At 37.2% G+C, this 60948-nt stretch overlaps 2 protein-coding genes across 3 annotated transcripts; one reads left to right on the forward strand and one right to left on the reverse strand.

Annotated features, from left to right (window-relative positions):
• Positions 1 to 7252: 7252 nt before the first annotated feature.
• On the reverse strand, positions 7253 to 12799 carry LOC129277963 (OCIA domain-containing protein 1-like). 2 transcript variants are annotated; one of them, XR_010295814.1, is made up of 3 exons: positions 12622 to 12799; positions 7530 to 10332; positions 7253 to 7431 (listed from the first exon to the last, which is right to left on the reverse strand). XR_010295814.1 is itself a non-coding variant. In XM_054914154.2 (2 exons), the coding sequence occupies exon 2, from the start codon at positions 10322 to 10324 to the stop codon at positions 9494 to 9496; it is 831 nt and encodes a 276-aa protein (XP_054770129.1). In that variant the 5' UTR covers positions 10325 to 10332; positions 12622 to 12799; the 3' UTR covers positions 7253 to 9493. The 2 variants fall into 2 exon arrangements, 1 of the variants encoding a protein (XP_054770129.1); XM_054914154.2 differs by having other exon boundaries at positions 7253 to 10332.
• Positions 12800 to 17809: 5010 nt separating this feature from the next.
• Positions 17810 to 51905, forward strand: LOC129277964 (EVI5-like protein). Its single transcript, XM_054914156.2, has 12 exons — positions 17810 to 17969; positions 28107 to 28681; positions 35002 to 35287; positions 37017 to 37241; positions 37563 to 37637; positions 40354 to 40479; positions 40842 to 40985; positions 42585 to 42674; positions 44109 to 44206; positions 45772 to 45832; positions 46751 to 46975; positions 51861 to 51905. Exons 2-12 carry the CDS (start codon positions 28200 to 28202, stop codon positions 51888 to 51890), a joined length of 1842 nt encoding a protein of 613 aa, XP_054770131.2. The 5' UTR covers positions 17810 to 17969; positions 28107 to 28199; the 3' UTR covers positions 51891 to 51905.
• Positions 51906 to 60948: the final 9043 nt, after the last annotated feature.

Consider the following 60948-nt stretch of genomic DNA (forward strand, 5'->3'; position numbering starts at 1 on the left):
TTATAGGTCTAACATTCAATAAATTGAATTGAATTGAATTGAATTGAACATTAATTCGTCGCCCCCTTTAATCGAATATCGATTCGGCGCCCCCCTCGGTTGAACATCAATTCGGCGCCCATCTATGTCGAACACCAATTTGACGCCCCTAGGTTGAACAACAATTCGGCGCCCCTTATAGGTCGAATATAAATTCGGCGCCCCCTATATCAAACTTCCATTCGGCGCCCTTAGGTCGAAAATCAATTCGGCGCCCCTATGTCGAAAGTCAATTTGACGAATCTAGGTTGAACAACAATTCGGCGCCCCCTTTACGTCGAATATAAATTTGGCTTTCCGTATATCGAACTTCGATTCGGCGCCCCTAGGTTGAACATCAATTCGGCGCCCGTAGGTCGAACAACAAGTTTGAGGCCCCCCTCGGTTGAACATTAATTTAAAATTTGGACATCCGAGTAAGCATTTTTGATAATCATGAACAGAATGAGTATCTAACAAAACATTTTATACGAGCTGAAATTTTTTGATATTCTGACTTAAAATTTAAACTTTCTAAGCACTTTGGTAATTATGAACAGGATGGGCATCTAACTAAAAGCATTTGATGCAAGCAAAATGGAGTTTGACCCCCCCCCCCCTCATGTGAATCATGAATTTGGCAACCCCCGGTTAAACATCAAATTGGAGCCCCAAAGGTCGAATATAAATTTTGTGCACCCTCCCTAGGTCGAACATGAATTTGGCGCCCCCTCGGTTGAACATCAACTCGGCGCCCCAATGTCGAACATCAATTCGACGCCCCTTGGTTGAACAACAATTCGGTGGCCCTTATAGGTCGATATCGAACTTCAATTCGGCGCCCCTAGGTCTACATGAATTTGGAACCCCCCTAGGTTGAACAACAATTTGGCGCCCCCTATAAGTCGAATGTAAATTTGGCGCCCTGTATATCGAAGTTCGATTCGGGGCCTCTATGTCGAACATCAATTCGTCACCCTATCTATGTCGAAAATCAATTCAGAGCCCCTAGGTCGAACATCGATTCGACGCCCCCTCCTCCCTCAGTTGTACATCAACTCGGCGCCCTTTATGTCGAACATCAATTCGGTGCCCCTCGGTTGAACATTAATTCTGCGGGGCCCCCTAGGTCGAACATCGATTCGGCGCCTCTGGTTCGAACAACAATTCGGCGCCCCCTAGGTCGAACATAGATTCAGCGCCCCCTATATTGAACTTCAATTAGGCGCTCCTAGGTCGAACATTAATTGGGCGTCCTAACTAAGTCGAACATCAATTTGACGCCCCTAGGTTAAACAACAATTCGGCGCCCCTTATAGGTCGAATATAAATTCGAAGCCCCCTATATCGAACTTCAATTCAGCGCCCCTCGGTCGAACATCAATTCGGCACCCCTCTCTGTTGAACAACAAATCGGCGCCCCTATGTCGAAAATCAATTTGACGCCCCTAGAATGAACAATTCGGCGCACCCTATACGTCGAATATAAATTTGGCGTCCCGTATATCGAACTTCGATTCGGCGCCCCTAGGTCAAACATCCATTCGACGCCCCCCTTGGTTTAACATCAACTCGGCACCCCCAATGTCGAACATCAATTTGACGCCCCTAGGTTGAACAACAATTCGGCACCCCTTATAGTTCGAATATAAATTCGGCGCCCACGATATCGAACATCGCTTCGGCGCCCTAGCTATGTCGAGCATCAATTTAGCGCCCCTAGGTCGAACATCAATTCCACGCCCCCCCCCCTCAGTTGAACACCAACTCGGCGCCCTTTATGTCGAATATCGATTCGGCGCCCACCTCGGTTGAACATCAATTCGGTGCCCATCTATGTCAAACACCAATTTGACGCCCCTAGGTTGAACAAAAATTCGGCGCCCCTTATAGGTCGAATATGAATCCGGTGCCCCTATATCGAACTTCAATTCGGCGCCCCTAGGTCGAACATCAATTTGGCGCCCCTAGGTCGAACACCAAATCGGTGCCCCTAGGCTGAACTACTATTCGGCGCCCCTTATAGGTCGAATATAAATTCGGCACCCCCTATATCGAACTTCAATTCGGCGCCCATAGGTCGAACATCAATTCGGTGCCCCTCGGTTGAACATTAATTCTGCGGGGCCCCCTAGGTCGAACATCGATTCGGCGCCCCTGGTTCGAACAACAATTCGGCGCCCCCTAGGTCGAACTTAATTCGGCGCCCACTATATTGAACTTCAATTAGGCGCTCCTAGGTCGAACATTAATTGGGCGTCCTAACTAAGTCGAACATCAATTTGACGCCCCTAGGTTGAACAACAATTCGGCGCCCCTTATAGGTCGAATATAAATTCGAAGCCCCCTATATCGAACTTCAATTCAGCGCCCCTCGGTCGAACATCAATTCGGCACCCCCCTCTGTTGAACAACAAATCGGCGCCCCTATGTCGAAAATCAATCTGACGCCCCTAGAATGAACAATTCGGCGCCCCCTATACGTCGAATATAAATTTGGCGCCGCGTATATCGAACTTTGATTCGGCGCCCCTAGGTCAAACATCCATTCGACGCCCCCTTGGTTTAACATCAACTCGGCACCCCCAATGTCGAACAGCAATTTGACGCCCCTAGGTCGAATAACAATTCGGCACCCCTTATAGTTCGAATATAAATTCGGTGCCCACGATATCGAACATCGCTTCGGCGCCCTAGCTATGTCGAGCATCAATTTAGCGCCCCTAGGTCGAACATTGATTCCACGTCGCCCCCCCCCCCTCGGTTGAACATCAATTCGGCGCCCATCTATGTCGAACACCAATTTGACGCCCCTAGGTTGAACAACAATTCGGCGCCCCATATTGGTTGAATATAAATTCGGCGCCCCTATATCGAACTTCAATTCGGCGCTCCTAGGTCGAACATCAATTTGGCGCCCCTAGGTCGAACACCAATTCGGTGCCCCTAGGCTGAACTACTATTCGGCACCCCTTATAGGTCGAATATAAATTCGGCGCTCCCTATATCAAACTTCAATTCGGAGCCCCTAGGTCGAACATAATTCGGCGCCCCCTATATTGAACTTCAATTAGGCGCTCCTAGGTCGAACATTAATTGGGCGTCCTAATTAAGTCGAACATCAATTTGACACCCCTAGGTTGAACAACAATTCGGCACCCCTTATAGGTCGAATATAAGTTCGAAGCCCCCTATATCGAACTTCAATTCAGCGCCCCTCGGTCGAACATCAATTCGGCACCCCCTCGGTTTAACAACAAATCGGCGCCCCTATGTCGAAAATCAATTTGACGCCCCTAGAATGAACAATTCGGCGCCCCCTATACGTCGAATATACATTTGGCACCCCGTATATCGAACTTCGATTCGGCGCCCCTAGGTCAAACATCAATTCGGTGCCCCCCTTAGTTTAACATCAACTCGGCACCCCCAATGTCGAACATCATTTTGACGCCCCTAGGTTGAACAACAATTCGGCACCCTTATAGTTAGAATACAAATTCGGCGCCCACGATATCGAACATCGCTTCGGCGCCCTAGCTATGTCCCCCCACCCCCTCAGTTGAACACCAACTCGGCGCCCTTTATGTCGAATATCGATTCGGCGCCAGCCTCGGTTGAACATCAATTCGGCGCCCATCTATGTCGAACACCAATTTGACGCCCCTAGGTTGAACAACAATTCGGCGCCCCTTATAGGTCGAATATAAATTCGGCGCCCCCTATATCGAACTTCAATTCGGCACCCCTAGGTCGAACATCAATTTGGCGCCCCTAGGTCGAACACCAATTCGGTGCCCCTAGGCTGAACTACTATTCGGCGCCCCTTATAGGTCGAATATAAATTCGGCGCCCCCTATATCGAACTTCAATTCGGCGCCCCTAGGTCGAACATCAACTTGGCGCCCTAGCTATGTCGAACACCAATTCGGCACCCCTGGGTCTAACATAAATCGGCGCCCTCTATGTCGAACATCAATTCGGCGCCCCTTGGTCGAACAACGATTCGGTGCCCCCTAGGTCGAACATAATTTCGGCGCCCCCTATATTGAAGTTCAATTAGGCGCTCCTAGGTCGAATATTAATTCGCTGCCTTGTAGGTCGAACATAAATTCGTCGCCCCCTATATCATGTATATTGAACTTAATTCAACGCCTCTAGGTCAAACATCAATTCGGCACGCCCCTCGCTAAAACAACAATTTGGCGCCCCCATGTCGAAAATCAATTTGACGCGCTAGGTTGAACAACAATTCGACGCCCTCTATACGTCGAATATAAATTTGGCGCCCCCTATATCGAACTTTGATTCGGCGCCCGTAGGTCGAACATCAATCCGGCGCCCCTAGGTCGAACATCAATTCGACACCCCCTCGGTTGAACATTTGGACATCCGAGAAAGCATTTTTGGTAATCATGAACAGAATGAGTATCTTACAAAACATTTTATGCGAGCGCGAAGTGCGAGCTGAAAATTTTAGATCTTTCGACCTAAAGATGGAGATTCTAAGCACTTTATCTAACCATAAACAGGATCGTCACCTTACTAAAAAAATTGATGCGAGCGCGAAGAGCGAGATGAAATTTTTTGATATTCTGACCTAAAATTTTAGAATTTCTAAGCATTTTGGTAATTATGAACAGGATGGGCATCTAACTATAAGCATTTGATGCGAGCAAAATGGAGTTTGACCCCCTCCCCCCATGTGAAACATGAATTTGGCAACCCCCGGTTAAACATCAAATTGGAGCACTAAAGGTCGAATATAAATGTTGCGCCCCCTCCCTAGGTCGAACATGAATTTGGTGCCCCCCTCGGTTGAACACCAATTCGACCCCCCTCAGTTGAACATCAACTCGGCGCAATTTATGTCGAACATCAATTTGGTGCCCCTAGGTCGACCAACGATTCGGTGCCGCTATAGGTTGTACATAAATTCGGGGCCCCCTATATCGAACTTTAATTAGGCGCCCCTTTGTCGAACATCAACTTGTCGCCCCCTATATAATTATGTCGAATATCAACTCAGCGCCCCCCCCCCCTTGGTTGAACATCAATTTGGCGCCCCTAGGTTGAACAACAATATGACGCCCCTAGGTTGAACATCTTTTCGGCATTTCGGCATCCTAGCTAAGTCATGTATGTCGAATATCAATTTGGCGCCCATAGGTCAAACATCAATTCGGCGCCCCTTATGTCGAACATCAATTCGGTGCCCCTAGGTCGAACATCAATTCGGCGCCTTTGTTTCTTTTTATTTTCTTCTTTCTCTCTTTTCTTCCTCTTTTTGGCACCCCCTGTTTCGCCTACCCGGGGGCCCGGGCCCCGACTACCCCTCCCCCCCCCCCCGAATACGTGCATGTTATAATTTTCATTACTATTATTACAATTATTATCATTATTGTTATGAAACTTTCTGGGATAACATTTCAAAGCTATCATAGATACGCTGGATACAGAAATTTTATTAGCATTGAACCTGTGAATTGAATTTGTGGATAGAGTCGGGTACAAATGAATTTCTAAAACGAGAAGAGAAAGTAAAACCTCTTGCTAGCCTTCTCATATACCAATTGCGCGTTGTTCCCGCCATGACAATTTGTCATTTACATATTACTGTCCCAAGTTACTTGTAGCTGCTGGTTTGTTCGATCACCTGAATATGGATGGTCACATTCTGGTGTTCTGAACCATTTCGACGGAAGTCGATGACCATTTCCTTGGTTTTGGTTGTATTAAGTGTTAGATATTGGTCGTCGCACCAACGAATTTACTTGTCTACTTGTGAAAAGTAGTCATTAACCTGATTCGACAATAGCGCAATAATGACTGTGCCATCAGCGTTCTTAAGAATGCTGCAGCAAGAGGTTGAACTCATACAATCGCTTGTGGAAACGGGGAAGGACACATCCCTGGGGGCACCTACGGAAGTACAGTACTTGATTAATGACAATTGGCCTTTACATACTGTGTTCGACAAATCAAGAAATTAAGTGCGCATCTAATCAGTTTAAGGTATATACATTCATTCCAATCAACTTGTGAGCCAGAAGATGGGGTGCGATTGCAATTAAAATCATTACTAAAGTCTACAAATAGTGGAAGAGCGTATGTCATTGGTCTATCTAAATGCTGATGCAAATATACAAGTACAGCATCTTCCACGTTCCTATTCTGCTGATATGCAATTTGAAATGGGTCTGTGAATTCTTGAGTTTGTTTCAACAAATATGGATATAGTACCCTCTCAAAACACTTCATAATATTCAAAGTTAAAGCCACAGGGCGATATTCATTTGGTACGTTTGCATGTTTAAATTTGGGAACTGGAAAGATTGACGATTCTTTCCAGATACTAGTCTAGGATCCAGACCAGAATTCAAAAATAAATCATCAAAAACACTTGCAGCAAAACTGGAGCCAGTTGTTGGCTACATATTTTCAGAATCGTATTTGACACACCATCATGCCCCGTAGCTTTGTTAATTTTCACACCATTAAGTAATCTCCTGAACTTTGACTCCGATAAATACTTAGAGAAACCATCTACATCTGAGGATGGGACTCTCGATAATTCCTGCTAAATAAATTGACTAAACGACCCTGTCCCCCAGGTATAAGAACTCCTTCACTGATTCTACCTCATCACACAACTTTTCCTCCTATTCTACCATCCCTTCAACTTGTTTCTAGCACCTTCCATACACAAAATCTCTTGCCAGGCATGGTGTCACTCTCTTCATCTTTGTGCATCTCCCATGGGTCCATTTTACACGCCACACTGAATTTGCTTTCACCCTCTTTCCACAAATGCCACCTGGGTCTTACTACATACCCCCTCCATCCCAATCATGAATTACTTTTGTCTTTCCTAGATTTACCTTTGGACCCTTACTCTCAAAACCTCTACCATTTCTAAAACTTATTCCCCCATAGTCCATCCAATGTCTCACTCATCAAAACCAAAGTCATCAGCATACAATATTTCTCCCATCAAACCTTCTCTTGCACTCCTAAGACCCACATCAATCACAATTGCAAATATCATTGCTCTCATTTATGATAATGCAAACTACAAGCCCAAATGCTAAGCAAGCTACACCTAGGCCAACATGGTGGCCAGTTATGGGGTCTTTTGCTCATGAACTCTAACAAAAAGGACCATCTGGGTTGAAAGTTTATATCTAAATAGAGTAAAATTCACAGAGCAAAACAATGAAAACTCATCAAAATCTGACTTTTTTGCAATCACAATTGGAAATATCATTGCTCTCATTTATGATAATGCAATCTACAAGCCAGACTGCTAAGCAAGCTACACCTAGGCTAACAAGGCAGCCAGTTATGTGGTCTTTTGCTCATGAACTCTATGAAAAAAAGGATTAAAGGGGCTTACCATCCGGGTTGAATTTTCTAAATCTAAATAGAGTAAAATTCACAGAGCAAAACACTGAAAACTCATCAAAATCTGACTTATTTGCAATCACAATTGGAAATATCATTGCTCTCACTTATGATAATGAAAGTACAAGCCCGACTGCTAAGCAAGCTACACCTAGGCTAACATGGTGGCCAGTTATGGGGTATTTTGTTCATGAACTCTAACAAACAGGATTAAAGGGGCACACCATCCGGGTTGGAAATTTATATCTTAATAGAGTAAAATTCACAGATCTAAATGCTAAAAATTCAAAATCTGATTTATACTGAAGAACTGAAGTTATTGAATATTACATTTTAGCAATATTGTGTGAAAAAAAGTTATAAGAACACCCTCATGAATATGCAATAGGTTGGATGCCATGTCCTGACTATCAATTTTCTTATGTTACTACATGAAATCATATTTCATATTTTCATACATGTGTGTATATGTCTCCCTTGTATCAAAATGAGTTCGAGCAATGATTATCTTACACATTATAAACCAGTAGTCAATTTATTATCTTTTTCATCTTTGGAGGACAAAATTTGAATGAAAATTATTTCATTTGATAAAATACAAATAAACTAGATTTAATTGTTCACAAGGACAAATTGGGTGGTCTGTTATAATTTTCTAGGCACTATAGAGTGACGTAATATTGTAATGTGAAACAAATATCATCCTCATCGTTGTCAAGAAATCGAACTACGGTATCTCAAAATACTATACACTTTTGAAATGTCTGCCAAATAAAATATATCACTATGGAGAAAGGCTTACATTGGAAAGCCAATACACTCAATTTTCAAATGACACCAAACAGTTGGAAAACTATTCATGCTTGAGTGAGCACTGCCAACTAAAGGGAATAAAAATTAAATTTGGTAGGAATTAGCCTTCTGGACTTTCTAGTTTCTGAGTGGCGAGACCTTTGGAACCTGCAAAAGTTGAGGGTCTTGTGATGAATTAATGATCAATTCTGATCAGTTTGTTGTTGGAGCGAATTTCCTGAATTATCAAATCAAATTTAATGCATCCGGGAACATGACTTGCAACTTTCTGTGTAACACTTGAACTGTATCTTGTGGATCTCAGCAGTGTGTTCATGGAAGTCAGGATGTGATGGTATCTGTTGCATGCAAGCAGGCGAGATAGGGTAAGACGTAGGGACCCAATGAAAGCGCCCTTTTTATATATACATGTACATTAACTAGTTTTTAAGGAAGGGGGAGGGGAGGATGTGGCCCCTCTCTACTGCATACTACACTTGTGTATGGTACCTGATTAGCCACAAACCATCATTTACTCCTTTCAAATACACACTGCAGTCACAAGTCAATGAAGTCATGATCAAATTTTTTTTTACTCACTTACTTTAACTTTCCTTTTTTTCAATGTGATTCTTATTCAATTAATCATAAAATCTGAACTCAGTTTTGTCACTTCAAAGTACTATTATGCATCACATATTTATTTTATAAATCATACAAAATGAAGCCCAAGTAATGAATACAAATAGGCGAAAAGGCCAATATGGCTCTCATATGGGAAACAAATGCAATATTTCATTGAAAAAACAAAATATTATCTAAGCTCTTGATATGTATGCAAAAGGAGTTAAAAACCGGGAAACAAAGTGATTTTGCTAACAATTGCATACGAAACCAGTGGTTGCAATTTTCATAAATCAACAGCAATACATCCAAGATAATGATACACTAATAGATAAAATGGAAGGAGTTTACCGTTACTAGTTTAATAAAACATACAAATTTGAAAATTTATGTCATATTTGTTGAAGAGATTTTAACTGGATCAAAGAAGTTATATATCACATGGTCACAAGAGAGACAAGACCTCATATTTTAATCACAAGATAATTTTTTTAAATGATATCCTTTCCAAACCACCCCCCCCCCCAAATTAATCATTATGGCAAGGCAAAGGAAAGACAATCAAACTGAATGCTAGTTTGTTTTCATTCTCATTTCTATATGATTTTTTCTTTAGATATATCTAAGCTTCTACTCCACCAGCAGGGATAAATTTTCATTCTTTCTCCCATGAATCTCCATATTTATTTAGCATTTTATTCCTGTTTCGAGCACCAAGACTGAATTCATCCTGTGCAGGCAACTTTGGCCTTGGTTGATCTTGATGGGGAGTAACATCAGGTGGGGACCTAGGCTGGTAATGACCTGGAAGAACTTGGGTGTACTGCTGTGCATTCTTCGCTCGGTGGTGCTTCCGGAGCTCGTCGTAGGTTCCTGTGAATTCCCGCTTTGAAGCTGCCCTCTCATCCTCGTGATGCTTAGCGAGGTCAGAATCGAAGCTGTTTATTCCCTTGACTTGACTGGTATCTATATCCATGTTCAATCTCTGGTCGTGTCCTCCACTCCAAGGTGTGTCTGGTCGGAAGTTATCATCGACAGAAAGTTCTTCCTCTACAGGTGGGTTGCTTCCAGTTCCATACCCAGGTATACTCATCCCGCCAAACTCAGCAGGTGGCATGCCCCCTCTACCCCTCCTCATCATCTCTGCAAAGGGGGAGTTTTCAAGCTTCAGGAACTTCTCACGGCACTTCTGAACATAGAGCATCTTGCCAAAGATGTAGCCACACATAGTGGCAAACACCGCCTTTGGGATGGAACCAAAGCGTTTGCTAGGGTTCAGGACTCCTCTCTGCACAAGCATGTGTGTTGACAGTCCAGACACAGCAGCAATAGGAAAGGAACTGTACCAAAAACTCTCAAATCGACATTCTCGCAAAGCCCGCTTTTCCTCGTCTGTGAACTGGTAGCGACCTTCCTTCATCTGTTGTTGAATGGTTGCATCGACAGGAGATGGATTCTCAGGTGTGTTGTCTGAATATTTTGCCATGGTTTAATCTGAAAGGCAGAATAAAAAGAAACTTTCACCAATTATTAAGATAATAACTCTGAAGTTGAGATCTACATGTACACACTCAGTCAGACTCACGTCACACTAAGTCTACGGTGTGAGGTTGCATCATAGATCGTACCCCTTAAGTAATGATAATTTTCTTTCAATGAAAATTAAAAAGTGTGAAATTCAAAAGATATTTTGTAGGACAGGAAGAGGTTAAAGGAGAATGAAACACTTGAAACCAGCTGAATCCATATCAAAGAGAAAAATCAAAGAAACATATTGTTGAAAGTTGGAGGAAGATTGAATGAATAATAAGAAAGTTACGAGCATTTGAATATTGAGATCACTAATGCCATGTAGATCCTCCCATTGGCAATGCGACCGAGATCTGTGATGTCACACACATACAACTCCCTCATTACTTTAGTACTTATTTCACTTATATTTTCACTTTTATAGAGTCTATCACAAGGTGAGATGTTCTCTTTATGAGAGGACAAGTACAGAGGTTTCACAACATTATATCATTGATGAATCGTTTGTCATATGATTAGAATGAACAAAAAGAGATGTTTTGGGGTATATTTTCAGTGTCCAAAAGGGGAGAGTTGTTCATCTGTGACATCATAGATCTTGGTCGCATTGCCAATAGGAGGATCTCCATTTAGTCCATAGCATTAGTGATCTCGACATTCAAATGCTCATAACTCTCAGTCTTCTATTGCTAGTCCTATTTTACTCAAAATTTTGTTGATCTTATTCTTTGATTTTTCTGCTTTCACAAAAGCTAACTTGCTCCAAGAGTTTCATTCTCCTTTAAGCAAAGAGTTGACATTGCCAAGATTTTCTGCAATATTTTTTTGTTCTGAACTTTCTTTTAAAAAAATGATAAACTGGGGCCCGTTTCTCAACACCGTCATAAGTCTAACTTCTTGACTAAATCGGAGATAGTGAGCTACTTGTCCGCTAACCGTTTCACGAAGCCCTCTTTACCAAGATCGGGTACAACAACCTCACTAAATATTTATGACAGCTCCGAACCTGTCATAACTTCTTTCTTAATGACGTAGTGGCATCACGTGGGTAGACTATGACATGCAAAAGCGCATAGAAATTTTAAAATTATAATCTTACGTAATAAATCATAGAGGTTGAAATTACATCATAAAACAAGTGGGTTAATGCATTCAATGATAATTGTAATACAAAGAAACTATAAAAACTATTGGTAAAACGCCACAAAACCATTCATTTTGAAATAGTAAAATGATTTAATCGATAAATATTCTACCACGTCAGGCCATCCATAACTGAACTCGTATTTGTTGTTTTCAGACCCCTATTAACAGTTGGATAAATTATATCTCTAATTTATGCATATAATTTGTCAAATATCGTATGTTTCGGTATCAATGGTTAAAAATGTTTCGTTGAACTATATTTTGATGACGTTCGGAATCGTAAAAGACCGCATAATTATCATCATTTTACAAAGAAAACCGTTATGGTTTACTTTCGTAAACTATTAAAATTGGATATCCCGGGGGTACCCAATCTCAACGTCCACCAGTGATTTTTTAGTCATGAAATGAATTATTCATAATTTAATTTTCTCTGCAATTGAATGCTCAAGTCTTCATGGTCTAAGTATGTATGATGCATAATTCACCTGTGCTATTATTTTGAAAAGATTTATTTCCCAATTTATCACAACATTTGCAATTTTGTCATAATTTTTCTTTTTGACTATTATGCTATTTTGTGACTAAGGCTACGTCTCGTCTGCACTTTCTACCGATAGTATCGATATCAAGGTATTCTAATTAGGAAACCTTTCGAGAAACAGGTTTAGTAAGATTGGAACTAACTCCGTGGTTGGTGGATAAAGATATGACTAACTTGTCCATGTGTTGAGAAACGGGCCCCTGGGTTCCACTTCCAAAATCTAACTGATCAAACCTTACATACAAGGGTACTGCACAAATTCCAGCTCTGTTTGAACAATATTTTTAGTCCTGTCATCAAACTAAAAAAGACTTTCTTTGAAGTTCAAATCAAACTTTAAAGTAGGTCACGGAAAGTCACGGAAACGTGATAAATCCCCTTTAGCTTTAGAGCTTCAGTCTCGCGCGCGCTGGTAATGCAATGGTCCATGGATCCGGTATGGTACCGCACCGCCTACGCTACGGTAACTCGCGCCGGGATCATCCCTCACATTCTTGAATTTACGATAGTTTTTCCCCATTCTAATGCCAAGATATTTCTTTCTCTGCCCATTGGATAATTACCTATTTATCGTCCTTAGATCATCTGAAAAACACCTAACTAATCCATATCGAAATCGACTTTTCAAGACACAGTCGAGTTTCGATACGGTATCTGTGAAATCCAAAGTACGGTATGTTGTATAATTTTTCTAGAAATTATTCTAGATCTAGATCACTGGCGATAAATACACGTTAGGCCTGTACTATTAGCGGGACTATTAGGGCACTGTACCCTATAGGCCCCTGGTCCTCCAAAAGTTCCACCACTGAGAATAAAAGGGAGAAGGAGCAGAAAAGGAAAACAAATGTGTGAAGTATTATATTGTACCATAATATATTCTGAATATAATGTCAGACTAACTAATGCGGGGTCAAAAATTTTTGCTTGCTTATTGCTTCGCACCGGTTCGCACCATATATGGCGACTTTTCGTAAATTTCCCCGTATGCAATGTTTTCTTTGGCCACTTATTTTTTTCACCTCATAAGTCGACTGATGGCAAACATTCACATGTTTTTAAAATCTCTTTTCTGTTCGTGAAAATAGATACAATATGGAGTAACAGGCGGGGGAGGGCAGGGGGCAGGCTCCCCCCCCCCCCCCCCCCACCCGCGGATCACCGGGAAAACCGAAAAGGGAGAACAAAATAAAGAAAGAAAGAAAAAATAATGGGAAAAAGGAAGAAAAAGAGGGAAGAAAGTTTCAACGGAATGAAAGAAGAATACAGAGAAAGAAAAAAATCATCCCAAAATACTAATAAATGAATGAGAAAAGGGAAATAAATAGCTAAAGATAACAAAATGAAACGGAAATTCATGACGGGAAAGGGAAATTAACGAGGAAAACGGAAATGAAGGTAGAATGTAATGAACTAATAGAGGGAAAACCTGAATTAGAAAAAAAAAGAAACATTAGAGAAGAATATAAGACTAACATACGAGCTGCCGAGGATTAGCGGCAATAAAGAATGGAATAACGTATTTCGGTATAGATAGTTTCTGTTATAGTGTTGCTATTACCTTTGATACAGGTTGGCTTCTGTGAAAACAAAAAATCAAAGAAAGCAAGTTTGAGAAAAATCGGACAAATATTGAGAAAGTTATGAGCATTTAAATATTGTAATCACTAATGCTATTGAGATCCTCCAATTGGCAAAACGACAAATATTTGTGACGTCACATGTGAACAACTTTCCCTTTGATGGACTATAAAATACCCAGAAACTCTATTTTTGCTTTTTCTTAGGGTGATTCAAACTTTTTATCCATAATCTATTATTTGAGAATCTACACATGCCTCCCTCTAGAAAAATGTGTGATCTACTGATAGATGTGATAAAAGAGTTAAAGTGAAATCATAGAGGTATATAAACTAATAGTAATGGGAAAGTTGTTCACATTGCATCACACATCTTTGTCGCATTACCAATGGGAGGATCTATACATTACAATAATGATCTTATTTTCAAATGCTCATAACTTTCTTATTTTTCATTCAATTTTCTCAAACTTTTGTTTATCTGAGTTTGATTTTTCTGTAAAAAGTTTGCACAAGCTATCTTGGGTTTCATTTCCTATATATATATATATAAATGTGAGACATTATACATGTACAACTGCTTTGGCAACTATTTGTATTCAAATATGTTGTGAAAGAAATGAATGAAGAGAACAATGGTAGGCGTAGCTTCATATCAAGGTTCCCCAGAGCTGCCCTTTGGAAAAATTGGTGATGCCGAAAAATGTCTCTGCCGGGAATCGAACCCGGGCCTCCAGCTTTGATAAAAAAAATATATCACTTTTGGGAAAAGCACTTACACATTATGGAAGCAAATAAAGTCAACTTTCAAATGACACCCAAAAATTGGAAAAACTATTCATGCTTGAGCGAGCACTGCCAACTGAAACAAAGGGTATGAAAATTAGTAGGCTGGGCTGGAATTAGCCTTCCAATTTCTGTCAGTTTTTGAGAGGCAAATCCCTTGGAACTTGTAAAGTTTAAGGGTGTTGTGATAAATTAATGACCAACCGTGACCAGTTTTGGTTGTTTAAGCAAATTTCATAAATTATCAAATTTAATTTTAATGCATGAGTGAACACAATTACACTTTTTGGGGCAGCATTTCAACTTTATCATGTGGATCTCAGCAATGTAGTCGGGAGAATAGGGGGTGAGATAGGAGTTAAGTGGGAGAAGTAGGTTGACGGAATAAGGGTCAACAGAACATGTAGCCCCCTCCCCCTCTCTCCCGCCCTCCCCTCCTGTTGAGAGACTGATTGCTATTGTCATGTACACGTGAAGTCCAGATTCTGAATTGGGGCATCAACTTATTCCTATCAATCATTTAATCAACAATTTATCAATAAATAAACTCATTCAATGTGCAGTGTGATCAATCAAACATTCATTTTTTTTTAATAGGCTACAATCCAGGAAGTGAGAGAGAGAGAGAGAGAGAGAGAGAGAGAGAGAAGGAGCCAGGAAAATGGAGGCGGAGGGGGATACATAATTATGACTTTTAATTTGTAAAAGGACACAAAGAAGAGAAATTACCATTTAACGAAGTCTACCATACCTCTTGCTTGTATAACGGGTATACCATCACATTACCCTGACTCTCACGAACACACTGGTGAGGTCAACAAGATGAATATGCTACACTAAAATACAATTCCTGTTCACTCATGCACTAAATTTCAATTTAGTCACTCGTGAAATTTTCCTAAGAAACCATAACTTATCTCACTCATTAATTTAGCATAACGCCCTTAGCTTTGTTCCAAAGAACTAACCTCTCAAAAAACTGTAAGGCTAATTCCTGCCCAGCTAAGCTTATATAGTCTCTCAGGGGGGGGGGGGGGGGAGAAGCGGGGGAGGGGGTAGAGATGGAGGGAGGGGTTGCTAAATGTTCTGTTGACCTTTATCCCATCAACGTACTTTACCTACTTAAGTCCTATCTTATCCCCTATTCTCCCGACTCTCATGAACACATTGCTGCGATCCATGCACATGATAAATAAAAATGCTGCACTAAAAATTGCAATTCATGATCACTCATGCATTAAATTTCAATTTAATAAATCATGAAATTCTCTCAAACAACAAACTGATCACAATTGATCATTAATTCATCACAAAACCCTCAACTTTGCAAGTTCCAAAAAAAAAACCTGAAAGAAATTGGAAGGCTAATTCCGACCCAGCTTAATTTTCATACTCTTTGTTTCAATGGGCAGCGCTCGCTCAAGTATGAATAGTTTTCCTACTTTTTGGTGTCATTTGAAAGTTTACTTTATTGCCTTTCTATATAATTATATAAGTCTTTCCCCCCAAAGTGATATTTTTTTTTTTAATTTGGCAGCCATTTCAAAAGTGTATAGTTTTTTTTGGGACGCACTGTATATGTATGCATAATATGCATATGTATTCATTTTTCATATACCCTTAGCCAATGGCTAGATATGCTCCTTTAAGTAACATAATAAGAATTTCAAAGGCCAAAAATTTTCTCGTTCGCGACGTTTTTGAAATTTCCAACATTTGTCATGTGGTGCCCCTCAAAATGTTTACTGCGTGTAGTGTTGGATAAAACATATGCAAGCGATTTTATCAAAAATAGCGACCATCTTTAAGGTTTAAAATGGCTGAACGTCGAAAGGTGACGGGGGCTCCGCCCCTCAAACCCTTGTTAATAATAAACCCCGGGGGAGGGGGGGGGTACTTGCGTGTATATCGCATACGGAGATGTGCCGCTCCAGTGGGTCGTTTTATGCAAAAAAAATAATCTTAGACATGGGTCTTGCTATTGCAGGAACTCCTTAGCCATGGGTTCTATTTTTCAACTGAATAATTCTTTTCTGATAAAAAATATTTATGAGAATCCCCGGGAAAAGTCCCCGGAAATACGTCACATCAGACTTCATAATGTGTTTTTATTTTTAATGCGATGGTCTCACGGTTAAAAAAAGGCAGAATTAATTTGGAAATTTTGTCTATATTAAAAAAAAATGCTTAGGCATGGGTCTGTATTCTGAGAAAAAGTCCTTAGACATGCAACCTGTTTACGGTCAAATGACCCTTACGGGTAGGGGTTTCAAGCCCCGAGCCTCACACTCCCGTCCAATCATAATCCAAGTACCACCCACTGAACTGGAAATACGAAATATTTCCAGTTCAGTGGTATCCCCCCCCCCCCCGGCCTCAAACCCCATCCACATAGCACTGGTGTAAGTTCTACGGTCCAATAAGAACCCAAAAAAAAGAAAGGAGAAAAAGAATATGAAAGGAAAAGTAAGGTTCTAATGAAAAGGTGATTTTTTTCTCTCGCTCGCTTGGGAATTTTATAGGGTGAAGAAAGAAACTTTCAAACGCGCATTCTTGATTATGAAACAGGTACATGAAAAGAAAAGAATTGAAATCGTAGCAAGTTCTGTTCTTAGACGTGATCAAAAGTATTGATCACTGGCGTATAGATGCATGGGGACTTGGGGCCATGCCTTCTCAGAAAAAAGTTCCACAACCAAGATAGAAGAGAAAGAAAATTATACTCTATAAAAATAATATATTGTAAAAATTTATCACAAAATTAGCTTTTCGAATTGAAAATAGGTAGGCCTATAGGGGCATATTTTTTCTCACTCGCTTTGCTTTCTCGAGACTAGTTTTGAAATTTTGCATACATCACATTGCCCCCTCCCCAATAATTTAGGGGACTCATTACGTTGTAATGCTTAGTTGTAATGTAACGGTCACTAAACAGCATTAAAAACATAACTAGAGAAGGGGGTAGCAATATTATGAAAGTACCTGCAAAGGTGATTGTACCCCCATCCCCACAAAGATGAAAAATACATTTTTTCTCTATGACAGGGCCTATAATTATAGGCCCTACCCCCTTTTTGCACCGCCAATTAAGGGGAGGGGCTTTGGGGAGGGGGTTCGCTCCGGCCGCGCCCGCCTCCGTCTGGGGGACCGCATAAAAACGGTACGATAAAACGTCATCATACGTATGGTAAAGTAGTCTAGAAAGCAGTCTTTGACACGATCACAATTTTCATATTTTGAATTATTATTCTTAATATTTTACGGAAAATATATTTTTGACATATATTATTATTTGAGGTATGAAAATTGATGCTACGATTATCTGACTGTCAATACCTCGATAATCTTAAGAAGTTTTCTCAATGTAATTTCAAGGTCAGTTTAGTTTTGAGACTATCAAATGCAATACGTCCACCATCCATACCATTTTCTCCGACGGAACACTTTAATTTACAGAGGAATGGTTCATTTTTAAGAGATAACTTGAATAAACATTTGATATTGTCTTGATGTTAGAGATCTTCAGTATATTTTCTACAAAAATAGTAAGCTCATTATTTGTATCATCTTTGTTAAGTCGAATTATTGTGATTGTGATTTCTTGTTTTCGTCTTCCTATCGGCATCGTATCATTCATTTCCTGTGTCTGTGTGTGTACCGGTACTTTCAGGACAACTGCAGCCAGACAGTCGGGGCACCCAACCCACCAGGCCAGGCGCAGTCATCACCTCCAGCATCGCGAGCTTGCCTTGCCTAGACAGCTGGCAGCCGTCTGTTTTGAGGAGTTTTTTAACATTTTTTTTTTTAAGTTCTCCTCATACACAGACGGCTCGCTAGCGTGCAGCCACCATTAGGGGACTTGCAATGCAAAATCCCCCCGTCGGGGCTCTTCAATTTTTGTCTTTAATCAATAAAAATTTTGAAAATTAATGCGACCAAAATGCAAATTGATATTCCCTCTTGGCATTAATTGCCAAGAAACGGAGAAAAATCGAGTTAAAAGGAACAAAAACAGTGACTTACCTCGGCTGTCGCGCAAATTCACTTCCCCGTTTTATCCGATCTTAAGTACATAAACATATGGCCATTGAGTCCCCTGTACAGATCGCGCTAGAACTTCGGTCTCTGTATTTGGTGAGTGAAGCCAACGGAGTTCAGCTGAACAACCAACATAACAGAGACCGAAGCTTTTGGTCTAGCCTTGCCTGGCTTGGCCTGGTGTGGACCATCGCCTTCTTCGCCTCGCTTCGGCCTTCCAAAAAAAAGGGCAATGCCGTGCCAGCCATGGCACTTCAGTTCTCAGAGTACAGACCAGGCACAGCTCTCAAATTTGATCCTATCTACAGTAGAGGCGCACGGCCAACATTGGAGACTGTCTCCAATGTGGGAGATTATCTCCAATATCAGAGACTTTTGTAAAGAATTTGGGTATCCAATTTCAGAGACAGTCTCCAGTTTTGGAGACCAATTTCCTTTGTTTACATTTGCTGCAAAAGGATTACCTTGGCGGCAAATAAAAATGTGATAAGCAGATTCCTCATGAAAAATTACCCCTTTTCACCATCTACTTAAAAAATTCACCGTCTACTTTTGTTTTGATAAGGATTTTTGTTGTCAATCACACACAAAACAAATGGGCTTCTGACCTCAGTGAGACAAAATTTTGGGTGGAAAAAATCATGCTTTTGTTGGTGTTGTTTCTTTTGTCCTTTTGCAAAGCAAGTCTCCGATGTGGGAGATTGTCTCCCCTATTGGAGAGAGTCTCCCATATTGGCCGTGCGCCTCTACTGATCTACAGTCTTTTACAGAGAGTTGGCCTCAAATTTTCTTTCTCTATTTTACTTTGACAAGTTTGAGTGAACAATGTTGAAATGTCATGATGAATGTACTACTTAGTCTTAGTTAGACCTTGGCTTAGTTAAACTTAGTTAGCGACATGCGACATCTTCACATTTTCTGGCAGACAAGTTGATAATTATCTGAAACTTTAAGTAAAAGTAGCCTTGAGGACTTTGTAAGAATATTTTTTAATATTTTGTCTTTTTGACATATATACTTATTCATCACGAAGCCTAGACAGGAATATCCGTCGTTTCTGGGGATTTATTTAACAATTTCTGACATTTTACTATCATCCCCATTCACAGACGGTAGTGTGTTAGTGCGAGCCTTCATGTGTAATCAGGTCCACCAATTCGGGCGACCAGGTTTTGTCTAGATTTTTATTTTTTTTAAATTCTAAATGACATTGTATTATCTTGAACGAAGACCCACTATTTTCGTTAGACTCTAATCTTTCTTTTGATACTATACCGGTACATGTTCTAAGATTTTGTAAGAAATTATTGAAAATATATTTTACCGATGATTTATTCCTTATTTTTTGAATTTTTCTGCCGGAGAGAAAAAAATGGCAGCCGTATGTTGCTGCCCTCTACGTTCAACGAGTTGTGCTTTTATCAAGGCTTTCCAATTAAATTTTCAATATCCTGGCCAATCAATGCGAGCGACAAGTTCCGAACGTACGCACATCTACAAGCGCAAAGCGGCACAAATCGCGATATACTGAATTACTGTATAGCGACTGGTAAATGCGTCTGTAAGGATGACGTCATCCAAGATGGCAACTTATGTTGACCAACGAAAGGATCGAATATGACCATGTTTTGATCATCATTTGAAAGGAATTAGCAGTAACTGCGGTCTAAAAAACTCTAAGCAGGTATGATATTTCTGAATTTTATATATCTTTTCGTAAATTTTGATGTAATTTCTTTCTTATAATGTGACATTGTACAAAAAAACAATCCGAAAATCTGGTTTCCGCCGAATGTTAGATCTAACTTTACTGCTAATACGTTGTCTGTACGTACGGGCCAACAACTCTTCAGTCCATGTAATGTATTGGTGAGTGGAGCCAACGCAGTTCAGCGGAGCAACCAAAATACAGAGACTGAAGCTTTTGGTCTACACGAAGCCTTGAAACCCTTGCCATAGGCATATAAGCGAGACTTGTCAACAAGAAGATAGAAATCATGTAAATTTGTTTGATTTTATGTATCTATACACCTTCATACGCCTAATGCGTATGAAGGTGCAAAAAAATCAGTTTGTAAAAATGAGAGGTTTCTTACCAGACCGATCTCATGTAGATCTCTCAATCCATCCCGTAAACACCGCACATACATGTACAATAGGCTTGACCCTTGAACTGCTTTGTTATGACGTAGCTTCGATAAACGATGTAACAAAATGCCGTTTTGAAGAACAATTTATAGATAAAAATTATTATTCAACAAATAATAAAATTTGAAACTTGATTATAAATATTGTAAATAATTATTATTACAATAGTAATTATTTATAATCCCGTTTTAAATTGTATTATTTGTTAAATAGTTTCACCAGAATAATGCAAATCTTTAAAATTCAATAACTTTCTTATTTGTTATTAAATTTTTAGCATGTTGCTCTGTGAATTTTACTCTACATGTATTTATGAAAGCATAATAATCTTCAGCCTGGAGCATCCCTTTAAGACTAGTCTACATGTAATAGGGCCTAAGTATAAGCTTTGATGATAGGGGGAAAAATGGTCTCTATGGGGGGGGGGGGGTGTGACCTTGTTAAGATATTTTGCCAAAAGTTAATTAAGCCTACTAGTATTTAAAAATATGTAATTGCAGAACCGCTAGTCCGATTTTTATAATTCATATCGTAAATTGCTTCTAAATATTCATCTTTTCCTTGAGAAATACAAATCAACTCTCTGGCTCTTAAAGAAATGATATCACGTGAAATGCCTATCATTATCTTGAGTATGGGTTACCTCAGTGGGGTATGCCTACATGTATATCAAATCATCAAATCATATCAAATCATCCCCCACTTGCAAAGATGACATGATAGGATCTCCCCATCACGCTAGTGGAGGACCATTCTATGGTTTATGATCAAAGTTATTTCCAAATTTTAATGATGATGATGATAATGATAATAATAATGAGATAGAGTATTTACCCAGAGTAACCACTTCTGTTCTGAAAACTGTTCTTCCAGCTTGCCGGGCAGGGTCTTGGTATTATTTTAAAGTCATTGGACTCCAACAATTTTAAATGGACTCATTGTTACCAAACTTGTCGTGATGCAACTGATATAGCATTGCAATAAAGCGAAACGTCATTGCCAAATTCTTGTAAGATTGAGCATGAGAGCGGAGCGACCGATCACACACACCCTCCATTCACACTTACCCTTTCCCCCAAGTATGAATCAATGAGACACACATGTATTTCAAGGTGTTGGACTATTCGGCCTAACAGGGACGTGGCCTAAATCAAGAATATTTCAATTGAAATGATACATGTAGAAGTACATGTATAGAATCCGAAAACGAGATGTTCACTCATCATTCTACAGTACTAGACCAACTTAGTCTTGATAATTGGAAGTTCTGGGGCCCAGTTCTGCATGAATGGCCATATAAAGGAAGGACTGAAGCAAGACAGCAAGAAATCAAATGTCTCCTACATGTACATGTAAGTGCCATACTGTAGGCAGAACCCACAAATGCAGAGGAAATGAAACCTCTGCAACTCCTAGCATCGTACAACTCTAGCTTATTGAACTAAACATATTTTACTACAGTATATGAAAGACATCCTGATATACCTTGATACCAAGATATGAAGCTCTTTTTGGAATGGCTTTGAAAGTTAGGTCTTGATGACATGTTTTTGTGCGTGCTTTGGAACAACTCATCAGTTCGGGTCAGTTCATTTGCAGGGCAACCTGGGAGGAAGGTAGAAAAATTAAGTCATTAGCATCAACTCTTTGGGTGTGTTCACACCAACAGATTGGGAATTCCTTTTTTTTCTCCTTCAAACATGTTGACATATCTGGATTGATTGATTGATTGATTGATTTAGAGATGGTTAGTAGAAGAGGGAGGGAAAGAGAAAGACGAAAGGAGAGGGGAGAGAAATATGGATGGAGACAAGTACAATTTTTGTACAGGTCCAGAAGACTGCAGATATTGTTCAACTTCAACCAAAAGAGATGCATCTTAAATTTGTTTTTCTCAGTAAATACACAATTCCTTCTATAATCCTCTGGGAAATAATTTTTCATTTGGTCATACAGACACTTGACTTTGGCAGTCATTTCATTGGATTCTGAATGGACTCATTTTGAAAATCTGGCATTTATCTTCAAGTTTTAACAGGCAATGTCAGTTTCATTACTTTTCATTTTTCTTTTATTTTTTAATAAAAAATAAAAGGTGGAAATTCATCCTGTTTGTACACTGTACTGTAAATAGTGTTGTACAGCACCAAAAAAGGTTATACCATATACATGTATGGTATCTGATCATATAATTGAAAACTTGTTTGATTTTTAATTGAATTACATGTAGATCAACATGCAGATGTTACCAATCTGTACCACTTTTTATAAACATTGAGTCAAAATGTTACCCCCCCCCCTTGTCAGTTTCTCTCACATGTGTAGCTTCTTTTTTGGTAGTCATAAAATGGCAGATTAGAATGTGAATTGTGAAAACAGAAAAATAAGAAGTAGGCTTTAATAGTGCAATCTTGCAGCTTTACATGTATAAGAACTTCCTTGTACCGTAGAGTATGTAGGCCTATACAATATAAATTGCACACACCACATGTTATGGATCCTTCAAATTTGTTATTTCCCTTTATATCCCTACCATTGGGTATGAGGAATCCTCACACACTTTTTGAATCACAGTGATTAACGCTTGTCAGGAAATTGTTACCAATAGTGTTTGTTACCATGGCAACCCTAGGCCTATGCCTAAAGGTAGGGTTTTTCTTTGCTCATACAAGAAACAAGAATCCGTCTGCCCTATCACCACTGTGTGAAGGTTACTATCAATATCAATGGACGTAATAAACTGGCCTTTGGTGATGATATTGATGCAGTCTGTGTGGAAGATACAATGTATAATACAATATCTTTGGGGAATGAAGTAAGATCTTGAAAAAGGCAATTAAATTCATGGGGGAATTCACAAGAATTCATCAGTCATTACCATGACACCCTGCTCACTCTTGCTCACATTTTTTCTTCATAATAATAATAATGATAATGATGATATCAGTGATAATGATATATAAATATTTCTAATGATAATTGATGATAATGAATGGTAATGAATTATATTGATAATTATAATAATAATGAATGATTGATAATACTGATAATGGTACAGGATACTAGAATAATGATAATGATAATGAATAATATTGAATTATACTATTGATAGTGAAAGTGATTATTTATTACCGGTAGTATAATGATAATGATTATGATGGCGATGATGATGGTGATGATGATGATGATGATGATGGTGATGATGATGGTGATGATGATAATGATGATGATAATGATGATGGTGGTGATAGTGGTGATGATGATGATGATGACAATGATGATGATGGTGGCAATGATGATTATGATGGCGATGATGATGATGATGATGATGATGATTATGATGATGGTGATAATCACATACATGTATGACATACATACCTGATACTTTTTACAAGATGCAGTGGTGTTGCCGGTCCAGCTGACATTTTTTAGTATTCCTTAAATACAAAATAAAAGCCTCTTTAATAATAATGTGGTTCTTATATAGTGCATTTCAGACCTGAAAGGACTCTCAATGCACTTTACAAAAATAAAAATAAAAATACAATATAAGGAATTACTTAGAATAACAATTGGCAACAGCAACATTAATCAGTTACATACATGTATGGCATAAGTATTTGGAAAGGCCTAGTTGAATGCTTCATTAAAAAGAAATGTTTTAAGTTGTGATTTGAAAAGTCCAGTATTATTTGGTGATCGGAGAGTACTGGGGAGGGAATTCCAAAGGGTTGGGGCACTGTAGGAGAAGGACCTTTCACCATGCGTCTTAGTTCTTAGTCTGGGTACTTGAAGGAGTAGTTGAGTTGATGATCTAAGTGTCCTAGAGGGGGTGTATGGAGAAACAAGTTCAGAAATATATTGAGGGGCAAAACCATAATGACAGTGTTACAGGCATGTACATAATACATGTATATCGTGAAAAGATTTTAACAATGTAGCCTACATGCAGATACATGAAAATGAAACTTAATCTATAAATGAAACCTATGTAAATAGAAATTGTGCCAAAAGGAACTTCAGCACATTATTCTGCATAAAGCATTTATTATTAATACCTCATCCTTTATCCTTGTCTGCTCTCTTTTACTTTTTTTTCATATTTTTTTTTAAAATGTATTATTTAAACAGGGTAAACCCCATCAGTAGAACTTGGGGGCCAAAATACAAGCATATATACAATACATTGTACAAATGGAAAATACAAATCCAAAACATAAACAGATGGAAATTTCAGGTATACATCTAATAACAGAAAATTGTGTATGAAATTGAGAACAATAATTTAACCCAGAGCTACAAGTAGTAAGCGATAGGGGAAAGAAAGATAGAAGGTAAGGATGAGATGAGGTAAAGAGGAACATAGAGAGCTAGAGCGGAAGAAGAAGGCACATCACCATACTTTTACACTATAATGTAATATTATATAACAATATCCATCTATTCCAGACTGCATGGATCCAGGTTTAACTAACATACATATACCAGATCGACCGTGGTCAGGGACCAACCGAACTCTGGGCCTACTTTCAAATCAAACCCAAAAGGATTCAGATTGAAAAGAAAAAAAAACCTAATGAATCCCAAGCACGGCAGGTCCCTAACTACAGCCGTCCGGGAGCTGTCCTGGGTCCATTGCAGTTTGTAGTGAAACAAGGTAAAGAAAAGAGAGAAAAGATCTTTGTGTACAAAAGTTTCAAAATACAATTCTTACTTATATATTAAACTGGGTGTATCTATGCCTCCAATATGACAATGTAAAAGAAGATAAATTGACATGGAGTTTTTAACTTCATTAGGAAGTTGATTCCACAGGCACGCACCGTGATGGGAGAAAGCTCTTTTTCTTTGGTGCGTACCTGTGGAACCATGATTCCACGGTTCAAAGCATTTCTAGTATTATGGGAATGGACAGAACTAAATCTCGGGAACAAATCTGAGAGGTAACCTGGGGCTTCGCCTTGCATAGAATTGAACATAGTTTTCCACATTTGAAATCGCCATTGTCTTCAAGTGGTACCCAATTTAATCTTGCAAACACTACTGCAGTAGGTGTATTAAAATGTACCTGCAAGACCAGTCGAGCCATTCATTTGTGCTGTTTTATCAAAGTGTCCTTTAAGTTTTGGTTACAGTTGGTCCAGGCGTTGCAACAGTATTCGAGATGTAAAACTAATGAATTTGCCAATAGTTTACATGTAGCGCTTGAAACTGTCGTGTACTTCCGTAATCTAGCAAAAAGTGCAAGTCTAGAGGCAACTCTTTTACTGGTTTCATTTACATGAGTTCGCCACATGAGTTGTTCATCAAAATGTACTCCGAGATATTTAAAATTTGACACTCTTTCAATACTATGTTGTTTAATGACGAGGTTTAGATCAAAATTCTTTAGTCTTTTTTTTTTCTTGCTTTGTCATTTTTTCCATGTTTTAACTGTACAGGTGTTCTCTTTCTTTTCCTGTTATTTTTAATTTTGGCATCTTATAGTAGACTCTTGTCACGTTTCACATTCACGTTTCGCATTCTCAAGTTTTTCCACTCCCCCATACATGTACGTACCTATACAATATCCCTCAACATTTATTCACAGTTATTTTAACTAGATAATCCAAACCTGGGAGATGGTTTACAAAGAGTGTATGACTTAGAGTCGCACTTACATGTACATGCAAATGCCGATGCGTGCACGATATGAAACGCGCAATCTTATTGATCAATACACAGTAGTGCTCGTCCTCTTGGCGTGATCTGACCAAGGTGGTCATGCCTTTTATACTGCACGCAACTAGGCATTTAAAAAGAGTGTGACTCAATAATAATCAGATAAACACAGCCAAATATAGGTATAAAATTCAAACAATGTCAGATTTGCAACAAACAGAATACTAAATGAATACTTTCAGGAAGGGAGGTACAACATTTGACAAAAATTTAGTCTCCCAACATACATGTACAGTGTATTGCCTTGTTAATGTTAAAGGTCAGATGTTTGAAGATTGAATTTAATTGAATAGCTTTATTGTCCATAAAGGAAATTCGTCTTTCACTGGTTTACACACATACATGTATATACACAGAACAAAACAAAAGATGATGAAAACATGAGGATGCTGAATATTAAATCAAACTCTCGTTGAAAAAATATCATCATCATATTTATTGTTTATCATGGCTCAATCCAATCAGGATCTGGAGCCCAAAGGACTCTAAGCTCTAACTGCAATACATGTAGATATGTGTGCTTGTGCATGCCTACACTAAAGTCTTCTTGAGATAAGGGCAGTGCCGGTACAGAAGTTATCGAATGAGAAAAGCCTTCTTTTCATAACTAACCCAATATTGAGATTAAATAAAGAGCATTCAGAAATGCTGCAATGGTTCTATGCATAATATTATCTCTCTTTAACTCTTTCCTTTTCATTGTCTTGCCGCTTCTGAGCAAGCAGATAGACATACATGCAGTATTTAGATTGTTAGCTTTTTTAAGCATCACTGTTCAATGTTGACATCATCATCAGATATAATGATCTAGTCATACATGTTTACAAAATTTATGGAAAGAATAAATTTATGGAAAGAAATAAAGAATAAATTAATGGAAAGAATAAATTTATGGAATTCAGTAAAGATACAGGTACATGTACAGCTGTATGTACATGTATACAACTGTTTATTTTTTTCTATTCATATTGTAGTACATTAAAAACATACATACATTGTACCCCAAAGTAAAACCCTGCTTCAAGAAAAAAAAATTGTTCCATGTATGAATTCCTCTTTACAGTTATCAGATTATTACACTTTATGGGACATGTACATATACTGTAAATGAACATACAGTTGCATTCACACTCCAGAAAAGTGGATGTGACAAGTTTTACAACTGATCATTATGGGACATACATGTATGATGAACTTTGGAGTGCAATAAAACTGCAGTGTGAACACTACTCCACCAAGGGACAGTAAACAATATTGTTCGTCATCATGAATTCGGATACAGTATACATGTACATGTACACATGCTTGTACCAGTAGGTCAATGAACAGATATTTTCTAGAGTGCCTGCTGAAATCTCAATGGCATACTGTGTATTTGGTTCAGTGGGAATCCGTTCCAATAGGATTAGATCAGTTGTCTATCTGCTTAAAATTTCTTATGTAAATGGTAGTGGAAGGTAAGAGAGATGTCAATTTGCATTTATTTCATCTTAAAAAATGCCCTTCATATTTACCCCTTTTAAAAGGATTTGCTTATTGTCACTGTTATCATGCTTTTCTTTTATTTTTGCTTCTACCTACATGTATTTGAACCATGAGGAATTTCTCTAGTCATATATCATGATTCATGTGTATAATGAAAACTTGTGTAAACTGAATGGAAAATATGTCAAACAGGTAATTCATTGGATTTTTAGTGCAGTATGATAAAACACCAAACATACCCTCTTGATATATTTCTTTATTTAACCTTTTCTGTTTCTTGTTTACCCCAGACAGAATCATCAAATTTCTTGCCAGATCTGACAATAGCCAATGCATCTTGGTAGGTAACAAGGAATCAGGTGGAGCGGATAGAGGGTTGGGTAATGGCCACTGCAGAGTCCTCTGATAACACTCCCAACATCTCTGTGACAGTTCCTAGCAGCCCCGAGGAACTGCCATCTCCTGTAACCAAAGAGGGGTCACCCAGGGTTCCGAAAGACAATGTGAAGAACGGAGGAGAGGGAAGCGGAGATGGGTCCGGGACATCACCTTCTGGGTTCTACGGCTCTCCTAGCTCCAGGAAGCAGGGTGGGGATAGTCCCTGGGGTGGCGATGCAGGTAGTCCTGGTACCCCACTTTCCTTGGACACTACTTTGAAGAGTCGTCAGAGTGTTGATTCCCTTGGGACGCTGGCCAGCCAGTGCAGTATTGGAGATGGGGACACCAGTAGCCTGACCAGTGGGGCTAGTAGCCCAGGGGGAACCAGCTGTGGGAGTGGGAGAGTGGATTCAAAGCTGGGAAAGATCGAGGTGATCAGAGGCAGTACCGAAGAAGAACTGTTGGCAAAGATGGAAGAACAAAACAGGTATACCACACTTTACATTTTTAATGAAAACCTTTATCGGACGAGAACACCAAGTTATCAAATTATAAACCAATGGAAAGCTGAAATAGTCACATTTCATACTATACCATTTACCAGCTGAATATTTGGCTTTGAAAACAACCAATTTCGCTAGCCTCAAAAATAGGCTTTATTACACATTTTACCTGCTTGAATTCTGTATCATCTTCTGCATTCGCATTTAGAATTGTTTTTGATTTATTTTCTTGTTTTGCTGATTATGAATTAAATTCTTGAAAAAAAAATTTGCACAGGAAATTATCAAAAATATTGAATATACAGAGCACTCTTAAACATTTGTGTATTTTCCATGTTATTATTAACTTGTTATTTGGCAATGGCTGATATACATGTATGTCAAGCAAGACGTGATATCAGAATGTGCGTACAAGACACAGACAAAAAGACACAAAAATTGTTGAAAATGTATATGCATAAATTTGAGCCGGAAATACTTTCAATGTTATTATTTTCATTCGCAATCTTTACGCAGCCCACCAAAACCTTCACAGCAACATTTCTAGCTCAATAAACCCATAGGATGTGTATTCATTTACTTTAGCTGACAGCAGTGATCTCTGACCTTGACGGAGGAAGGATAAAAGAGAGAGTTACTTTTACATAGTAATTTTAAAAAAATACATTCGTAATGTGCAAGGCAAAAAATTAACGAAATCTTGTAGTACAAAGTTTGTTTTCATAAGTCTATTCACATTAGAATCAGACTGGTGAGATGATGAAGCCCATTTTCAAAGCTTGTAAAGTTCAGGGTTTCAAAACTTTCAATGTATGCTGATAAAGTAACAAGTACAAATATTTGTTCAATTTTCAATTTCATGTCTTGTGATACAGACTACAGAGCCATACTTTGCTTTTGATGTTTACTTGTTTGTTTACATTTTATTGCTACTGTTTTGTGTTGAAGTGGAAACCTCGTTCTACATGTAAATACATGAGTGTTCATTCTGGTGGGATGATAGCACCTACATGTACATTGTACTGTACATGTAGGCCAATACGTCCATGTACTACATGGACATGTACCCCCCACGTACCCATGTATGGCCCCCTGTCTGATCTACAATGTACTGTACTGAACATGTATCTGATAATTAAAGGCATTGTCACAAACTAAAAATAAGTACATGTATTATGGATAGTGATATAGAGTGTGCCATACAAATACATACATCTACATCTATGTGTACATGAATCATTGTGAACTGTACATTGGAGGCCTTCATAGCCATTATTTTTCAATTTATCATTTTTATATGTGAATAGTTTTTGTTGTTCTGCTCTGAAGCGCCTTGAGCATCTAATTAAGATGGAAAGTGCACTATACAAATCTCATTTATTATTATTATTATTATTATTAACATCGAGCACTATAATCAATCATTTCTTTTCTTTACTTTTTACTTTGTTTTTCTTTCTTGATTTGTCTTTTTTTTTCATCGTAGTTTTGTAATGTTATGCAGTTGTTAATTTCTTTCTGTTTATGTTTATTTATTTTTTGTTACTTTTATATTCTTTTATTATTATTATTATTATTGGTATTATTATTATAATAATAATCATTATTATTATTATATTATTATTATTGTCATTTATATAAGTGAGTGGTAATTTTATGTGTTGATATTTATTCATTTATTATTATTATTATTTGTAACCAAATGCAATTCCCCTGCAGTGCAAGCTAAATGATTAATCTACCATTTCATCCAAGAATCAATTCTTGATTCAAGAAAAGTTCATGATATTACTGACATCTCAACTATCAGACAGTAATCTCCATTTAAAAAAAAATTAATTTTAATAATTCTGTGTGCTTGAATCACACATCAATCCCAAATTGTTGAATATGTGTTGAATGATCAGTGCACTATACAACACAATCTAACGAACCTAAAGCCCATGCTTGTGAGAGCAAACAGGTGGCTGATTCAGCCCCGATTCACAGTCCAGGAATGCCGCACGGGTTCGCCCTGAGGTCTTCACGGCCAGAGAAGATTTGATCATCGTGAGGATAAAATCCATATCTCTGATGATTCATTCACTGGCTGGGTAAACAGATGTTGTTCTTGTAGAGATAATTGCCCAAGGTCCCTATAGATACTAGGGGCACGTTCAATCTAACTGCTTTTTGGGCTAGAATCACAAAAAAAAATCACAAATGCTGACGAAAACACAAAATCTGTTTAATTCGGACCACATTCATTCTCGCTGCATGTATATTCTTCTCTTTAAAGCCCACCCCAAGGAAGGCCTGTACAAAATGTAGTACTGTCTTTATGTTTTCTCTAGCACTGAAATCAAATATTACATTTTACATGTACATGTAGGTGCCCCGGGGGAGCCAGTCAAATATATTGCTGTACACACGCATGACCAAGGAATTTCCAAACACCCCCTAAACGAGTTTTTCTATGTGTGCAAAATAACCCCCTAAACAAGTTTTTCGAGGGCCTTATTTACACATTTTGACCCCTAAACAAGTTGTCGCCAAAATATGACCTTGGGGAAAAAGCTTGGGGGAAAAAGTACCCTAAACACGTTTGGCTAGTCTTAAAAAAAAAGCCTTTGGGGAAAAAACATACCCTAAATATGTTGGACTCCGCGATTGACCATTGACCAGTCTTTCAAAACCACCCTTTTTCTTGAAAATTTGTGTTTTTTGATACCCTTAAAGAGTCCACGCGCAGACCGTGTCCATAACTGAAAAAACACCCCTTTAAACGCGTCTTTTTGGTCACGCGTGTGTACAGCAATATATTTGACTGGCCAGGTAGGTGCATGGATGGCTTTGCTTGAATAAACTTTTCCAGCATTCATTTCTGCTTTTTCAAAGACATTTATTAATACGACAATAGCAAATTAATTGAATAAGGTATGACCGTGTTTGTCTTTGAAAGCTGTGTTTGTTGGTTAAAACTCTGTTGGTTGAACGCAGCCTAGATCGATCGAAAATCGAGTAACTCTAATCACACAACATATGGGTATAATATACATTCCCAAATCAAGAGAAATCCTTCTTATCACTTCCAACTTTCCAAGGAGAGTCGAGTATTATCCATTTCCTCACAAATTAAGACACTGCATACATCAAATTCGAGTCATACAGTGTAGCTGTTGATGTAGGAGGAAAGCGTGCACATTAGCACATTGATGTCAATCTACAGATCGCATAATACTAATTTTCAAATATATTCAGAGAGACCATGTTGCGAAGCCTTACCGCTATGTTTAGTATTGGGTAAGTTGTCAGATTTTTGTTGTTGGAGGTACATGTAGTTGGACATTTTTTTGTATAGGAATTGGAACCTTCATACATGTAGCAGATACATGCAGTTATACAATCAATCACAACTCTGATCATAGTCAAGTGCAACTTGATTATAAAAATTAATTAAAATTGTGCATTTGGGTTATTCTTATATAGTTTTAGTTAAAGAAATTTGAAAATTTTGTTATATTTTTAAAGTTGATAGTAGTTGCATCTTTTTTTTAAATGCAACCCTTAATATACAACAGGCACCTCAGCTTCACTTCAATACAAGCCATTTGTTAAGTCCGCTCGATTTGTTGATTAAAAGTTGCACATTTGAAAGATTCCTTTTTTTTAAGTAAATCTATACATCTCTTCTGTAGCCTTGTTTAAAATGATTCCAGAATTAAGACTCCACACAAGTTTTCACCACAAACATGGAATTTCTAGTGAAGTTCTTCAAAGTCACAACTACATGTACATAAATTAAAGGGTACTTTACAAGCTTGTTCGGAATTTCAGGAAAGTCGGTTACATGTATATGAAATAGCATAATCGTTGAAGTCTGTAAAAGGTGCATGTACATGTAAATATTTACTTTTTAAATTCTTTTATGACTAAGAGCTAAAGAATTTTAATGAGTATTTAATGTTCATTATTGAGGAAGGTCATTTGCTTGCAGATATGGTTGACTATTCCTGTATTGCATTATTGGACATACATTGTGTGCAGGCTTATCAGGATTCGATGACCCGGGTAATAACAATTGCAACGTATTTAAATTGTAAAGTGCATAGAAAAAAAGTGTAATAAGCGCTATATGTAACTATTATTTTATTTATAAAATTATTATTATTATTATTATTATTGTATTAGTAGTAGTAGTAGTAGTAGTAGTAGTAGTAGTAGTAGAAGTAGAAGTAGTAGTAGTAGTAGTAGTAGTAGTAGTAGTAGTAGTAGTAGTAGTAGTAGTAGACTTAGTAGTAGTAGTAGTAGTAGTAGTAGTCGTAGTAGTCTTAGTAGTCGTAGTAGTAGTAGTAGTAGTAGTAGTAGTAGTAGTAGTAGTAGTAGTAGTAGAAGTAGTAGTAGCAGCAGCAGCAGCAGCAGCAGCAGCAGCAGCAGCAGCAGCAGTCAAACCTGCTTCAGCAACCATAAACACTACCGGTACTCTGTCTAAAGTCCACCAGCTTTGGTTTCTTTGAATTTTATTTCCTAATGAACCGACTTTCACAAAGATCAATTTTTCTTTTCCCTCTTTCTTCTAATGCTCAATAATTTTTCCCTTAGAAGGTCTCAAAATCAAAATGAAGTATTATGTACCTTCCTCTCACATCAGATAGCAAAGACTCATTACACTTTTTCTCTTAATCTACAAATTTGTCTTCATTTATACCGGTATTTGAAATTTTCTCATATACAGCCACCGAATTGCATAACACATTGATTGCAAGAAAGAATGTCATGAAAACAAAAATACAGCCACCGAATTGCATAACACATTGATTACAAGAGAGAATGTCATGAAAACAAATATTCACTGATTTTCATTGACTTTTTGTTGTAAGCTACTGAAATCCTTGCATCTGATTGGCTACGAGCACATTAGTACGGGAAAATCACTGACAATGCTTCCAAGGTAGTAAAATCATCCTCAGAAGTTTAATTTTTATGCATAATGGTTCTCACTTGTTTATACAGTACACAGCGCGCGACACTGGCACTGGTCCGACGGTCCCAGACCAGTAAAAATTGCTGTCGGGCCAGTAGTTTTTCAGAAATAGCCAGATATACTGGTCTGACATGACCAGTAGAAAATATATCAAACTGATAAAAATGATATTTTCTCCTCTTTTGTAAATTCTAAAAATGGCTCTTGCATCTTCAAATATGGCTCTCCAAAATTTAGAAATGGCTCTCATGAATTATGTTGGGGGGGGCATTAAAAGCTATTAAAGTCAGCAAAATAAACTCAAGTCTCTTTTTATATTTTTCTTTATTTTTGCATTGGACCAGTAAATTTTAGGTTTAGATCAGTAAAAAATTGAAAATTGGGCATCTACTGGTCCGACATGAACAGGTTGGACCAGTAGAAAAAAAGGGTTAGTGTGGAGCCCTGCAGTACAGTACATGACATTTGCTCGAATTACATGTATGTTCTACTCTCATTTCATTGTTTGCGCTTGCAAAGAAGGGCTGGGCTAGGAGACAAGACAGAAGCAATTGGGAAATGAAAAGATCTCCCTGTAATGAAGAAAAACTTGATATTGAAATAGTCATTCTTCTTTCAGGGAGAATCTGAGGGAGGGAAATGTTTACATTTCAAGTATTGCATGAAAGTTATTCTTTTCCAAATACACATATGTTCATAATGCCTGTATGAGAGCAAGCTGTTTTGACAATACACATAGATGTATATGTACTGTGCTTTATGAAGGCATGCAATATAGAAATTTGAATCTTTTGGTACAATGCTGCAAATTGCGCAGTACACTTTATGTACATGATCATGAGCAAGCAACTAAATGTTTCTTGCAAGAAGAATTTTACATTGTTGTGGGTCCATAATTTGAAACATATATCCATGAAATGCGTGAGCTTTCATTTGAATTTTATTCATTTCCCTGTATTAAAATCAAGTTGTGTTTTAATAATTTATACAATTTCACAACCTTCATTCTTCAAACATGAGGAAGTAAAACTAAATGTTATGAATTTTTTCAAACATGTTTTTATACATGTACTTGTGTAAATATATTTGTTATGGTGTTTTAGGTTTGTCAATGTACATTGTACATACAGGTACATGTAGATGCATTCACTGATAAAAATATCATTTACTGTAAAAGTATGTTTCTGAGAACCCTCTTGCCCCTTCCCTCCCCTCATCAAAATGAAGGGAGAAAGTGATTAATTCCTATATTGAAAAAAAAAGTTTAATAGAAAATTTTGAATAAATGTATTGAAGTGGGAATCTGGTCATAAATTCTTGTGCTTACCATTTAATTTACAGGCTTTTGGAGGCAGACTCCAAGTCTTTAAAGTCAGTGAAGTCTTCCAGGAGAGGTTCCAATGCAAGCCAACAATCCACCAGCTCCTCCACCAGTAACCTAAGCAGCCAGGCACTGAACAACAGCAGCGGGAGCGGAGGAGGTGCAGGAGGTGGGGGAGGCACAGGGAGCGTCGGAGGAGGGCCGGAGGATGAGGAGAGCATGAGCACGCAGGACCAGTGGTTGATATGGGGGAAGATTGTGAATGACTGGGATGAATACTCAAAGAGGAAGAGCAAACAACTGAAGGTAAGAGTTAAAGAATGAGAAGGACGATGGATGGAGGGAGGACGGGGAGTGTTGGAGGATGAGGAAAGCATGAGTACGCAAGACCAGTGATTGATATGGGGAAGATTGTGAATGACTGGGATGAATACTCAAAGAGGAAGAGCAAACAACTGAAGGTAAGAGTTAAAGAATGAGAAGGACGATGGATGGAGGGAGGACGGGGAGTGTTGGAGGATGAGGAAAGCATGAGCACGCAAGACCAGTGGTTGATATGGGGGAAGATTGTGAATGACTGGGATGAATACTCAAAGAGGAAGAGCAAACAACTGAAGGTAAGAGTTAAAGAATGAGAAGGACGATGGATGGAGGGAGGACGGGGAGTGTTGGAGGATGAGGAAAGCATGAGCACGCAAGACCAGTGGTTGATATGGGGGAAGATTGTGAATGACTGGGATGAATACTCAAAGAGGAAGAGCAAACTATTGAAGGTGGGAGTTAAAGAATGAGAAGGAAGATGGATGGAGGGAGGACGGGGAGTGTCGGAGGAGGGCTGGAGGATGAGGAGAGCATGAGCATGCAAGACCAATAGTTGGTATGGGGGAAGATTGCCAATGACTGGGATGAAAACTCAAAATAAGAAGAACAAACGTTTGAAGGTGAGAGGGTTATTAGGAGGAGAAGGAAGATGGATTGATGGATGGAGGAGAGAGTTCTGTGTATAAAGAGGGTTGGATTTTCAAGAAAACATTGACTCACAGTACCAATGGTTGATGATATGGGAAATGATCATAAATGACTGAGTATTCAAAGAGGAAAAGCAAATAATTGAAGGTGAGGGTTAAGGAGGAGGAGGAAGATAGGAATGGATGAAGAGAATTTTATTATACACAACATACAACTGTTAATCTGAGGAATAAAAAAGACTACAATATTAATGCAAGAGTCAGGGAAAAGCCTTGGTAAATGCCTTTATTATGTACATGTACATGTAGTTCTAGACAATTTAGAAGAGGTACACTGTAGTTATGCAATAAGTTAAACAAAAAGAGGTATACAATCATTTATTACAAAATCGCACAAATGGTTTTCAACGTTACGAATGCAGGAAATCTAGAAGAGAAAAAAAAAGCAATGCAAAACAGATTATACCTTGGATTAATGGCCCTTATTCCTAGATTACAAATCTGTTTACAAGCCAAAGATATCTGGTTGATTGGTAGTGATATTTATCCAATAGCTATAGATGTTGAGGTTTTGACAGATTTGTGTTGTTTATGCAGAGGATATTAAGAATGACCTTTTGTTTGGAATTCTGCCAAATTTCTGAATTTCTCTTGGAGCGTTACGATATGATTTGGAAAATGTATGACCATTGCTATAAATGCTCTCATACATGTACATGTATATTGATAAATTTTGGTGAAACCCACAGTGCATTGGCAAAGCCTTGCTTGAAAGATGCTCAACTGTAGATTTATTATTTACAGTGTGTAAGAAAACAGTCATGCTTTGATTTAAGATCAGGGATCCATATCGCACATATAGCTTAGTATAAAAAATGCACGAAGGCATTGTGTATGAAAAATACAATCAATTATACAATAAGGCATAACAGAAAGTATCTACAAAAAAGTTACAATCACAAATGTCTCTTATGTTACATTTTCCTTTATAAGCAAACACAGATCTATTTTTTTTTTACTTAACCTGACATTGTGAATAATCTTTGTCTCTTTCTGCCCAAATCCAGGAGCTTGTACGAGTGGGTATCCCGCACCATTTTCGGGGCATCGTCTGGCAGCTGATGTGCGGTGCCTTCAACTCCCCTCTCAAGGAACAGTACGCCCTCTACCTGAAGATGCAGTCGTCCTACGAGCGGGTGATCCGCAGAGACATCGCCAGGACGTACCCTGAGCATGAGTTCTTCAAGGAGAAGGATGGACTGGGCCAGGAGACTCTGTTCAATGTCATGAAGGTACATGTATTACACATTTGAATGTTCTTGCCATACTAGCAGATAGTCTTAAGGCCACCGCACGCCTTATGACCGGTCCACGATCCGATTTTGGAATAATGGCATTTTGCTGATTCCTGAAAATGTAAATGAAAAGTATCTTAATTTTTATTTGAGCTTCAAATTAACTGAAATAATACTTACATAACAATTTACATGTAGCGCTGCCGCCCGTGCCTTGGTGTGATTGTTACAAAGTGGCATATACTTATCCGAAAACTTCTATGATGTTCTGGAGTTAGATTTCTTACCACTTTTATATATTCTTTCATCTTGATGCAGGCTTACTCGTTGCATGACAGAGAGGTTGGGTATTGTCAAGGAAGTGCCTTTATTGTTGGTCTTCTTCTTATGCAGGTAAGATTGATCAAAACTCTGTCACTTTTAGCTAAAGTCTTACCAGTGAAATTGATTCCAAACCAACCACTTGTATGTCAATGGAAACAAAGTAATAAAGTTGGTCGGTCTGGAATCGGTTTTGACCACAGTGAAACTGACTCTTAACCAACTGCTCATATGTCATCGGAAATAACGTAATACTGTAAACACTGTTACTTTTGCGCAAGGCGGCTTCAAAACGTAATCGCGGGTACTGGAATTCGCGATATACACCCCACAATGACGAAATCACTTCCTTCTTCCCCATTTCTGGCGGGTTTTAATTAATATTTCAGGCAACAAAATTGTATTTTCTGCTCATATTCAAGCTCTACAGCGGCATAATTCAGCATTGTTTTGTTCCGATCATTAGCATTTGTGACATTTAGCGCGACTTCTCTTTGTGGGGGCAGACAACGGGGGAGGCAAAATGGAGGCGCTGCTGGCCTGGTATGGTATGGTATGGATTGGTATGGTACGTGGCTGAGCGCCGGGTAGAGACTGGGAGGATTACCGGGATTCAAAGTGCAGGGATCAATAGACCCACATGGGCGATCGACAAGACGTCTTCTTGAAAACTAAGGCCAGATATTATACAAACATTAGACGTGTCAAACAAACCTAAACACTCATCAATTAAACAGCAAAAGCAACTTATATTTCAAGCAACATCATAATTCAAGTACTGTATAAAAAAAATTATCGCATTGAAAAACAATTTCTCGCAGGGTAGATGGTACGATGATGAAGCATTGACGCTTGCTTGTTTAAATGTTGCCCCCTATTAGGTCAAACATTACAGTCTCCTTGCCAAAAGGATATCTGCAATTGAACCCTGGTTACTTGCATTAAAATAGATGCTCATAAATTTTTGTGTTTTTAAATTCGCGCACACAGATCTTGCATAGAAATCCGTGAAAATTAATGTACCGCAAATATTTCTGAATTTACAGTAGACCTTTGTGGTCTGGAATCGGTCTTGACCATGGTGAAACTGACTTCAAACCAACTGCTTGTATGTCATTGTAAATAACGTAATAGATTTTGTTTGTCTTGGGCCCCGTTTCATAAAGGACTTGCAATTGTTGTAACTTTTCCATTATGGCAACTACCATGGAAACCTCGGTTATGATTGGCTGCTGAGCCCTGTTACCACGATGGTAGTTGCCATTATGACAAAGTTACAACAGTTGCAAGTCCTTCGTGAAACGGGCCCCAGTAATCGGTTTTCGCCACAGTAAAACCGACTCGAAACCAACCGTTCATATTTCTTTGGAAATAATTTAATAGATTTTGTTGGTCTGGAATCAGTTTTGTCACAGTAAAACTGACTTCAAACCAATCGTTTGTACATGTATATCATTGGAAATATCCTATTAGATTTGGTTGGTCTCGCATCAATTTTTGCCACAGCAATACCGACTCGAAACCAACCATTCATAAGTCATTGGAAATAATGTAATAGATTTTGTTGGTTTTGAACTGGTTTTCATCACAGTGAAACCGACTTCTAACCAATCGCTTGTACATGTATGTCATTGGAAATATCCTATTAGATTTTGTTGGTCTGGAATCGGTTTTTGTAACAGTGAAACCGACTCGAAACCAACCGTTCATAAGTCATTGGAAATAATGTAATAGATTTTGTTGGTTTTGAATCGTTTTTTGTAACAGTAAAACCGACTCGAAACCAACCGTTCATATGTCTTTGGAAATAATGTAATAGATCTTGTTGGTCTGGAATCGGTTTTTGTCACGGTGAAACTGACTTCAAACCAAACGCTCGTACATGTCATTGGAAATAACGTAATTGGTTTATAGTCTGGAATCAGTTTTCGCCATGGTGATTGTAGCACTACAATGCCAGAGAATATCCTTGACATGGTCGTTTCTTTACTTTCATACTTTCAGGATGACAGAGTATATTAAAGGGGAAGTCCACATAATCGTTAATCCTTATAATTGCAAAGAGAAAAACCTGAGGAAATTTTAGAAACTATTTTACTCTGGACAGTCAGCAGCAGGATAACTGAGAAATCACCAAATCAATAACACAATCAGAAGTTTTAATATGACCCTATTTTATCCAATTATGCAATTCGTTGTGATGTAATAATTTCGTGTGATATTTTGCCAACGACTAAAGCACATTTTGCCATATTGTAGTACTGAACAATTTCCTTTATTCTTCACTTGATGATTAGTAGGCTCTCGTTCAACAGATTTAGGTATGAAATTCTGGATAAAAAGTACACCTTAATAACTGGCATTTATCAGCATTTGCATAGCAAATAACACATGTGCAATGAAAGTAAATCTCTTATGCCACTTCATCACAGATTTTGATCAGTGGGAAATTAAAATGTACTTGGTAAAATTGGTGCCACTAATTTATTGTTTAAAAATCGTCACTAGTAGATGCCAGAAGACGAGGCTTTAAACTGATGCAGGACTATGGGATGAGGGAATTCTTCAAGCCGAACCTGGCCCATCTAGGTCTCTGTATACTTAGTTTGAGTGTACTTCTTATAATCTCTGTTTCTTTCCTAGATGCCAGAGGAAGAGGCTTCTGTGTTCTAATCAAACCGATGTAGGACTGAGATACAGGAGCTTTTCAAACTAAACATGATCCACCTAGGTCTCTGTATTTTTAGTTCCAGTGCTCCTCTTATAATATTCTCTGTTTCTTTCCTAGATGCCAGAAGAAGAGGCTTTCTGTGTTCTTGTCAAACTGATGCAGGACTATGGGATGAGGGAACTCTTCAAGCCAAACATGGCCCATCTAGGTCTCTGTATGTTCCAGTTTGAGTGTATGCTTCAGGTTAGTATACAAATAATACCCACATGGGCATGTTTGGGTAGGTTTTGTGAGTACATGCAACTGTTCAGGGTTTAGACTAGTTTCCATAGTTAACTGCATGCTCACTAGTCCTACGGATGCACAAACAAACCTGTGCATCATTTGTTTCATGGAGGAAATGTTTTGGCACAAAATGATTTTTTTGTTGTTGCAACCATGCCGCAATAGGTTCATTTTGACACGTGAAGACTAGGTTTGTTTGTTATTATTCCCACACATAATTTTTAGCGAATTGTGTAAAATTTGTGAATATCAATTCAATTGTTTATACTCATATAGAAAACTTTTATCTTTGAAATTTCATCCTTTTTTCGCTTTGACAGGACCTATTACCTGAGCTTTACAAACATTTTACGGCGCAGGGCTTCCATACATCAATGTACGCGTCGTCGTGGTTTTTAACACTGTTTGCTGTCTGCTTGCCAATCTCCCTCTCAATGCGGATCATGGATCTCTTTATCTCAGAAGTAAGTCCTTTGTATTTCCTGGCTCACATCTTTGCGTTTTGGGCTTGCATTCAGCTGCAGATTGCGTGAACGCAGACAATCGCAGCCACAGGCAACACAGCGCAACAAAATGAGCAGATAAAAAAGTCAATACGCAGGTTAACGTAGAGGCCTTGCTTTCTGGCTTGGCAGTTTGAATATTTTCAGACATCTGCAACTGAACGCAACCAATATCCGTACGAGCCAAGATGGTTGTCTACGATCAAAGCCGAATGGCAACAAGTAAATGCGAGCAAGGACAAGCAACAGCGAGCGGCTTATACAGGCATTAATGCAGCGTTGTTGCTTGATTTACCTAGAATTACCTTGCTTTTCGCTTTACTGCATGCAACTTTTTACGGGATCTGATGAGCTTGTAGGCAAAAGTATGATTGCAACCAAATATTTTGTTGTGTTGAATGCTGTTTTAGGCCGATTCTTACTACTTTCAGCTATAAATGCAGCAATACACAGCTTAAAACGCAAAGGTGTGAGCCAGGCTTTATGCTTCCGCCAACTGTAGGTCAGTGTCAAAGTTACATGTCCCAATTTATGAGCACAAATGATTGCATCCCCTGGTAACGCACGTCTTCTGTGGGATGTCATTTTCCATGAACAGTTTCCATGGATGTTAGGTTCATTTTACTTGTCTTGATGTTGGATGTGACCTCCAAAGACAAAATTTGCTTATTTGCATGAATCTAGTGAGATGTATATAAACACATGTTGTGCTCTGGACCAATCAGTTGTGTCGATACTTTTCATCCTTTTCATTTGGTCGTTATGTCAAAGGTTTAGAAGGTCAATCAAAAGAATGCTTTTTCTTGCAATAACTTTTTATAGATCCAACAAACCAGTGAAATTGCATGTTGGAGGAATTATCTCCAGAGTTGTTAACATTGCTTTCAAGTATTAGATAAATGTGCAATAATACAATCAGGGCCTTGCTACACAAGGCTTATGTGCTAATGGTATATTTCATTCGTGGTCAATCATACAAATTTGTTCTATGATCTTCGGTAAGATTTACCATAAAGAGAATGATGATCTTCTGCTTCCTTCGTGTCCATCATCCACATGTACAAACTGTCACATATTTGGCCAGAACTTGGCACATTGCACAGCCTTCGTATTTGCATCCATAGGGCCTGTGTGGCTACAATTTCATATTGGGATTGATATAAATTTGTGTATAATAAAGAGATTTTAGATATTAAGATAGATGTCACTAATCCTTATGCTCAACTATTTAAACTTGAAATGAAATTAGAGTCTTTTCTTTTCATTTTTTCTCACAGGCTGTGGAAGCCATATTTAGGATAGGAAATTCTATCATTCAACCCAATTACTTAAACCTGAGACTAACTGTGAATATTTGTTTTTTCATCTGGAATTTAAACGATTCTTAGGATAAATGCTACATAGTTTCTGCTTAAATTTGGACCTGAGACCAAATGTAAACATTTTCTTCTCATTTACATTCATCATAGGATATGGAATCCATGTTTAGGATAGGAATGGCTGTCATTCAACTTTAGACCCGAAACTAACTGAATATTTTCTTTTATTTTTTTTTCATAGGGTATGGAAGCCATCTTTAGGATAGGAGCCGCTATCCTTCAGCTAAACTGTGAAGACCTTCTAAGACTAGATATGGAGGAGATGTTAAGGGTAAGATTTTATTCTAACGTCATGTCAACACTGGAGCCTGTGTATAAAGGACACTCAAGTGTTGCCAACAGGTACAGAACCTGATAGACAGCTTGACCAAGAAGTGGGTCTTCATACAAGTCCAGCACATATAAAACTTGCTGCTTCAATTAAACCTTCTGTACACGAGTGATTGTAGGCTGCGCATTCAGACCATCAGACCACTTTAACTCAAGTGAAGGGTTTGAACAGCAGACTAACTCAAGGGTGACATGAAAGGTGATCTTCATGGCCAGGGGAGCGTTTCATCAACATTTTCATCCGACAAGTTGTCAGATCTGACATCTTTCCTTGATTCTGATTTGCTGAGAGGTACTGTTACTATGGTAATTGTCGGATAAAACAGAACTTGTCGGACAAAGTCCCTTCATGAAACGCTCCCCTGGTGGCCTGTAGGAACAGATGTTTACTTCTTACATGTTCCAAGAATCTATATAAAAGACAACTTGAGTTGGACAAGGAAGGTGGTTTTTATGCTTTGGTTGCCTTTATGGACTGGTGTCATGGAGTTCGTACTAAAAAAAGTGATTAATTGAAACCTGTCTATAAGGTCACTCCAAGGGAGGCTAGAATGATCATCTTAATGGTCAAGTGGTCTTCAAAGATAGGCTTCATTCAGTATGTTCTCCAAAAAGGTATTGAATTAAAACCTGTTTATAATGATAACTTGAAAGGAGACAGGAAAGGTGATCTTTTTGGTTAACTGTTGAATTTTTAATTGAAACCTGGCTTGATGATGATCTTTGTTCTCAGGTGGTCTTGAGAGGCATGCTTTCTTCATTATCTTTTAGATGACATAACACCCCGAACAAGCATGTTGTGTAGAGAAAGAAATTAAACTATACTTACATATATAGGCAGGATATCTTTATATAGTCGGGTGATCAGGCAAACCAGAGTGAGTGTATGTATTATGTATAGGCTGGGGCGAACATCCGGGCATTTTCAATCTCGAGCCGTAGCAATCGACTGGCCGATGAAAACAATGCACTAGCGACCCGTACAGCAGCGCTGCATTTTGGCATGCCTACAATGCATAGTACACAAACATCACATTTGTGCTTTGTACTGAATGTCATGATAATCGAGTTTACCCATTTCACTATCTGGAAGTTTATGAATCTTTCTGAAATTTTCAGTGCTGTGTTTGACATTATTTCATTGTGTTTCTTATACTTTGTTTTCATCGCACTAAGGTCAGTGCTGTCGTCAAGCGGATGTGACGTCACCCCGCCCCTGCCTATATAGTGAATACATATGTAAATGTTTATATGAGGATTAAGATGTTATTTGTCATTCAATCAATTGTTTTATTTATCTATTATTATTTAAAGTGAAATAAGATGAATTCTATCAATACTAAAATTTTTATGTCGGTTTGATAACCTGTTTCAGTTTATCCAGAAGCATGCTCCTAAGATCCATGAAGATGAACCAGAGCATCTCCTCCAGTCTTCCTACCTCATTAAATATAATGCAAAGAAGATGAAAAGGTGAGGAGAAGTTTAGATTATTAAGGCTTGTTCAGGCAGTTTGTGTTGAATTGGTCAAACACCATCATGGATAAATACACATACAAAGCTGACAAGTAGTACTGGTCTGCAGTATTTAGTACTGAATAATGAGAAGAATACAGATGAATACTCTGCCAATTTCTGACCTCTTAAGTTTAAGTTTTATGCGTTGTCCTGTGGTATTTCTCTGAATATACAGAATTCCTCACCAAAATACTGATTTTCAGCTTGTAGAATACTATTCTTGTTCAGTTTAGCAGCTCGGCATGTAGGGGTTTTGCAAGAAACGTCAATTGTAAATCAAGCGAAAGTCTGAAAATCAAGCATTGGTGTTAACTTAGCTTGATTTGGTATTGAATGTAAGTTCCTTGCAACATATCCCTTGGTTTACTATCAATTTGGTGTAATTACAGTTGGTTCAAACCACAACTTGGTCTCACTGTCTTTTGATCTCGTGTCCAAATGGTCTAATTTTCAATTCGTGGTCTTATTATTTTAAACTTTGTCATAAAAAAATTTAGTTTATAAATGGGCAATTAGACCACCTGCTTATTAGTAGTAGACAGACTAAGGATGTTTTCAATGTTGAGTTGCAAATTTATACAGCGACATTAATCATGATTGAAAACTCATTTACAAAACACAATATAAACACGATCAGCGGTGCACTGTTCATTGTCGAAAATATAAAGCTGTTTATATGTCGATCGTCTAAGTTTCCCGCTTTCGTTAGCACAGCTTTATTGCGCAGTTTGACCCTTCACAAGAAAGGTCAATGTGGCACCTGCTTGTGTAGGCTTCCCCTGCAAGAACAAATTTAAAGATGTTTCAAAACTCAATCGTGTTCAATGTCACATTCACGATGCCCAAGGTCGTAAAATCTGAGGTGATCACGTTAACAAACGCATCTTTTTCGACATTTAAATTTTCCTCCGAATCGTGGTTTGAAAGACATTTACTTTTACGACGGGAATGGAGGACATTGAACACTCCTTTGTTTCTCATTATATCTGCATTTTGTAATCATTTTCTATCATGATTCATGTTACTGTTTAAATTTTGAAACCGACGAAACCTATGTGGAATGAATCCAATTAGAAAATAGACAAAGTGGGTGTAGACCGGTTTTCCATTCATGCATGGCGTAACAAATTTCAGCAATAAAGCTCAGCACCATTTTCCTAAAATGTCAATAGGGTATCAAGACCCTGTAACATAAGGCTTAGTAATTGATTGTCGGGCTGATGTCTGTCCTATCAAATTTTCTTTATAGAAATTGGTGTCAAGTGATATAATTTTGCACAATCAAAACAGAGTTGCATGGACACATTCACAACACAATTTAATGTGACTAATGGTGTCATGGTCAAATCATCATTCATGTAACATGTTGTAACATGAGGCATGGCATCATAATGGATGATTATGTCATAAGTTTGTCTGCACAACTTTGGACCACTTTTGAGACTAAAAGCAGAACAGTCACACTGGCCCAGGATTTTTTTTATATTATTCAATATTCATTTGTTTTACTTGCACTCCAGGCTGGAAAAAGACTACTTTGCATTCAAAGAGAAGGAGACTGAAGAACAGATTGAAATGAGGGTGAGTTTGTGAGTTAAGAGGATGGTTATGGCTTTTTTAAAGGACAAGTCCACCCCAACAAAAAGTTGATTTGAATTAAAAGAGAAAAATCCAACAAGCATAACACTGAAAATTTCATCAAAATCGGATGAAAAATAAGAAAGTTATGACATTTTAAAGTTTCGATTAATTTCACAAAACAGTTATATTCACATCCATGTCAGTATGCAAATGAGGACATCACTCACTCACTATTTCTTTTGTATTTTATTATGTGAAATATGAAATATTCCAATTTTCTCCCTGTTGTCGTGTGAAACAATGATTAGTTCCTCCCTGAACATGTGTAATTAGCATTGTTTAATACTATATGTTTCAATCAAGTTGGTCCTATTTGTCAAATCGATAAAAAATGAAATATTGTATAGTTCAAACAATAACAAACAAAAGAAATAGTGAGTGAGGGACATCATCGACTGTCTCATTTGCATGTCACCGAGTTGTGCATATCACTGTTTTGTGAAAAATAAGCGAATCTTTAAAATGTTATAACTTTCTTATTTTACATCCGATTTTGATGAAATTTTCAGCATAATGCTTGTTTGATTTTTCTCTATTTATTCAAATCAACATTTTTCTGGGGTGGATTTGACCTTTAAAGATGGCCAGAAAACAAGGAATGTCTATGATGATGATGGCGATGATGATGATTGTGATGATGATGATGATGGTTATGAGGATGAAGATAATGATGAGGATGATGATGGCGACAGTGATGATGAGGTGATGATGATGATGATGGTTATGATGAGGATGAAGATGATGATGGTGACAGTGATGATGATGATGATGATGGTTATTATGATAGCGGTGTTTGTGGGGGTGATGATGTAAGTATTCATCATCATTATCTGTTATACTCTATTCTTTACTATGCAGAGACTACGCACGGAAAACCGACTCCTCCATCAAAGGATCCAGAACCTTGAAAAAGAGAATGAGCAGCTCGCCGACAAACTCATCCAGGGTCAGCTCTCCTGGGCCATGGAGGCCGAGGAGGTCTATGCCATCCGTCGGGAGCTGGAGCAGACACGAAACGACCGTAACGCCGTTGCCAAGGACCTTGAAGGGGCCCAGACTGTCATCAACGACCTCAGAGAAAAGGTAGGACACTTGGTTTTTGTTGATGTGTTCACTGTGGTGGCTGCTTCTCTGTTGATGGCAGGGTTTGTCTTGGTAGACTTACTCAGCACACCTGATAATGAGTTGTATAGTTAGCCAGACTGAAATGTGATGTTCAACCAACTGTAGAGGGCAACACATCTTCAAGTTGTGCAGGTCAGCATATGAGCAGAAATGATAGTGGAGTTGCCAATTTGACAGAGTATATTTCTCTCTTCAGTGGAGAATCTATATAAGTGTTTAATACCCAACTGAACTGAATTTTTTTTCGGGTTTCCTTAACTCTTTTCAGACTTTCATAAAACGTCTTTCAGGGACATAATCCGTTTTGCATTCTATCCATTGGCTGCTAAATAATTCATTTATATCAACTTTACTCAATGTCTGACTGAGCCCCATTTGTGGATATTCATAGAATGAAAATGAATAAAGTTTATACTTGGATTTTTCCTTTAGGCCTACTATTTTACTAGACTAATTGAAATGTAGCTTCAGTGCTGCTCGGGAAAAAGCAGTAATAAACGAAAATATCAAGAAATTTTTTTCCCCCTCAAAATCACTCCAGAAGACACATTGGGCGTTGTGGCGTGCGCCTGTAATCCAAGCTATGCGGGGAAGTTACAAATTGATGCAGAGGTTCGAGCCCTGGTCACGTCTTTCGGATGGTGACGTTAAAGGTCGGTCCCAGACGTAAATAATCATATCTGATTGATACACGTCTGACAAAACTCAAATACACACACACACACACACACATTGATCATTCTTGTGCCTTTGTCTGTCCATTGCTGAATGAAAGCCTGCCCTCTACTGTTAAAGACCGTATTGCAGTGAGGATAATTGAATGACCTCCCATCAAATCATTGACCTGTGCAGTGTATTTCAAAGGTGTACAAAGTCTAATCATGGTTTTAATAAGTTGTTTGACTATTTGTAGCCAGATTTGAAAAAAAAATGATAACCATTGGTGTGTTATTTATCAGTATTTTGATACTCAAATTAATAAAAACTCTCAGGAATGATGATTACAGTTCTTCAGAAAATACAGCATAAAGACCTAAAATCTATTACAGATAAGCAACATAACATTGAAGAGAGAGTTGATACATTTGGCTACTTATATCAATCCAAACCATAGATTTTCTAGTACTATGTACACCTTTGTAAATGACCCATAGACCTATGTGTCAAGGACTCCACAATGTCATCGTCTTCTGAAGGATGGCCCCCTGTTGAAAGGCAATGGGTTGCAGTATCCAGGCCGTGTTGCTGGCTATAATGAAGTTGGTCTTTATACACAGGTTGTATTCTAAGAGCCTTCCGTCCAATCAAATCTGCCTCAGGACCTGTGTACTAAAAAGTGGCTGCAAACCAACTTTCAAGGAACTTAGTTTGTTTCTTTAGATTTTCCCCTTAGCAGGTGGAATAAACCAGTACCTGACTTTCCATGTTGTTACAATGGGAGTCTTATTCATGATCATGTGATATTTTGTTAAAATGATTGTATTCTCTGATATATCAATTTCAAAATGATATTGCTTGTTAATCTTAATATATTAACTTGATTAAACAAATATGGCTATGCATGTTGGAACTAACATGTAGCAATGTGAATGACTGCAGAATATATGATAGCATTTTCCAAACATGTAATCAACTACTTTCTTTGATTAATATAATACAGCGATCTTTTAATTAACCACAATTATTTCTTTACTAACATTCTAACTTGAAATGTTTGTGCATGACATGATCTAACTAATTTGTGTGACAAAATTGGTAACAATGGCAAGAAGTAGTTTGCATTGCAGTATTAGGTAGAGATAATTTAAAACATTTAGCAAGTCAAGCATAAGCAGTACAGATATATGTACAACAATAAATGTCTATTAAAATGTATATTGAAGTTATTAGCCCCAAGTGATCACAAAGCCCATGTAGGTTACAACGCCAGCACTGTCGATGGTGCTAGCTAGCCACGTCACCATACCTATCCAGACTCGATGGTGATCAATATTTATTGGGTAATTTTTAGATATAAATGATAAAATGTTGAAGGTTAGTCCACCGTGACGTTGGGTGATTGAAAGTTTGGTGTTGGTACAGGTGTAGAAGTTGGAAGCACAATTTATATTTCCTTCCATAGCTTTAACACCTAATCGTAGTTTACTTAAACTGATCCAAAGTGAGACTTATCCCAAGTCCTGTCTTACTTTAATGTTGGTGATTTGCCGAAGTAAGAATTGGCCCTACACTGATACCACAAGATAAACACCAAAAGGTGAACACCGAATCACTCAAGGTGCTCCAATATTTAGTCTTTGCTCATCAACCTATGATACTGCTACAAGACTTTTTTTTTAACCCTTATATTTTCTCACAGTTCAACATGTTATTCTGGGGTTTGTTTTCACAAAACTTTAGATTTACATGTACATGTAAAATATCCTACACATATGTATGCATCATGTAAGAAGTGAAACATATTTCATGAAATGGGCTCTCTATTTTCTTCACAATTTCATTGAAATCTCCTCAATTACATTTAATTTTAGAGCATAGCAACAAAATGATCTACCTCAGTTTTCTTTGATCTGACTATAAACAAAAGCTTAAATCTCGCTTCATCGTAAGCTGGAGCAGAATAGTTTTTACTTGATCTCTATACTTTTCTTAGAAAAGAAAAACCAACTTTTTTCACATTATTTTTTTTCTCTAGATTTTTTAATTGTCAATATTTAATACCTTTGAGGCTTTCTCTTATTTATTCAGTGAACATTTTGATATTTTATTATTAACATATCTTTCTTATTTTGTAAAATGTGACAATAATCTTGCACATACACTTTAAATAATAAAGAATAGACCTGCGCCATGAGTGGGGTGTGTGAAGCAAGTATAGGGTGTTTTCATGTTTTGATTTAAAATTTCAAGATGAAATGAAAGGTTTGAAATTATTTTGTCCCTTGAGAAACTATATGTATTATTTTTAGAGCAAATTTCTTCTTTTTTTGTAGGTAGACAACTTATTCTACCATTAACTCATCCATTTCTCTTGACATCCATCTTTGATGCCTCTAACTAATTTGCAACAAGTATTTTCCTTCCAAATTAACACAAATTTCTGTCAATTTCTTCTTTGTCATGTTCCCATTCTAATGTGCAATGTGAAATTTGTCTTGTTTTAATTGTGTGTTCTATATCAACATTTCAAAAGCAGTGTGGCTAAAAGAAAAGTGATGAGATGATTTAAAATGTCATAACTTTCTTATACATCCGATTTTGATGAAATTTTCAGTTTTATGTTTGTTGGATTTTTCTTTTTTTATTCAAATCAACTTTTTGTTGGGGTGGACTTGTCCTTTAAAAGAATTATTTTTTGTCAATTGGAAGAAAAACACTTCAGTTTGAAATAGCAGTTTCAAAAAGTTTAGCAAACATTCTGTCTATATTTTGTTTAAATCTATTTCCATTTTAGATGTATTTGATTATCGTTTCATCCTTGTCTACTATTCAACCCCTCCTTTACCCTGATATTTTTTTAAATATTAGAGTTATCAGTTTTTCCACTACTTCAAACACATACTGACTTAATTCTCATTAAAAAATATGATAACCATGTCGCTATATCTGCAATGTGATCAAGCTTATTCCTGAAAAAAAATGAGGAGGGGGATACATGCACATGTATGCTGATTGTGTTGAATATCAATCACAAGACAGGGGTGATTTTTTCCGCCCCCCAAAATGTAAGATGAATATTGTATTGCGCTGGGAGCTATGAGACATGATATCCTCAAAGTAATGTTTACTATATAATTCTGACAATAAATTACACATTTTTCTTTTAAGTTATGTGCCAAAACTATAAGCATAAAGACCAATTTGTTTCAAACAATAATTACTATTCTTCGCTCATTTTTATATAAAGAAAAATATAATGAATTTTATGATGACATATAATATTCCTAGTGTATTCTCCTTTCCCCTGCAAAAAAATTCACTATTTCTAATATATTTCAAATTTTTAGAAATATTTATCATAATATCTAGAAATATTCTTTTTTTCTATATCTCTTGTAAATGACCTGTTGATGAACTTTTTATGACTGACAAACAATAAGTTTATAATCCAGACATAAATAACTCTTGAAAACTGAAAAACAAACAATTTCCGAGCTCTTTCTAGCAAACAGGTAAACAAGTCATTGCCAATGGTCTACAATCCTTTGATTGTGACCAATCAGTTGATTAATGAAATAATATCCTGCAATTATTGAAATAGTTCATCTGGAACTTCATAGTAGTACGACTCCATTGAAATTATTTGCATAGAATTCAACAAATGATTATGATCCTGTGTGTCAAGTATACATAACTGCATGTACACTGCAAAATTGATTACAGTTTTAAATTCAGGAATACATGAATTCCTAGTAGAATTGGAAATTCTTACTTTTTCTTTATTCCCATTGGAGACCTGATAGACAATTTAAGTGAGAATATATATCTCTTTCTCATTAAAATAATAAGAGAGAGAGAGAGATGTTGCTATGGTACATATTTGTGTGTTTTATTTATTTATTTATTTTTTTGTTAATTGGTCTTGAAAGCTTAATTTTAGAACATACATGTACATGAAAGATGAGATGTGAAGTAGAATAGATTTCAGATTTCACTGCAACATTTTTTTTTTTGGGGGGGGGGGTGGGGGGAATGGTGGTTGGAATTGATAGAGAGGGGGTATAATGTATGTTTTACATGTAGGCCTATGTCTCAATTTTTTAGAGTACAGCTGTCCATTTAGTTTCTATGAAGTAAATTGAATCTTGATTCTCACAACTTTTCTCCCTTCAATGTCCAATAGATTTTCCGTTTACAAACCCCACATATATGATAATAATGTAAGTATTTGATATATAATGTGCCCATCCGTGTTTTGATATTTTGAAGAAAGAAAACCACCTTGCATCCATTATCCATAAAAAGAAATTTATCAGCTTGAATGAAATTATTACCCAAGTGTTAAGTGTGATAATTGATTGTGTAGATATCTTTATTTCTTTTTATACGTTTTTGTGTTATAGTACATGTAGATCAGGCTTATCATAGAAATGCCTGTAATTGATTAAACTTCAGTATGTGAATTTGATGTGTTTGTTTACATTTCCGATATCCTTGGTAAACTAAGTCTATGATTTTTCCCATTTTATTCCTTTAGAATTTTGAAGTATTTCTTGACTTTATTTGTTATTGTGATTTTTTTTCTTCATCTTGTTAGTTGCTGTTGAAAAACATCCTTTACATGTTTACGTATGCAAGGAGTATATTGTGATAATTACATGTACATGAATAGTGTAAACACTGAACTTTTTTTTTTTAATGTTTGATCTGTGTTGTGCTTGTATGGAATGCATTATAAATTAATTGATCAATAGGTGTGTGTGTTTTTAAGCATGAGAATGTAATTTAGGAGTCAGCAACTCAGCAATGAAGCTGCCTCATGATTATTGTTCCCAGATGAAGACAAGAATTGATGTTTTATCCATCATACCTATTAAAAAATATGGTAAAAGCGCAGCTCTGTGGTGCAGTCAAGGGCCTGTTTTTCTGAAGTCTGTTTCAACGTCTATAGCTATTGGCTATTAACTCAGTGCTAAAATTTAGGGAAGCCTAAAAGTGTTATCATTCTGTTCTTTTTAGCTAATCCGGCCCGAAGGGCCAGATTAGCTTTATGCCGTGGCGTGGCGTCCATCGTCTGTCGTCCATCCACAATTTCAAGATGCTTCTTCTTCGTCATTTCAAGTCCGATTTCAATTCTGTTTGCTTTATGATAGCACTAGATGGGGGATTCAAACTTCTATACAGAATTTTGAAACTCATTAGATATGCTAATTTATGCGCATTTTTTTCTTCCATCCGGTAGTGCTTCATGAGGTTTACCAAACTTCTACACAGGATTTTGAAATTTTGAGTAGAAACATTTTTATGCTAATTTATGCAAAATGTATGCATATTTTTAAAAAGTCACATAAAGGGCTTCTTTTTCTTATTTGTTGACTGATTTTGAATTTTTGTCCATCTGGTAGAGCCTCATGAGGTTCACCAAACTTCTACACAGAATTTTGAAATTTTGACTAGAAAATTATTTATGCTACTTCATGCAAAATTTATTCATGTTTTCTTCTTTATTTGTTGACCAATTTTGATATTTTTTCATCCATCTGGTAGAGCTACATGAGGGTCACCAAACTTCCACACAGAATTTTGACTAGAAAATTATTTATGCTAATTATGCAAAATTTATTCATAAATAAAAAAAATGCTTTTCTACATTTGTTGATCAATTTCACTTTTGTTTGCTTTATATGATAGGTCTAGGTGGGGATACAAACTTTTTACACATAATTTGGAAACTCATTAGATACATGTATGCTAGTTTATGCAGTTTTTCAAAACTCACAAAAAATGCTTATTTATGTGTTGACTGATTTTGATTGTTTTTTTGGTTCCATCTGAGTGCTACATGAGGTTCACCAAGGTTTTACACAGAATTTAGAAACTGTGACTAGAAAATTATTTATACTAATTTATACAAAATTTATTCATAAATCACAAATAATGCTTTTTCTCTCTCATTTCTTCATCAATTTCAATTCTGTCTCTTCAATTTATGTCACCAGTATAATTCACTGCAGTGTCAACTGGGCTGAAATCGAGAATTTTTCTTAAATTTTGATGCAAATGCCGGATGAGCTCCACGTCATTGATGTGCTAGTTTATATCTGTTATATTTTTAGGTATTCTTTCCCCATACCTGAGTGGTGAAGACAACCATTTCTTTATTTTTCCCAGAAAGTTATTAATGACATTAGCAGCAAGTTAGCAATTGGGTATCCAAGGCAGTTGATCAGTTGCAAACATTTGTGTTACACACCGTGATGCCATTGGTATTTCAGTGTGGCCATAATTGTTTTGTTTTTTAATGTTTTTGCAGCTTTCCATGGGGGTACACACAAAGACTCTAGACAAAGCGTGTATTATTTCCAAGTGATATTGGTCTTGCTCCAATGCACAGTTTAATTATTGAATGTGAGAGCGAGTAATTGGGCGTTGAAGAAATGTATTGTGATGTTAATAAATGTAGGCAGGGTGTAAATTAGATGTACTCTAAATCAATAAGAAACTGATGGGAGGTGATAGCAAGGGGGGGTGATTGTGGTGCTTCTATGTCTTCCTATTATTAAAGGCTACATGTATGCCTGCTGTTAGTACATCAAAATCATTAATTTTTCATTTATTGGAGATGTATATTAACAATGTGCTTGTTTGATAAATCCCATACATGTATAAATGAGGGCGATTTTTTATATCAAGAACCTCCACGCTCTGATGTTTTTTTTATCCTAACCCTATTGATCTAAAGCTGCAAATATTATGAATTTCATGTGCAAGAAAATGAATTATTTGATCTATAGCATTCCTTGAAATCTGGGTGTAGAAAATATGTGGAAAACGGTGGAGTGCACAGTTAGCAGACCATGATCTTGGTTAGATGTTGAGTTTGTATACATGTAGGCCTATATGTACATGTAAATTTATATCTTTGTTTTGATATAATTTGCATAGTGAAAAGAGATTTATTTTCTTTTATGACTTAAATGCATACATGTCAAAATTTAAAAAGTCTTGAAATGAAAGCAGAAAGGCATATTCAAGTAATAAAATTATATCACTAGCAACATTATTTTACCTACAAATATTTCTCCACTGTGATATATTAGGAAACCTTGCCAATAAGGTTCAAAATTTCATTAGGTTTCAGCTCTCTTTCTTATTAGGATTCTTATTCGGTGTTGAATGTTAATTTTGAAAAAAGAGTTCATCATCCTTTTACCCATTTCCATCAGTTTGAATGAGTTGGAAGAAAGCAAAATAAAAAAATTAGATGCATGTAATGTAATTAGCATTGTAATTTATTTTATTCAATAAACTTTTAAAAGTCAGTCCCCAAAGAACAAGCTATTTCAGACCAGACGAAACATGTACATCATTTAGGAATGTGATAATTTTTTCCATTAATACACTTCATGTCTATCCTTCATGATACAATTATGTCTACAATTAGCAACAATTTAATACATGTAATGCAATCAAAAGGGAAATACCAATGCTACCACACATACAAAAAGATTATTTATCCATCCAAGGAAGTGGAACATGTTTTCGTTGGGGTTGTATGTTCTGAATGCATTCAGCTATGTACAGACTTGTCTGAATACCTGTTGGCCTTTTAAATGTTGACTTAATCACCTTTCCTTAAAAAACAATAGCTTGTTCAAGGCTTGGAGAAGAGACAAATTGAAAACAACTGCTTCAAATTTGCAAAAGTTAGAAAATGGAGAGTGGCATAATGAGAAAAACAAAATGAGGGGGGACAATAGTGTACATATAAAAAAAGTGAGTGAAGCAATCAAGCAAAAAATTGATCATTTTTGAATGACAGTCTATTTTTTGTGGCAGTTTTTAACATGATATCCACAAATATTTTAGTATTTTAGTAATTTTCCTCTCATTTCCATTCTTTTTTTTTAAAGGGGGGGGGGTAATAAGATTGAATTAAATGTATTACTGTACTAAGTAACACATATCTTTTCATACTGACCAATAAGGAATTTTTAGCACAACAATTCACTTAGAACTTTTCTACCAAAAGGGGAGCTCATCACTCATGTTTCATAGTATTCATACAAACTATTTTCTTTCAATAAAAATCAGAATGAAGGAAAATGTAACATCATAACCAGAGAATAGAACAGGATGATCAATTACCTTACACTAAAGATTAATGGTTATGCTTGACTTAAATTGAAAGTATTTATCATTTTTACCAGAAGCAAGTGATTGCCAAACTTTAATGTACCAAGTCTACCAAAAGTAAAATAATAATTCCTTCGTTTTTGGGTTCATATTACTTTCTAGTCCGGCAGGCTTGCGGTTGATATATTTCGAGATTATGATTTAACGTGAGCTGGTGTTTTTGTAGACATCTATCATGTTGCCTTAGGAAAGAGATTTTCATTACGTTGTACCTCTCTTTCTGCCTCTCGCACTGTTTTTGTTTTTATACTGTGTTCGATTTCAGAAATTTGGGGAGGAAATAATCTTGTGCCTCGAGGAGGATAAAGGATTGTTTCGAAGCCAAATGCAGAATATAATTGCATTACAATTGTACAAAGCTGGGTACTTTATGATATCCATTAATTTAAACATGTCAGGATTAATTTCAAATAGGATTTTGATATCATATATACTAATTTATTTGTTCTATTTTTTATTAGTTTATTGCTTTTTATTTATCATTGAACTATCGATTTCCAGTCTTTGTGATTGTTTTTACACATTGACTAAGTTGTATATTTAGTTTTAATCAGCCAGTATAAAAATAAAGTTGGACAGTTTTCCTATTGAATTAAAGGTAAATGCTAGTTTTGGTAACGATATCAAAATGAGTTCGTACAGAATCCAATGAAATGACCACCAAAGTATCTGTTTGTATAAATAAAACGCATGTGCCAAAGGATTCTGGAAGAAATTGTGTAATTGCTGAGAAATCAGCAAATAAGCACAGGATTCGGGTAGAGCGTCGGGCCCGACGCTCAAAGCAATAATTATACACTGTCCCACGTGCGCTTATCTGTGTTGGGGAAGTTCAGTCTGAACATTTTTCAGCGTAGATTTTTAAGATTTCACAATGTTCAGTTTATGTAACTGTACCAGATCTAGATCCTCGATGATATACTGACAATTAAGCCTGGTTTTACAGACTTTCTCATGAAATCAGTGTTTACTGCAACTACTGGAATTTATCTTTAACTAGTTGGGTGATAAGTTGGCGAGCTACATATACTGTAGTTTACTTTATTTATTTTATCATACAAATGAATATCTTTCTCTATAGATATACATGTCACTGCACATTGTAGAAAGTCTTGATAGGCACAAACATTCACATATCCATGAGGTTAATATTTGCGTAGGCTGCTTACATTGAAACAGAAAGTGTGCCAGTAAAGTAGACGTCATTTTGGTTGCTTTGAAGAATTCAGTGGGCGAGAATGTTTGCAAATTGTATTTATCAATTTAATATTTTTTCTTCACCAGATGATCGTAAATATGACACGCTTTGTAGAGCGTGAAAAGGGACAGCAGCGCACCTAGTCTTGTCCTGCTACTGTACATGTATGTTATTGTAAGGTTTCTCTTTCATTGCGAGATTGTAGTTTGCATATTCAGACCTTTGTTGGGAGATGGAAATTCTGTATTTTATAAGGGGAATGTATTAAATGACTAATTGATGCATTACGAAATTTACTCTGATCTATTCCCATCACAATTGACCAGATATTTTTGCCATTGTAAAGGCAAATTAATCATAATGTTCTCTAAAGAAAATACCAGCTGAATACTAGGTATGTACAGTTAGTCAAAATTACAAGAACTTTCGCAGGGATTTTTCCAAGGTTGCAGGTACACTTGCAGTCTGAAAGCAAATTACAAGAATTTTCCCATCCCAACAAGTACAGTGCTGTGATTTTGCTTAATAATTGTTCAAATGTCTTTTTCGATTTACTTTGTAAGAGAGAATTGCCACTAGAATATTAAAGGTAACCGTCATTCAATCTTAAAAAGTGCCCATATATTACGATACTTTGGTTCAATACAAATTGGTATTTAGGGATCGGTGGAAGGGAGAGGAATATCTACTGTACAGGAAGTAGTGTTTTTCATAATACCTTTAACCATCGGTAGTACTGACCTTAAAAAACACAAATATGGATATTATAGATCCATCTAGCTCATGGGATGTTATAATGTTCGAATGTGTACAGCTCTGCATTGTAAAAGAATCTGCATTTGGAATTGGTGGTGTGTACATTTTCTCAATGTTGTGTAAAGTGTAACTCTCCTCCACCTATAAAACATCATCGTGAAAATAAAATGGTCTGTATTGACAGACTATTGCCTCTCTCCTGCTCTTTCAGCGGGGTCCCATCTGAGTGTGTTGTTGGATGGCTCCATCAGAGACAAGCACAATACACGTCCCCTGCCACCCCCTCTATCCTGCTCCTCTGTCCCTCTCCCTCTCTATCTCTCTCCCCTTGCCTTCTGTTGTCGTATTTTGTTCCGCTGCACTCCAACCGATCATGCTCGCTCAACGCCGGCCGGCGGCTGGGCGCAGAGTGCGAAGACTAATCATATGCAAGAGATATTGAGGGAAACACCACTCTGATGAATCGCGGATGCGCCTCACACAGACGTACACTCAGCCTCTCCACTGCATTGCCTCACCCGATGCATTATTGACTTTTTGCCCACCACAAAATATTTTTCATCCTTTTAATTCATCAGTGCAAATTTTCAAGCGGAGCATACAAACCTGAAAACCTTTCAGATCCAGTATGGCTTCCATTGTAGCAATTGTCTAGAGGGTAAGATTTATTTAATTCTTGTTGAGAATAGTGTCTATTTTTTAGGTTGAGTGTGATTGATTTGAGCATTCATTAATGTGATTAGGGATTAATGGGGTACTGGCTGTCACCGTGTCGGTGTCGAAAGACTGGGAGACGAGTGTGAAAGCCATTTACCGGCAGTTAGTTAGCCTATTCAGCAGGTAGCATTCCAGATCTCTTTTCCAGTGAATCCAACCTGTGGGTTCATGTATTAGAATGAGTAGTCCTGAATGAAGGAATGAATGAAGGAATGAAGGAAGGAATGAATGAATGAAGGAATGAATGAAGGGATGAGTGAGTGAAGGGATGAATGAATGAAGGAATGAATGAATGAAGGAATGAATGAATAAAGGAATGGAGGAAAGGAGGTAGTGAATGATAGACTGAATTTTTATCTGTATGAGATATTCAGGTGTATTTTTATTTTCATACATGCAATGATTTCACCAAAATATTAAATTTTCTGAAGTTGTTAACCAAAGACATAGGACCACAAGGCACAAAAGCAGAATGTACAATTTGTGTACTGTTATGCAATATTTTTTCTATAGTTCAAATTTAACTGAACGTGTACAGTATTTTATGTATTCATTTCAATAGGAATTTATTTCACATTCTATTTGTTAAATGCATTCTCTTTCAAAATTCCTACTTTTACTTTTGAATCAATAGTCGTCCCCAACACTGAAGAGTTGTTCCAGGTATAGCAGTTAATTTTTTTAATATTGTATTGAGATATTGTAATGACTCTGTAAACCAGACAATAACATTTAATTACCTTTTTAAAAAAATGTTCACATGAATTCAAAATGATTTTTATGAAAATTATGTCTAATGAAATCATTTGATGTTTACTTGTTCACATTAGTTTGCTTCGTTTAGAGATAAACTCCTATTGTCAATGTAATTTTTTTAATACAGATATCTTGTTGGTTCTCAAAATTTTTTTTTTAAATGAGGCTAATGCTCTTCATAATTTTAAAAGAATTCTACTCAACTCTCTTTGTGATTCCTGTATTTGATACAAGAATAATTAATTCCCAATGATTCTGATTATATTTTTGACAACTAAGCAGTGTCAGTGCATCACAGAGAATCCATCTACTGCTATTTTAATGTAGATGACATGTAACATTCGAAATTTGATCTTGATGTCCCCCAGGGGTGTAACATACCCCCTTTGTCTTTCCCCTGTGAGTCTTCCCACCTCATACTACATGGAAATTCCCCAGTGCCTTAGTGGGCTGTGTAACATGAAGTCTTGCAATTGATCCTTGGGATGATTCCTACGATTGATTGCATTCGTTAATGTGTATGATCAATCTTAAAAATCAGCTCCACAATCAATCGTAAAGCATTGTGTTACAGGGCCCTGCTCTCACTCTCTGTAGAGACTGTATCATGAGTCAAAACTGAAACCTCCATCAAAGCCCATTTCGATATCTTGGCTTCATTCAGAAAACACTTTCTTGCATACAGTTTTTAAACATCTTACTGTCCAATGATCAAGTGTGAACACTGAATATGAACCTCATGCAGACCTGTTCACAATATCCAAAGAATTTTATTGCTGGATGAAGAAAAGAATGTTTATTGCATGGCTTGATATTTTTAAGGTTATTTTGTTCAGAACTGTTAATATTTTGTGATATAACAATTGTACAGCAAATCATTGAATTAAGATGCAACATGATTGCATCCTATTAATCTAGCTCTTGTATTTTTTCAATCTCATTCATTCTATAATGAGAAATTGCGAAAGCAAAGCTATTCCAAATCCAGAAAAACAAAATGGGATTCATAGTCAGCAGTAAAAACATTGGTGAAGGTTGTCCAGGGAAGTGCACAAAATGTTTCATAGTCTGAAAGGGGATTTCAAAATGGAATGGTGTTGACAATCATTAGTCATTGGTGGGATACCCCGTAGCCCTTGCCATTTCTCTAATTACCTCCCATTGTATGATCATGTGTTGTCCACAAGTACATGTATAAGGCTGCAGTGTCAATGCCCAGTGACATTAGAGAATATTCTGGGAGTATTTAATGAAAAAATTATAAGCTACTGAAGTCCTTCCATCTCATTGGCTCAAAGAAAATTGTCAGTAAAAATAACTGAGGGATTCTTTGTGAAACAGTCCCCTGATATGAATATCCTTGGAGTATTGTGGATATGCATCCCAAATTGCTATTAATAAATATGAAAGCAATAATACCCTTCTGGAAATTGTTAGGGGTGAGTTAATGATATATGGGTGGGAGCAGAAGATGTGGACGTTCCCTGTAAAATTTGAAAATTTTATAATGCACCATGTAGAATGCTTTATTATACCCTGTAAAATGAGCAATAACCATTGTTAAAGTCAGACTCTGGATTTGTGTCTTAAAAAATTACTTTATATAAAATATGTTCAGCTTTAAGAACCAGGCGTTCATAAGCCCTCT

Source organism: Lytechinus pictus, chromosome 15 (assembly GCF_037042905.1).
Source record: "Lytechinus pictus isolate F3 Inbred chromosome 15, Lp3.0, whole genome shotgun sequence".
Lineage (NCBI taxonomy): Eukaryota > Metazoa > Echinodermata > Echinoidea > Temnopleuroida > Toxopneustidae > Lytechinus > Lytechinus pictus.

Excerpts from the sequence above, each read along its gene's own strand:
- LOC129277963 (XM_054914154.2), bottom strand. The coding sequence starts at position 10,324 with ATGGCAAAATATTCAGACAACACACCTGAGAATCCATCTCCTGTCGAT.
- LOC129277964 (XM_054914156.2), top strand. The coding sequence starts at position 28,200 with ATGGCCACTGCAGAGTCCTCTGATAACACTCCCAACATCTCTGTGACA. Across the intron at positions 42,675-44,108 it reads ATATGGAGGAGATGTTAAGG|TTTATCCAGAAGCATGCTCC; the intron begins GTAAGATTTTAT and ends AACCTGTTTCAG. Across the intron at positions 44,207-45,771 it reads AATGCAAAGAAGATGAAAAG|GCTGGAAAAAGACTACTTTG; the intron begins GTGAGGAGAAGT and ends CTTGCACTCCAG.